Consider the following 72,089-nt stretch of genomic DNA (forward strand, 5'->3'; position numbering starts at 1 on the left):
ATGCAATATATGTTAAGAAAAAAAAAAGAAGAAGAAGAAGAAGAAGGTAGCGGGAGGGGAAGAATGAAGCGGGGGAAATCGGAGGGGTAGACAAACCATAAGAGACGATGGACTCTGAAAAACAAACAGGGTTCTAGAGGGGAGGGGGGTGGGAGGATGGGTTAGCCTGTTGGTGGGTATTGAGGAGGGCACATTCTGCATGGAGCACTGGGTGTTGTGCACAATGAATCATGGAACACTTCATCTAAAACTAATGTTGTAATGTATGGGGATTAACATAAGAATAAAAAAAATTAATATTTTATGTTGAGCAGTTACAACCGGTACAACCGGTACAAAAGAAATGAGGAAGGAATTTGTAAGGAAAAGGCAAAGCTATTTTTATTTGCATAAATTATGATATTCTACTTAAAGACAAATAACTGCAAACTAAACATCACTTAGAAGAGAATTCAACAAGATTACACAATATATCATCAAAACAACAAAATTAATGCATTGCTAGACACTATGCATAACTAACTGAAAATGTAATGAAACAGAAAATATCCCATTCACAAAGCAACACAAATTGTCTACAAAACACACATTAATAATCAAATTTATGCTTATGTGAGCTATTTTATGGCTAGTAATATGCTAAATATAAACTTTAAAAAACATTATTTAACCTCAAGTAGTGGAGACACCTATCAAGATGATGGATGGAAAAATATCCTATTTTAAAAGTGTTATTTTTCTCCTCATAAATATATAAATTCAGTGCAATCTGAACAAAGCTTTTTTATGGAATTTGACAACTGATTTTATAAGATATTTGAAAGAGAAAGAAGTGTTAAAGGGGAAATTGTCTAACAGGTGACAAAGAAGAATATAAAATTAGAGTCACTAAAAACATTGTTAGTGCAGGATAGAAGAAATAGAACAAGAGAATTGAATGCTCAGAAACAGACCTATGTAGATGTGTCAATGATTAGCATAGAGAAGTACTTCAAGTTACTGGTAAAAATATGGACTGTTCAAAAAATTGTGATGGGGCAACTGAATATCTTATGGAGGGAATTCTTTATCTATTAGAAAAATATTCCATGCTGAAATTAAAAATAAATTCCTGATGGATCAAAGAGGTAAATAAGAAAAAAAAATGTTCATTATCTTACATCAAGGAAGTGCTCCATAAAAAAAATTAAAAGTTATAAAGGTAAACATTTATGTATTTGAATACACACAAACACAAATTTTTTTCATGACAACAGGAGGCTTAAGCCAAATTAAAAGACTAACATATAACTAAGAAAAATGCAATTTCAATACAGAGCTAAAAAGATAAACTTCCAGAATCTACAAAGATATCCTGCATACTAATAAGAAAAAAATGTCGGGGCGTCTGGGTGGCTCAGTCGTTAAGCGTCTGCCTTCGGCTCAGGTCATGATTCCAGGTCCTGGGATCAAGTCCCGCATCGGGCTCCCTGCTCCGCGGGAAGCCTGCTTCTCCCTCTCCCACTCCCCCTGCTTGTGTTCCCTCTCTCGCTGTGTCTCTCTCTGTCAAATAAATAAATAAAATCTTTAAAAAAAAAAAGAAATGAAAAAAATGTCTTATCAAAAATGGCCAAAATATGAATAGGTAATTCAGGAAAAAATAATTACCATCTACCAGTAAACACATTAAAAGATGTGCAAACTTAGCAACCCTACAGACAAATAAGATAAAGCAAAAAAAAACACACATATTTTCTTCTGTGTCATTTGTAAAATAATTTTTCATGAAATGGAACTCTCAAACACATGGAAAATTGGTATGTTCATTTACTGTTGGTTAGGGTCTAAATGTACAAAGTCTTTGTGAGGGAATTTGACAATTATCTATTAAAATGTATATATATATATATATGTATTCCCAGGGAGTCACCAGTTCATTTTTCTTTATTAGACCCTGGGAAATAAATGTAAACAAAAGAGGAATGTAGGTAGGTCATTATAATATTATATGTCCTAGTGCAATATCCATTAATAGGATTTAGCTAAATAAACCTCTGCATAAAGAAATGCTCTTCAACAGCTAAAAACAAAAATGAAAACGAACTATAAGAACTGATGTAAAAAGTTCTTCAAAACATTGTCAAGAGAAAAAAGCAAGCAGAGCAATACCAAATATGTTTTATTTTAATTTTATTTAATGTGAAGATGTTTTTGTATATAAATCTACTGATAAGGAACTGGAAGGATAAATACCAAATTTCTCACAAAATCTCTCTTTATATTAGAGAGTAAATGTGAGTCCAAGGGAGGAGATTGAAAAGAAACTTCCACCTTTGGCTCCAAATTCTAATTTTTTCACATTTTATTTTATTAATTAGATTACAAGATAACTTTTAAAAAGTGGTAATATGGACATGGGTTTTAAAGTTATATTTCTTTCTTTTTTTTTTTTTTTAAGTAGGCTCCACACCTGATGTGGGGCTTGAATTCACAACCTTGAGTTCAAGAGTTGTACGCTCTACCAACTGAGCCACCAGGCGCCCCTAAAGTTTCATTTCTAACATGATGTTTTCTTAATACTTTAATTCAAACCCTCAGCCTCTTTATCAGCTTACAGATTTTTAACTGCATATACGAATTAACAAAAATAATCAAGATGAAATTAGTTTATTACTGTGTGAACCTCTCTCATTCTTGACTATAAAAATTATGCCCTCAGTAAGTGCACAAGACTGTGTGAGAGAACTCTCCAGTCCACTTTATTTATTTAATGTCAACTCAGCCCTGATCATGCCTAAGTTCAGGTATAAAGTAATAGAAAATAAACCCTACATGAAAGGCATTAGAAATTAGAGTTAGGATATTATTTTAACACAGTATTTTTCATCTCAGATAAATGGTGGCTCTTCAGTTTCTGAAACGCATTTGGCTTACATGGATTTCAGTTCAATCAGTTATATATGCCCGGAATCCTTCATTTCCCCCATTGCAGAAATTTGTCACTCAGTGATGAACAACAGCTATGCACATGAAATTAAAGAAGTCATTACTTAGATAAATAGTGGAACTAATGAAACTGATGAAAAAAGATTATTTTGAATCTGCTGGTGAGTTATTTGATATGTCGAACTCAACTTTAAAGTTGAGCAAAAGAGAATTTAAAGAGCTGATCACAGTCAATCTGTGATTGTTTAGCATATAAATAACTCAAAGGAAAATGTTCTATTAAGAACATTTCTTAAAATTTGTTGGAAATTGCTAAAAGATAGTCTGCTTAAAGTAACTCAGGACTTCTTTGGTTATAGGCAAAGGAGATTACTACAGGCTGAACACAAGCATTTTGTTTTTCCAAATCTCTTTTGTTCTATCAAATGAGTGAACAAAAATCTTTAGTCACCCATCCCTCCTTGTTCCTCATCTCCCAGTCTGACCAGCTCTATTTACTTTAAGTCCACAATACCTAATTTTATGTTCTTCCTTACCTCTTTACATCATTGTATGGATTGATTGAATCCTCCAAAAAGGATATGTTAAAGTCCTAACCCCCAGTACCTCAAAATATGACTTTATCTGGAAATGGGATATTTACATTGATATCCAAGTTAAAATGAGATCATTAGAGTGGGGAAAATTCGGACACAGAGACACAGAGGGGAAAGGCCATGTAAAGACACAGGGAGAGGCCATGTGACTAGCATGATGCATCCAGAAGCCCAGCATGCACCACACCAAAAGCTAGAAAAGGCAAGGAAGGAAGAGTCTGGCCTTGCTGACACTTTGATTTCAAACTTCTAGGCTCCAGAACGTGCTTTCAACTAGGCCAATAAGAACTGTCTTTCACGCAAGCATGATATACTTCCCTAGTCCAGTCACTCTTTCTTCTAGATGATTATTTCACACTTCTCTTAGCTCTTCAAACCTTAATGATCTCTTTCCCCATCTTCTTTATAAGCTGTAAACCTTGCTTTCTGCTTCACTGGAAAGAAATTAAACAACCAGAAGTAAAATCTACAGAATATTTCCCCCACGCATACCTACAGACCAGCATCTGTATATATATTTCTTGCCTTCCTGTTTCTAGAAACTAATCATTTGTTTTCTACCTAAGAGCAAGCCCCTTCAAAGGGCACTAGAACCTATTTTTATTGCTTACTTAATGCTTCAGAATTTTTCCCATCTGTCATCTATAGTAACAATTCTTTCCCTCCCTACTGAATCAGTCCTGCTTATATATTAATTTGATATTTTTCCTATCTTAAAAACAAAACAAAATAACATCAAAAATGCTCTTAACTCCACCTCCTCCTGCCATTTATTGCAACATTTCTCTGCTTTTTTACAAAAAAAAATCCTCAAGTGTGATCTCTACTCACTGGATCCCCATATCTCCTTCCATTCTCTCTTAATCCCTCTCCAATTGTGGGTTGAACTGTGCCCCTCTCCAAATTCATTTGTTGAAGTCCACTGTGACCTTATTTGGAAATAGGGTTGTTATAGGTATAATTACTTAAGGTGAGGTTATACTGGAGTAGGGTAGATCCCTAATCCAATAGGACAAGTGTTCTTGTATAAAGGGGGAATTGGGCACAGACACACCCACAGGGAGAATGCCAAGTGAAGATGAAGGCAGAGATCCAAGTGCTGCTTTGAGAAGACAAAAAACACCAACGATTGTCAGAAAACCACTGGAACCTAGGGGAGAGGCATGGAATGGATTTTTCCTCATGGCTCTCAAGAAAGAATCAAATCTGCCAATACTTGATCTTGGACTTCTAGCCTCCAGAATTGTGAGATGATATATTGCTGTTATGTACACCACTCAGTCTGTGATACTTTGTTATGGCAGCCTAAGCAAATGAATATACCAGTTAAGCATTTGACTTCACCACTTCAGTGCAATTGTTCTTGCCTAGGTCCCTAATCACCTCCAAGCTAAATTAGCAGTCCATATTTTTACTTGAGTAGTCAGCAGCATTTGGCTAGCTTCACATGATCTCTCATTTACCTCTCTAGCCAAATTTTCTTCCTACCTTTCAAGTTCCTTTACTGGTTCTCTTTTTCTCCACTTCTTAACAGAGGAAGGCCTCAGGGTTGAATCCATGGTCCTCTTCTTTATTTACAGAACACCCATAGTGACATCCTGCAGTGGCTTTGTAAACAGCACCTATATGTTGATGACTTTCAAATTCATGTCCCCACACTAGAACGTCTTGAAATTTACACTCTTACACCCAAACTCTCACTAGACTTCCACACTTGGCTATCTCAACCCTAATACATTCAAATTTAACCCTAAACATGTCTCATGTCTCATGTCTAAGACCCCTCTGCAGTCTTAGAGGCTTATTCGGAATATTATATTTAAAATGGAAAGTCTTACCTCATCCCTCTGACTTTGCTTTATTTTTTCCATAGCAGTATCACCTTCTAACACATTATATAATTTACTTAATTTTTACATTTAATATTTATCTCCCATATTATCTGCTAGAATATAAGCTCCAATAAGATAAGGATATTTGTTATATTCACTGATGTATCCCAAGCACACATATATGTTCATTAAATATTTACTAGATAAATGTAAAAACCCACCTACCAAAGTTTCTTATTAATTCAAATAATTTATTTCAAATGTTCTTTGATTTTTAATGTAAAAGGCATGTCACCTATGAATCATGGGCATTTTGCTTTTTTTCTCCTTGCCCAATTTTTTTTTAAGATTTTATTCACTTTTGAGAGAGTGAGAGAGTACAAGCAGGGGGAGGAGCAGAGGGAGAAGCAGACTCCCCACTGAGCAGGAAGCCTGATGCAGGACTTGATCCCTGGGTCCTGGGATCATGACCTGAGCCGAAGGCAGACACTTAACCAACTGAGCCACCCAGGTGCCCCTCTCTTTCCCAATTCTTATGTACTCTATCAGTAGTACTTGTCTATACATACTGAGATCGACAAAATGTGATACCACAAACTGATTAAGAATATTGGTGTAGATGCATGTTATTATATATGAAATACATGCTCATAATACATAATTCAATGAAAAAGTTATCAAGTAGTATATAAAGTATGACTACCAAACAAATTTGTCAAAAAAACCCCATACGTATATAGATGTACACCCACACATATTTATTATTAAGTTTAATACTCTTAAAATCACTATAAAGTCTTTATTATTTTAAGTATACTTTACAGATAAGAAATCTAAGTCCCAAGGTTGTACAGCTTATATGTGGGAAACTGAGAATTAAAATTCTATTTTTATCCTTCTAAAACACCCTAAACTCTACTGCCTCAAATTCTGCATTTGAAATTGGCCATGAAAATGTTTAATTTCCCAGTACAAGATAGAAAATGAATTCAATTTTTTTTGTTATTGTTCATATAAGGTTCATTTTGTAAATATTCAAAGGATGAATGTGTATGTTTCTTCTTCTTATGTTTGGGCGAATCCTCATTAGTCCAAGTCAGAAGATCATTCCTGGAATTAAATCTTAAGGAGAACTTAGCAATTGGAAATGTAGAGTATTGAATCTTTAATTCACAAATCTTCTCAGTGACAGATTCCATGGATGAAGTTATAAAAGACACTCAAAAGAATAAGAATAATTGTTAAATGGAATAACCTGATGGACATTTATCATTTGTTACGGAGCTGTTCACCAAAATCTGCTTTTCCTTCCTTTTAGTTAGAAAATTTAGGTGAGCATACCCTGTCTGAATAAAGACTGCCTCAGTATGGCAACATCACTAACCTCCGGGTAATGGGATGGAGTATAAAAGTGAGCTCTGCAAATTCTGGAGTGGGTCTTCAAAGGGAGAGGATGTAACTTCTCTGTCCCTTTCCTCTTTCCTGCTTGCTAGCGTCTAAATACATGTGTTGGTCCTAGAGAAGCTGTCCTGGATCAGGTGCATATTCTGTCTCTCCAATCCTGGATCACTCACATAGCCTCTCTGTTTCAGTTTCCTAATTTATAAAAGTAAATAATAGAGTTTTTATCCTGGAATGCTGTGAGAGTTGAATATCACACACACACACACACACACACACATTAGCAAAGTAGCTGATCCTCAAAAAAGTTTTATAGCCAGGAGAAAGTGATTGAGGCAAAATGCTTTTCTATTCTTTAGATCCTAAAAACAAATATTTATAATTTCATGATGTAGGTACTTAAGATGTGAGAAGGTAAAAACTGTATTTCTCCACCTCCACAATACAAGGACATTCATACACATGACAACTGAGCAAACACCTGGAAAATGAGGCCACTGCCACACTTTCCCAATCTCTATTATGCATTTCTGTGGAGTGTTTCCAGCTCTAACCAAAGTCTTTCCATGTACAAAAATTTCCTCTAAGCCCACAACAAGCATAATAAATAAATTTCTAGCTTGTATTCAGTTTAACTATAATGAGATTAAAAAAATAATTTTGGAAGTTTTTTAAGGTTATTACCACGCTGAGAAACAATAAATACACATGCATGCATACACATACACATAAAAATAAATAAATTATTGATGGCATCCAACTGTTCCTCAAGCCATGAATAATCTTACCAAGCACCAGCCAAAGTCTTAATGATGTATACCTCGGTTACTTGGATATAAATATTTCCAAACACAGAAACTATGTTAAATGCATAGTTCTTGAGGTTTATTTTAAAAAATAGAAAAACCAGGTGCATGGGTGGCTGTAATTAAGTGTCTGCCTTCAGCTCAGGTCATGATCTCAGGGTCCTGGGATCGAGTCCCTCATAAGGCTCCCTGCTCAGCGGAGAGCCTGCTTCTCCCTCTCTCTCTCCTGCTCCCCCTGCTTGTGCTCTCTCCGTGTCTCTCTCTCTCTCTCTGTCAAATAAATAAATAAAATCTTAAAAAGAAATAGAAAAACATGTATGTCAAATTATTCAATGCTTTTTTATATTTACTATATTAAAAATACTACCTTCACACTATCAGATTTGCTTGTGCTACGTATTTTCAATTTCAAATACATAGTGAGAAGTATCTTCCAGCAGGAATATATTTTGGCACTGTGACATCAATTATACGTAATTTGATTCATTCCTGAGTATGATAAACTTTATTTCATTTTAGAAAGCAATTGTTCTATACTTAAGACCAGTTGCATGTTCCTGTTAAATAACATGAAATGAGTTCATTCACAACTTGGTAAATTAGAGGATGTCTTTGCTTTTGAAAAGTCCTAAATAACATAATCATCCCAAGGTCATGCTTCAGTTAGAATTATAGTTGGTGAAATTATTAGATAACACATGTTTTTCCTGACTGTTAACAGATTTGATCATATGCTGTTTGATGTGCCAAATTTACTCTGAGATCGCTGTGCACTGTCAGGTGGAAAAGTACAGTAACTGTTCCCTATCTCCCCAAACACTTGCACTGCCATTCATATAGAGCCAAAAAAAAAAAATCATTCATATAGATATACTTGGCATCCCTTAAGTACTCAAAGAAATAGAAGAGTTATTTCATATAGTACTCCAAGGTATATAGCAATTTTTCAAGAAAAAGAAATGATCCCTAAAATTTGTTTTAAAACTCTGTATCATTCTGTAGACAACTTCAAAAATGACAAAATAAACAACAATAATAGTAATTGCTATTTACTATGTGCCTGCCTTAGTAATAAAAGATTTACATAAGTTAAGTCGTGTAATCTTTACAATAACTTTAAGAAGGAGGTACAATGGGGGCTCCTGGGTGGCTCAGTCGTTAAGCGTCTGCCTTCAGCTCAGGTCATGATCCCAGGGTCCTGGGATCGAGCCCCGCATCGGGCTCCCTGCTCGGCAGGAAGCCTGCTTCTCCCTCTCCCACTCCCCCTGCTTATGTTCCCTCTCTCGCTGTGTCTCTCTCTGTCAAATAAACAAATAAAATCTTAAAAAAAAATAAAAAAATAAAAATTAAAAAAAAGAAGGAGGTACAATAGTTTTTCTCAGAACTAGAAATGGCAAAGCTGAGAATTTTTTCTCACAGTGAAATATTTATTTTAGCTAGCTATTGCATCCCCAGAAAGTTTCACATCTGCAGCCTAGGAAAAAATGTTGGTAATTTGTTTCTTGGGTTAATTTTATTTAAATTCCATTTTGAGGGATGAAGTTTATGATGTCTTGGTTTAGATGGACAAGAGGATTAAAACTGATGTGTTTTTCTGAGAACTGGCATGGGAAAAGGGATAGAGATAGAGACAGATTACCTTATTTTCTCAGTATAAGATCTTCTTCGTTCCTTTTGTAATCAAAGTAATATAATTACCGAAGGAGAGTCTTAAAGAAACACTGATTATGTAAGAATTATTTGTGGTTTCAAGAATATGAAATTTCAAGTCAAATTATAAAATTCAAGCTAACTTAATATGTGACAAGTAAATTTTTCAAATATTTAAATTTCAAATATCTAAAAACCTAAAACCATTGCAATGTTATTATTCTGTATTTCATTAGCTGATTTAAAATACAAAGGATCATTGTCCTTCAAAATTGTTTATAATTTTCCTCAATTAAATAAGATGCATTCTGATTTGAATGTAATGGCCAAACACGGATATATTTCCACGGCATTCACATTATATGCAAAATTCAAATGGAAAAATAAAGTAATAAAATAAAAGATAGCTAAAAACGTGGACTCTAAGGAAGTAATGAACTTTTGTTTTATGTACTTTTTAATTCTTTGCTGAGATGTAGCACGTAAACCCAGTTATTGTAAATAAAATATAAAGGACTCTGAGTGAGAATATCAATTTACCATAATACTATACCTAAGGTATTTTATAAACTAGTCCATGACAGCCACAAAATTATTTCTAGAAAATAAACAAACTAAAAGATGTGTTCTGAATTGTCATAAAGTTGGAAAATACCCAAATAGAGACACTTTAGAACAGTTAATGGTTTTCATTATTAGAAAAAAAAAAAATACATACTCCTGGGAAATCTAGAAAATGTAGCAAAATATTAAAATAAAAGTATTAAACATTCAAATCCCTGATGCACAGACATATACTTTTAACATTTTGGTAAAATGAAACATTACAAAATAGAGACCATATATATTTGGAACTTGTATATGGACTTAACTTTTCATCATCACCACTTCCTCAAGGAAATGGATTTACCTTAATGTTTTTATTATTAATGTTGGAAATTTAATTTTCTCAATGTTTGTAATTAGACTTCAAATAAATATATTGTTTTCATTACTTTGTTTTGTGTCTGTGTTTTATTAATTAATGTTTTATGTGAATTTATAAAGTCATTATCTTGACTTAATCCCCCAAAGAAAAATAATTTGTTATAACCACATAAAACATTACATGTACATAGCTATTCAAATATATATGTTTTATTTTTATTTTGAAAGTAAATCTTGAGAATGACTTTATAATTTCACATAAAATGTTTGGTTAATTTTATATACAAAGATAAAAAGCATGTGTATTTAAATCACAAATATAATTCTATATTTTGTAATCCTATTTCCATGTTCATCCTGCTTTTATGGTTAGAGTTACATTAAAATATTTGCAATAATAATTTATGTGTATACTTTAAGTGGCTCAGAAGATAACAATTTTATCATCCTCTAACCCTGAAAAAAATCCCCTTTAAAGTGGCTAAACACAATAGTGATTATTCTCTCAAATGAACAAATCATCATGTACTAACGGTTATATCAAGATAACAAAATAAATCATCTGAGAACAACAATATGAATATCTTGAAAAGAAAGATATAGTATAAAAGTCACTCTTTTAAATACAGAACTGAATTCTCTGGAAAATAAGGAAAGCCATCTGAGCCCCCAAATCAAGAAAAGCTGAAATACAGTGAGAGCACATAAGTTAGGGGCTCTGAAAAATTGGAATAATAACTAAGATTATAGAATAAAGCCAGGACTCTTGGAAAGGCTACCCCACAAGGGAGAGGATGGGCTCAGGAAAATTTCCACCAGCCCAGAGTGAGTAGAAGGAAGTTTGTTTGCCTTGACAAGGATCCCGAGTGGAAACAAACAAACAAAAGGAATCCCTTCAAATATATGCCACTTATGCTTTCTGAAAACTCTAAGTGAGAAATTAACACAAAAATCAGTTCCTTTCAACAAAAGTAAAAGATTATCTGCTACAGTGGGAAATATTCTCAAACAGATTTTGCTGCATTTCCATATATAAAATCTTCTTTATAAGGCTCCTAAAAGAGAACTCAAACTTCAAAATAATATTTATACGAGCAAATAATGTACCAGGTAAGATAACCTGAAGAACCAACACAAGAATGGACATCTGAGAACTTCAGTTAATGAAATTCTAATTGACATTTTAAAATGGAAGTATAAAATGAGTAAAGACACAAAAAGAAAGGGAAGTCATATTAGAAAAGGAGGTAACTTTTGAAATAAAAATGTAATTTTTGAACTAGAATAGCCAATATCATAAAAAAAGTTTATGTAATGAAAGGTGAATCTGAGGACATTACGAAGAAGGCAGCATAGGGAAATAAATAAGAAATGTCAAATCAGGTAGAAGGTCATGAGAAAAAGCACACAAACCTCTAACCAATATCTATTTGGAGTCCTGAAAGGAAAGAAAGACAAAAGCAGAGATGTAATATTCAGAGTTCATGACAAAGAATTGTCCAGATTCCATAAAAGACACGAATCCTCATATTCAAGAAGTATAATACTTCTTCAACATGATAATTAAAAATAAACCTCATCAATAAATAATCAATCAATAAACCTTGATGTAGGGAAATTGCACAGCTTCAAAAACAAAGATCTATTCACAACAAACAGAAAAACTTCACCAATATAGAAGGAATGATGTTGATAGTAAACTTCTGAACAGCAAAGAGAAAAGCCAAAGGCATTGGAAAAACATCTTCAAATATTGAAAGGAAGCAACTCACCATCTGAGATTCTAGAGCCAGCTAAATTACTATTTAAGAGTAAAAAATACATAGAGATGTTTTGATGAAAATTCTGAAAGATATTATACTAATAATTTTTCCATGAAAGGACCTTCTTTAGAAATAAGGTAACTGAATTGTAAAGGAATGATGGAGAACACAAGAAGGATGAACAAATATGTTGTAAACAATGGTTAAATCCAAGCAAACACTGATTTTATGAAACAACAAATACTGACTATACTTAGAGTTGCTAAAAGACTTTGAACTATAATAATGTACAAAAAACAGTAAGAATGAAGGAAGAGTGAATAGATTCTAAACTACCTAAGGTCTTGAGAAGCAGGTTAGAGAGATTTAATGGTTTCAGAAATAGTTTTGTCAAGTGTGGATAATAGAATTCAAATAATATAAATAGAAAATATAAAACAGAAAAAATACTTTAAAATAATATTCAATAAAAGAGAAAAATACCATTAATTGTTTGGAACAAAATGGACATAATTACCAACTGTTGATGCCTCAGATAGCTTTAAAACTTACATAGTAACAACAATAGTGACTAAGATTTATATGGCTCTTACTATTGCCAAGCACTTTTCTAAGCATCACACATATATTGCCTCATTTAGTAGTTAAACTGAAGCCAGTATGAATTGTTAAAGCATTAAATTAGAAAAAAAATTGAATCCATTGTTGGTTTGCTATTTAATTTTTATCAATTTACTTAAACTAAAAAAAAGAAAAAAAGCTCACTCATTTCTCCTACCTTCCACCTCTTGGAACCACCAATCTGTTCTTTGTGTCTTTGAGTTTGTTTTTCTGTTTTTTTATTATTATTTTAGATTCCACATATAAAGATATCATTCAGTATTTTTCTTTCTCTGTTTAACTTATTTTGCTCAGGATAATGCTCTCAGGGTCCATGTTATTGCAAATGGCAAGACTGAATTCTCTCTTTATGGCTAATACTCCATGATATTAATATACTACATTTTCTTTCTTTGTGAATTGATGAACACAGTTTTTTTTTTTCCATATTTTAGCTATTGCAAATAATGTTGCAGTGAACATGGGGGTGCATTTTTCTTTTCAAATTAGTTTTTTGTTTTCTTCAGAAAAATATCCAGAAGTGGAATTGCTGGATCATATGGTAGTTCTATTTTTAATTTTTTGAGGCATACCCAATGTTTTCCATAGTAATTGCACCAATTTGCATTCCCATCAAACAGTGCACAAGGGTTCCCTCTCCTCTACATCACTGCCAACACTTTGTTATTTTTCTTCTTTTTAGATATAACCATTCTAACAGCTGGGAGTAATATCTCATGGTTTTGATTTGCATTTCTCTGATGATCAATAATGCTGAGCATCGTTTTATGTACCTGTTGGTCATCTATATGTCTTCTTCGAAAAAATATCATTTCAGATCTTCTGTTTTTAAATCAGATTTGTTTTGCTACTGAATTGCATGAGTTCTCTGCATATTTTCGATGTAAGTCTCTTATCAGATATATGATTTGCAATTATTTTCTCCCTCTTCGTAGGCTACCTCTTCATTTTGTTGATGGTTTCTTTGCTGTGTAGAAGTTTTTTAATTTGATGTAGTCCCACATGTTTATTTTTGCTTGTGCTGCTTTTGTTTTTGGTGCCAGATTAAAAAAATATTTGCTAACAGGGCACCGGGTAGCACAACTGGCTAAGTTTCCAACTCTTGATTTGGGCTCAGGTCATGATTCACTCATGCACTCTCTAAAAAAAAAAAAAATTAAAAAAAAATAATAAATAATTTAAAAAATTAAAAAGTTAAAAATTCACTGCCAAGACTTATGTCAAGATTACCACCTGTTTTTTAATTCCCCTAGGAATTTAATGGGTTTAGGTCTTATGTTCAATCTTTAATTTATTTTGAGTTCATTTTTGTGTATGGTATAAGATAGTGGTCTAGTTTCATTCTTTTGCATGTGAATGTCCACTTTTCCCAGCACCATTTATTGAAGAAACTGTCCTTCCCCTATTGTATATGCTTGGCTCCTTTGCTATAAATTAATTGATTACAGATGTGTGGGTTTTTTCAAGATAGATACAAATACTGTCTCATGAATCCATAAATATTAAATAAGTTTAATTATGGGGGGTTGAAAGTAGGAGAAAAGAATCTTATTAGAGTGGCTGAAGACTGACTTCAAGAAAACATAGGCAATTCTGCTTCATACCTCTAATGAACTCCTTTTCGATAAAGTGAGGATGCATGTGTGAAGCAAGATTGAAAACTATATAAGTCTAAATACAGAATAATAACTCATTCTTGGAAGAAAGGTTGACTGAGGTCCTGTTGGTTGTGTTCTGCATGATCTATAGATCACCGTTTCACTCAGACTTCAGTGTAAATGCTGCGTGCTAGGGTTGTGCAGTCCACAACATGAAAAAATCATATGCAAAGGCCCTGGGGAGCAAAACTGTGATGTTTTATTCCCCAAATATTTAGATGTTGAAATAAATGGGGAGAAAGTTTAACTTGAGTATACAGATGATCATATTCAAGTTCTCTATTCTCTTCTACATGTTTGATACATAAAATTTTAAATAAAAGAAACAACATACAGGTGCAGTTTCTGCAATAGAAGGAAGTATCTATTACCAATGTCAGAGATGTGTCTTTCCATTTCTAAAAGGTTCTAAATCAAGAACTTTTTGAAATGTAAATACACTGTAATACTTCTATTAATAAAACAAATAAAAGTATGATGATTAATTCTTAAACTTTTATTTAAGCCATTATTTTATTATTCTGCTACCTACAGTAAGCCTCAATTGGCCCTTATTTAAATTCAAGAGTCTGACTAGCTGATCTCTTCTATTCTATTTAAATTAAACCTTCTCCAGTTTTATGATTTGCAATTCAAAACTTATAACTCCACTTTAGCTATACAAATATAGGATTCATTTCTTAAGTAAGTAAAAAGGTCTTGAGTTATATTAACATTGCATTTTACTAAGCAATTTAACCAGATATATAAATTCCTTTTAAAAATATCTCATCAATTAAAAAAAATACACACTATTGCTTCTTTGTGAATTCGGTAAGACATTTTTGGAGGATGTTTGAATCAATGTTTCCATCGTATTCTGAAAATTCAGTATGATATCTTCAATCACAAATCTTGTAGTTCTAAACTGACATATTTTCTACTAGGTCATTTTGTTTAACTTCAAACATCATAGGTTCCTTTGTAAGGAAGGCATAAAAGCAATTTTCTTTTAAAGTGAACTGAAGCCTGACTGAAAAAAAAAATCATTCTTTTGTCACACTATAATCTATTGTTTCAGTTAGAGAGAAATCACACACAGAAAAGAGTATAAGGGTGCACCATGAAATTATTATGACAAGAAGAAATGCCAAAATAATAGGATTAAAGGTGTTGTCTCTTCTTCAAGAATGATGTGAACTCCAAAATAACTTGACAGTTTCATGTTGAACTGTGAAGTACCTTAAATGCAATATACTTGAGTACCATATACATTCATAGCAAAATTAAAATGAATCTTTGTATTTAAAAAAAACTAATGAACATTGGAATTTTATCCATATTAATGTGCTTTTTTGCTGACCTTCAAGTATTCTTTTTTTTTTTTTTTAAGATTTTATTTATTTAGGGGCGCCTGGGTGGCTCAGTTGGTTAAGCAACTGCCTTCGGCTCAGGTTATGATCCTGGAGTCCCGGGATCGAGTCCCACATCGGGCTCCCTGCTCGGCAGGGAGTCTGCTTCTCCCTCTGATCCTCCCCCTCTCATGCTCTCTGTCTCCCATTCTCTCTCTCAGATAAATAAATAAAAAATCTTTAAAAAAAAAAAAAGATTTTATTTATTTATTTGACAGAGAGAGACACAGTGAGAGAGGGAACACAAGCAGGGGGAGTGGGAGAGGGAGAAGCAGGCTTCCCCCGGAGCAGGGAGCCCAATGTGGGGCTCAACCCCAGGACCCTGGGATCATGACCTGAGCCAAAGGCAGATGCTTAACGATTGAGCCACCCAGGCGCCCCTGATCTTCAAGTATTCCTTTCATTTTTTCTAGAGAAGTATAATTCTAATGTTCAGGACAGATCACTATAAATTATAGCATAAAGTGAATATAATTGAAAAATGTTATTTGTTTTCATCATAACCATGTTCTCGTGTAGAAAATGTTATTGTAAGGGGATATTGAATGTTTTTATTCTGTACACTTTTCTAGTTGCTGTAGGTGTACAATGAAATAAATATATATAAATAATGTATAAAATAAAATGAATACAAAAGAATCCTGCTCTTACGTTACTAACCTAATTGTGGAGACAACTTAGGAGCACACACAGGGAAGAGGGGGGATGGGAAGGAAGGGAGAGTGATTGATTGTTGTGCATAGTTGTTGTTGAAAAAACCTCCTCAGAAGAGCTGACACTTAATGTAGACAGTGAAGGATGAGCCTGACAGGGCTTTCCCACATTGTAGGAATTGATGCATATATGAGAAAGTTATGGATTAAATTATTACTTAAAAATATTAACTGGGACCTTCCTAGAAAACATCATAAACATTCCTTCTTGAAGCTGAATTCCAGTGAGGGGGCAGTCATTATAAAGTAGGTCCCTCTCTTACTGAAAAAAAATGAACACTGCTGGATTTTAAATGTACATTTTTTTAGGAACATAAAAAATTTGCAAAGGTAGTAAAGGACATGTCAAAACAAAAGGGAAAGGAGGTCCCATATAAGCCAGCAGAACACAGGAACACTGTAGTTGTTGCAGTGCAAGATATATCTACTCAGGAGAAGTTGGCTTCAGTTTTGGAGTCTGGTAGAAGGAAACAGATGTCTGAGGCCAGGGCCTGATCAAGTCACACAGCCTTAGAAGTGACTTCCCAAAGTAACTTGAGATACCAACAGTGTAAGGCTGAAACAAAAGGAAACCATCAATCCAACACATCCTGAAGCATCATATCCACACGGGTGTATCACCAGGGTTTATTAAACAAGAAAAAAAAAAGAAAACATAAAAAAATAACAGTAAACAGGAGCGATCCAGTAAAGATAAAATGTTTACAATTCTTTCTTTGCCGGGGGGTAGTGGTATTGTTAGGGTTTGGTTTACTTTAGACTTTAATTAGTTTTGTACACATTTTGTAACTTCTGTAACTGTTTTTATACACAATATTTCTGACACCAATGAGTGGGTTTTTCCCATACTAATAACCACTTCTCCAACTCTCTGAACATCAAGTGTATACAATTCAATTAAATTCTGACACCAACTACTGGAGTTAAGGCAAATGCCACAGGTTACGGACTCAGACCCTCAAGACTGTCCCCAACTTCAGATGTCAATCACAAGTTCTGGGCCTCTCCTACTTCTTACTGATCAGGTATAAACTGGGGGCTCTCACAACACCCTCCTCAGTTCAGTAACTTGTTATAACAGCTCACAGAACTCAGGAAAACTCTACTCACTATCGCCAGTTTATTATAAAAAATATAACCCAGGAACAGCCAAATCCAAGAAAAAGGGTTAGGGACACATAAGCAAAGAGGCACAAAATTCCCCATCCTCCCTCCAGGTGTGCACCTCAATATGCTTGCCAACCTGGAAGCTCTCCAAATACCACTCTTCAGGGGTTTTATGGAAGTTCCATTATATAGGCATGATTGATTAAATCATTAGCCATGGGTGATCTCCTCAGAGATCAAGGGCCTGGTTGGTTCTCCTGACAACCAGTCCTCATCTTGAAGCTATCTAGGGGCCCACTGAGAGTCATCTTATTAGCATAAACTCAGATATGGCTGAAAGAGTCTTATTATGCTAACAAAAGCTACTCCTATCACTCAGGAAATTCTTTTAGGAGCTCTGTGTCTGGAATGAGGGACCAAAGACCAAGTACAGAGGTATTATTATATATCATTATTACACTATGACAACTAAATGAAAGAGTACATTCAAGATTTTTTTTTTTAAGATTTTTACTTATTTATTTGAGAGAGAGCGAGAGAGAGAGCACAAGCAGGGTGAAGGGCAGAGGGAGAAGCAGACTCTCCACTGAGCAGGGAGCCCAATGTGAGACTCGATCCCGGGACTCCGTGATCATGACCTAAGCCGAAGGCAGATGCTTAACCAACTGAGCCACCCAGTTGCCCACATTCAAGATTTTTAAAAAATATAAACAAGTAAAAAAAAAATCTTAAATGTAACATAAAAGAGAAAAAATTGAAATAGAAGAGGTGGAATGAATAGAAAACAAAAATTAAATCAGTGAATATACAACTAACATGACTAATGACATTAAATAAATAAATACACTAATTAGAACAGCAATATTTGAGATTGATTTAAAAGTCCAACTGTAAATTGTTTACAAGACACAAACATAAAATATGAGAATACAGAATGACTGAAAGCAAATGGATGAATAGACAGTTTGTAAATACCAAGCAAAAGAAAGCTAATGTAGATATGCTATTATTAGAAAAAAATAGACTTTAAGATAAAATAGTATTAATAGAAATTAACAGGATTGTTTAATAATGATGTTTTGTTTGTATTCTTGTCCTATTTTTCTGTCACATACTGAATGAAGTATATTAAAGATTTTACATTATGTTTTTAAGATTTTTCTCTCCTCTGTGTTTATGAAAATTTTTATTTATATACTCCTAGGCTATGATTTCAGGTGCATAGAGTTTAAAATTATTATTAGTTCTTGGTAAGTTAAAATTTTTATTATTATGAACTAATCTTCATTACTTTCTATTAATGTTTTTTACCTTAAAGGCTATTTTGTGCAATACTAACATTTTGCATGTTATGTCTTTATCCATTCATATGCTTTGTCCCTTCGTATGCAAATTATGTAATACATATGCAATTGGAATCTAAATAGTAAAGGGGATAAAGAATAAAGAATATTAGATACATAACAGAATATTTTCTAAATGCAATGATACAGAGAAGATTAGCATGACCCCTGTACAAGGAGGACATGCAAATTCATGAAGCACTCCATATTTAAAAGAAAGAAAAAAGAATATTTTCCAAATGTAGTTCAAAAAACAAAATTAAATAATTATCCCAATTAGGGTAATTATTTATGAATAACTATGAATGCCAACCAAGATGATTACAATGAAAACCCCACTGGATACATTACAACCAAACTGAGGAAAACCAGAGATAAAGAGAAAAATGTGAAAGGGGACAAGAAAAAGACATATTACATATAAGAGAACAATGATATAAATTACTGTTCTCATTAGAAAAAAAAGGAGATAGAGGATAATGGAATATCATCTACAAAATGCTTTAAAGAAAATCTCTCAACCAAGATTTCTATATCCAGTGAAAATATACATTAAAGATAAGAATGAAATGCAGAAATTTCACAGAAATACAAAAGTTAGGATAAGACAACCACAGCTATCTATCTCCATTGTCCAGAATGAAGTAAAAAGTGAAAAACTTGGGGGTGCCTGGGTGGCTCAGTCATTAAGCGTCTGCCTTCAAGTCAGGTCATGATCCCAGGGTCCTGGGATCGAGCCCCACACTGGGCTCCCTGCTCCACGGGAAGCCTGTTTCTCCCTCTCCCCCTCCCCCTGCTTGTGTTCCCTCTCTCGTTGTGTCTCTCTCTGTCAAATAAATAAATAAAATCTTAAAAAAATAAAAGTGAAAAACTCATATATAATTTCCTAAGTCACAAGGGAAAAAAATTAGCCTAGAGCAAGACTTGGCATGATTTCTACAATAACCTTCTATAAATTACTGTTCTAGGGAAAGCTCAATGGATTCAAAGATGTGTATTACTTTGAAAAGGAAGAGATGATTTGAAATATACTATCCAAAATAATAAAAAAAGAAACAATGTGAAAGACTAGTATCAGAAGAATATTATCACAAAAATGTTACTGTAAATTGTGACTGAATAATCCAAATGACCATAAATGGGGGGGGGAGAAGATATGAAATAATCATTTATATATTTATATAGAAAGCACAAAGCAGAAACACAAGTGCCCTGAAAAGAGATACGCATAAGAGACTGAATAAGAGCTACCAGAGTTCAGGGAAGTTTGAGAGGAAAAAAAAATAAAATTATAATATAAATGATGGCAAAATTGGAAGCATCATAAGATGAGACAATGTGAAAAAATACAAGAAAGATAGAGAATAAAAATAATAAACCCAGGAACAATAAGATGGAAATATATGAATAATTTTAAAAATTTAGGGGAAAAAATACAAATATGAAGGAAAGAAAATGGAGTTCCAACATGTATATATATTTTAGTCCTCAAGTTGGAGAGTGGGGATAAAATACTGGAATGAAACATTTTTCTAAAATACAATCAAAAAAACTTATTTTGTCTCAGAGTTTTATTAGGTTTACCATTTATAGCTTGCAGAATATTGTAATGTGTATATTAAAATTATACACTGACAATCAGGTGGGATGTCTATACATCCTTATTAGCTTGAGATACAATTGAGTTGATACCCATTGTCCTGGTATAGTTATTAGTAGCAACCCACTCTCACTCTGAAGTGCTCCAGTTTGGACAAAATATTGAAAATAAATAGAAAAATAGATAGTTGAGATCCTGAAAAAACTTAAGAATGCTGTTCCCATGAGTCCCACTTTGTAGAATTTTCTTCGAATCTACGGGATAAATTTCTAACAACAACAAAAAAGATAATATACGGCAAGAGGGTTTATATATGATTATGAATTTACTTACATAAAATAAAACAAACTTAGGATGGATTGATAAGAGTATATATTTTTATATTCTCTGACAAGATAGAAATTTATAAAACTAATAAAAATTGGATGTGCAACAGAAAAGGGTGTAAGATGGTAGAGGGGTTCTGAATTTCCTCTAATTTTATATCTAAGGTACCAAAATATGTCATTTATAATTGATAATTCAATTATTAGAACTAAGAATCAATTAAGAAATATAATTAATCAAAATGTGTAAAGAAGGGAAAGGAGAAAATTAATTATACTACTTTTACCACTGGTCGTAGTAGGAAATTCATAGCAGAAAATAAATACATGAAAGTATATGTGTTTTAAAAAGTGATAGCTGAAAAAGAAAGTACTAAAAAATCACATTCTTCCTAATTATAACAAGAAATAAATGGAGAAACAAAGGAAATAAACTGCAAGGCTATGTAAGGGGGGAAAACAACACTAACATATGGTAAAACAAAGACTGAATTTGATAATTACTGTAAACTGACTCAATTTGTCTACTAAAAGAAAAAATAATTAAATTGAATTCCAAAGCAAAATTTAATACCAATGCTGTATACAAAATAAACAAAGTAGTTACAAAATCCAGAGATAAAAAGGAGGACACCACCACCAGCAAAATGAAAACAGGGTCACATTCTTAATAAAACAAAAATTAAACGCAGGTCTTTGAAATGTGACAAAGGATGGCACTTTGTTATGAAGATACAGAAGTTATTAATATCTATGCACCAAATAACTCAACATCAATTTTCATAAATCAAAACATGTAAATCAGTTCCAACAAATCAAAAAAGGAGACAAATATACTGAAGACACAGATAATACATATAAAAGAAAATATCCATTTTTTAAAAAGATTTTATTTATTTATTTGAAAGAGAGCATGGGCGGTGTGCAGAGGGAGAGGGAGAAGCAGACTCTCCATTGAGTGGGGAGCCCCACTTGGGCCTCAACCTCAGGACCCTGAGATCATAACCTGAGCCAAAGGCAGACACTTAACTGACTGAGCCACCCAGTTGCCCCCAAAATATCACTGGTTTTATAACATGTATGTTTCAAAATTTTATATGCACATACAATTTGCTGCAAAAATTGCATTTCCAGAAATATATCCCAGTAACATGCTTGTACTTGTTCACAAAAGCTATTCACTACAGCATTTTTATACTGGCAAAAGACTGGAAACAACCTAGTACAGGACTAGGTAAGTAAAATTTGGTATTTTCATACAATGAGACATTACTTAGCCTTTAAAATCAGAGATATATTTACTAACACAGAATGAGCTCCAGGACACAGATATATACATATACACATATGTGTGTATATGTACACATGTGTATATATATACATACATACACATATATATTAAACATATATATTTCTATATATTTAAACAAAAAAGATTGAGATGCAAGTGGTAGACTAGTGTCCAATATATCTTATCTTCTGGGCATGTGAAGGCTACATTTTTTTTCAGGAGGCCCATACTGCCCAGTTCTCTAGCTGTTTCAGGACCATCTGACTAGGTATAGTCAAGGGCTATGAGCATAAGAGACATAGGTCACCTTAATTGCTTCTGAGTGACTTAATTGAGGCCCTTAATCATTAATGAATGATTTCCTCTTCTACTCGATTGCTCTGCAGTGGAGGACAGAGACTGTGTCCCATTTCTTACCAAATAGAAAGATAGAGACTGTCAGCCCAGGTGACTGAGCAAATGGATAGAGCAGAGCCCTGGGGCTCTCCACTTCCTATCTGTCAACAACAGATTGGGGATAAACTGCAATCAGGAAATAAGTTTATTTAGTTAAACCACTGACATCCCAGGGTTGATTTCCTAATGAAGTTTACTTAGTCTAGAGTATTTTAACATGGTACGGAGCACTGTCGGCAGTGTGATCATTCATATAGAAGAGGAATGAGTCTATTTACAAACGTCATAAACTGATGACAGTGCTAATAAGAAGGGTAAATGGAGGACTGAAGATCAGGAATCAGGAATGTCTGGATATGAATTTGTACTGTTGAACCATTTGCTACTATAACAAATATATGTGTATGCTGTCTACGTACAGGTAACATATATTTCTTCTTAAGCGAGAGAAAAAGCAGGAGAATCTGATTATCTGTTAACTGGATAAAATAACTGTGGATCCTAAAATATTAGTGTTTTTGTACTGGTCTTGTATGTGGTTCATACAAACAGTAAATATGAAATTTACTAAAAAGCACTACATTATTGCAGGCAAAATGGGGAGGAGTCTGATATTACACAGAAAGCATTACAGTGTCCAGGTTTACATCCAATGACAAGAAATATTCATCTGATATGGCAGTCAAAAGTGAAATTGTTGGTCAAAGTAGTTTTAGAGCCTCTCAATGTACAAAGAATGTAAAATGTTTATTCTTAGAAGCAAAATGCAAAAAAAGTTGAAATAAATCTTTAATATTAAAGCAAAAATGACAGATAAGATGCATCAAAAAGTAACCCCATAGGTATTATGCACAAAACAATTATTATTTTACTCACTATGATAGGGATATAAAGCATCCTTAACATGATCAAGAGTTAATACCACAAGTGAATTGTAGACAAAAATGACAAACTCAGTAAACAATAATAGAAAAAGCAATCAATCTGCTGTAGAAAATAAGAATCAAGAATTGCAGCCTATTATCAGGAAAATCTGACAAACATGGAAAGCTAAATGTAGACCAAGCCAGAACAAAGATAGGTTTTCTTTTTTTTTTCTTTTTTTTTATTCTTATGTTAATCCCCATACATTACATCATTAGTTCTAGATGAAGTGTTCCATGATTCATTGTTTGTGCATAACACCCAGTGCTCCATGCAGAATGTGCCCTCCTCAATACCCACCACCAGGCTAACCCATCCTCCCACCCCCCTCCCCTCTAGAACCCTCAGTTTGTTTTTCAGAGTCCATCGTCTCTCATGGTTGGTCCACCCCTCCGATGTCCCCCGCTTCATTCTTCCCCTCCCCCTACCTTCTTCTTCTTTTTTTTTTCTTAACATATATTGCATTATTTGTTTCAGAGGTACAGATCTGAGATTCAACAGTCTTGCACAATTCACAGCGCTTACCAGAGCACATACCCTCCCCAGTGTCTATCACCCAGTCACCCCATCCCTCCCACCCCACCCCCCACTCCAACAACCCTCAGTTTGTTTCCTGCGATTAAGAATCCCTCATATGAGTGAGATCATATGATACATGTCTTTCTCTGTTTGACTTATTTCACTCAACATAATACCCTCCAGTTCCATCCACGTCGTTGCAAATGGCGAGATCTCATTCCTTTTGATGGCTGCATAATATTCCATTGTATATATATACCACATCTTCTTTATCCATTCACAAAGATAGGTTTTCTTCATAAAAATATCACTACCTGAAATGTTATTATGCAATTATTTGTTTATATGTTTATTGCTTGTCTTTCTCCATAAAATGTAAGTTCCAAGAGTATAAGACTAGAGTTTATCATTTTCACAAATGAATTTTCATCCTCTAGAATAATATCTAGCATATAAAAGTAACTCAATAAAAATTTCCAAATTAAAACCATTATCCTAATGTTTTTTTCCAGTTGCTTGGTAAAAAGGAATTCAAAGTGTCTTACATACCCCCTGGATCACTGAGGAATTAAACTCATTGATTGTCCATGAATGTCACAAATGCAAAATATAGTATATCACATACACACAGTATATATTGGCTAAAAGAAGTTCTATATTTTCATCCAATTTCTCAATAATAGTCAAGACACAGATCCATTCTTTATCAGTTTAAATCACTCTCAAAGTGTTTTCTAGTTATTTTTTATTAATTCTGTAATTTATAGAACTCCTATAGGATCGAAATGGCCCATTTCTGAGTATTAGAATTAATGTTCTGGTGCCCCAAATGGAAAAACACATATTTAAAAACTTTCACACTGTTCCAATGTATCCAAGAGGAGACTAAAAAGTAATGACTTGTCCAATATAATGCATGTACCAAGCAACTGCTTATTTAGATGTGTGTAAAATTTTACAAATTGAAATAATAAAGCCATGTTAAGATCCTGAAAAAAATGAAGGATCCTAAATAAAGAGAAACATTCTCAGTTAAACTTGAGAGGTCACCCATATAATGAGTTTTAACCTTGACCAAAATATATCAAAACCATAATCACTAATATAAATTTTTAAAAGTCTAAAAAATCCTTTACAATGAAAATCACTGACTACCCATTACTCACACTACAAGGAGAACAACTATTTCCTAAATTCTGTCCAAGGTCACAAATCAATGTAGTACCTCTTTTTTATATATAAAGAGATAATAAAAAAAAAATCACCCAATATTTTAATAATGCCTTTCTTATAAAACAAAGGCATGAATTTCACAAATACTGAAGCAAGCTACAAGGAAATAGAATCAAAGCAGAAAAAAAGGGAAAATTAAACAGCTATTAAATTTAAACTAATATATTTAGAGAAAAAAATTCTTCTTTAAGCCTATGCAGCTATAAAGAAAAAACAAGCTATAGAAAGTTATAATCTATAGCAACAACTAGAGAACAAGTAACAGCCCTCAGAAATTTAAAATAAAATTATCAAAAGCGAACAAATGAACCAACAGATAAGTATGGGGAAATAAGACAGAGAAATCTTCTCAGAAAGTAGAATTCACACAGCCACATTTGGTTAGGGTGAGGGGAATAAATTCTGGGTCAGGAAAGCAATTGAAAATTAGACCCAGGGTGGGGAGGGGAATCCTAGGTGCTTCCCACCTACTTTCCTTCTTCAGCCAGTGTAAATATTCCAGGGTCTATTCCTATCCAGGTTATTAGTTCTAGACTCTACTGTGTCAGTTTACGTTTTTCTCAGTTCTCCAGAATTCCAAATATTAGATTTGGATCACAACCTGGAGATGACTCCACCATTAACAGGTTTGGAATCCTAGTTATAATGAGAGCCCTAAAAACATGAGGGCCCAAACCCTCAATATTGCATTCTTCAAATGTGTCAAATAGGTTTAGCAAACTGAGAGATAGGGCCATCAGTTTGGTCTGATAATCTGCTGAATCATTCTGGTGGCTAAATATATCCGACAGCAACCACGAAAGTTGCCAGAGTATATCTGAATTGGTTGTTGAAGTACTTGGTAGAAATTAGTAAAATAGGGTTATGTGATTTTAATCAAATTAATTAAGTCATTTTAGGTTTTTTGAAGCAAAAGTGTCTCACCACTGCAGCTTTTTAATAAAGCTTAGGTAAGGTGATATATATAAAAGCATCTAGAATAATGCCTGAAATATATTAAAAGCCCACAATCACAGTATTTCCTTTCTTTTCTAGTGTTCTTAATCTGAATATATACTAACTTACCAACATCCTTCAAGGACAGTATCCAGGACAGAACTAGATATAATTTTCCACCTGAGATCTTATGCCTGAACTATGACTTTTTACCTTTGTTCATTTGGAATGCATATATAAATATAACTATAAACATAGCCTTAATATATATTATATACATAATACATGGTATATAATATGTATGATATATACACAATAAATTATGTGTGAATACATACATACATATATATATTAAACATTCTAAGATTTTTAGCAGCTCTAGCACTTTGTTCATATTGCTTATATAAATGTTCTTAAAGTCTTTTCCTCATAGACTGAAGGCAGACCCAGGTATTTTTTCCAGACTGCTCTTGTGTAACTCATCTCACCTAAAAAAATCACAAAGTGGCCCCAAATATTTTCAAATTTAAAAATAACATAACTACAAAGAATAGAGACTAGAAATAAAGTGATGCGGATGGACTTGTATAATACAAATAAAATGAATTTTTTGGATGCACTTACAAAAACTGAGTGCCAGTTGGAAACTGGATTTTTGACTGACTTTCCTTTTCTGCATTATACGCTCTGGTGACTTAAAAGAATTTATATGTACAGAGATAGAAAAGAGTAGCAAGGCAAAATGTTAATAATAGAACAACAGATCATTATAACCAACCTTGCCATATAGTTAATATAAAGAAAGGTATCTAATTCTACAGCCAATAGATTTCCTGGCAACATAACTGATATGTCATGAATATAAAAGTAATGATTAATAATCATTAAATTATTAATGATTAATAATCTTAAATTGAAAACTGTGTTGTAAACTCTAACATTAAACTATTTCAGAAAATTACAGTTTCAAGTAGCACGGGTTTTACCTTATTACAACTAAGTTTTTCACTGCTTTGTTACCCTTTCATTACCTCTATAAGATGCAATCTATCCAGATTTCCACCAAACACTTCTTGATCAAAAACAGTACATATTTCTTTCTTTTTCATTTTTGGTAGCTTTTTAATGAGGAGTTGCCTCTCTAAAATGAAATAATTAATTGGTCATTTATAGCATATATCTTATCCATGCAAATGTTTCAGGGTACATAATAGAACTGTTATATATATTGGTTATCTTTAATTATTTGTAATTTTTAAATTTAAAATCTTGCCATGTTAAAGGTAACTCGATAAAAGAGTCATACTATATTTTAAGATCTCATTAGAAAGCTCTTTCTTTCTTTCATAAAATATAGCTAATGAACATTTATATTCTTTTAGTCTAGTGCTTAAAACATATCTGGGGGCCTTAGCTACTCCTTGAAAAACACTGCAGTAGTTGGAGAAGCTGAATATATATACAACAGAATGGAAAGATGACAAAGCTAATTTGCTTCCCCAAAACAAAGATTTTGAGAGTTAAACTAAACAAATTAAGAACATTCAAATTTCAAAAAAAAAGAACATTCAAATGTCACTATGATCACTATTAATTTATATTAAGGAATATAATTATTTATATAAATTAATCACATAAGTTTGGAAACTTCAAAGGTTCAAATACAAACAGAATCAGGAATTTGATGAATGAATACCTTTGTATGGGAATAACAGAGATTTTCCAAATTACATTAAAAGTGCTATGTGGTACCTTTTTTTGTTTGATTTTCTTGGATTATTCTTGCAGTATTTTTTTATTTATATTAGTAAGAAATGAAGATAAAAATAGGAAATTTAGGGCTCTTTTATTTGTTAGTAATAGAAAAGAGAAAAATCAAGGATGGCGGAAAGGGAAAAATATTAAGTTTTGGGAAATGAGGAAATGGTGAAATAAAGGTGTATTACTTTTTGAAAGCAGTAGGGCAAGGACAAAAGGGCTTAATGAAGTCAAATATAAGGGTCCTGATATGTATGTATGTGCTCAGGTGTGAGGTTACTTTAAAGTTACATCATCCTGTGTGTTGGGGAGCACCTTGAAGGAACCACTCTAACCTAAGCTGTATATACAAATTGCCTTTCTTAACTATAATGCAGTGCTTATAAAACTTATCTAAGTGTTTTCCTGTTTAAAGTATTTAAATTTCTCATCTCTTAAGCACAACAAGAAATGAATGTTAACCCATGGGTACAAATAAAATCCATAAAATCTCTTTCTCCACAGAACCCCCTCCCCACAAAACTTCTGAGTCTTGGTGCTTCTCAGAATCCACTCTAAAAATCAGGATTTTAGATGGGTTCTCAATAGAGACTCTCCTTCTGTCTCCCTTGAAAAGATTTTCAAATCTAATTCACTGTCACTGTTTGAGGAATTTATACATTTATAATAATCTCAAAGGAACTATCTTTATTTCATGGTACAGTAGTTTTTTATATTTATTATATATTGTTTTTATGATTTTTTAAATATTATAATAGCGGTGGATGTTTAAACTTCTAGTAATGCTAAATCTCTTACCTGAAATAATAGTAGGCCAACCATAATAATAATAATAATGATAATAATAAGTCTTAGTATTCCTCTAAAACACCGATCTTGTTTCCATAAGAAAGCCTTTAAACTTAATTGTCTACCCTGCCTGGTCCAGGATCTATATATGGCTGGCTCCTTCTCAACTTTCAGATCTATGAATAAATGTTTCCTTTCCAGAAAAATCTTCCCTGGTTATTCCTATCAAACACAATACCCCCTCAGTCAACCTCTATCCCAGGACACTATTTTATGTTCTTTGATGCACTTAGCACTTTCTCAAAGCATGTTATTTATTTGGCCACATGTTGTCTTTTTCTACTAGAATAGCAGACTAAGAGAAAGAACCTTCCTTATCTATAACATTTACTCTGCACCTGAATCTCTAGGAGCAATATTTGAAAAATAGTATGCACTCAGTATTTTTTAATGTCACTGAAGGAACAGAATAGATGATTATTATCATCTTATTCTTTGGTAGTAGTTAGAGGTTAAGATCTTGAGGGCATTACAGTAATAATATAGTAATACAGTAATAACTCATCAAAATGACAGCACTTTGTGCCACATATTAAGTATATCACCAAAATTCTTATCTTTCTGATAGCAGTGTAAAACCACTTTTACCAGAATCTCCTTTTTGTTTAGATTAGCTCTCTTTAACCCTATACATTCATTTTTTCCTTTTCTTTTTTTTCCTACCAAGGATTTTATTAGACAAGATTTTATTGCCTATCTAGATTTTTCTTCTTCTTCTTTTAAAGCCTGAATGCTATTTCCCCTTTTTTTTAATTGAGGTATTATTGATATACAACATTATATTAGTTTCAGGTAATGATTTGATATTTATATAAACTGTGAAATGCTTATCACAGTAAGTCCACTTAACATTCATCACCATAAAAATTGTAAGTTTTTTTCTCATGTTAAGAAATTTTAAGATTTACTCTCTTGGCAACTTTCAAATATGCACTACAGTATTACTATTTTTTTTTTAAGATTTTTTTTTTTTTTTGAGACAGAGAGAATGAGAGAGAGAGAGAGCACATGAGAGGGGGGAGGGTCAGAGGCAGAAGCAGGCTCCCTGCTCGGCAGGGAGCCCGATGCGGGACTCGATCCAGGGACTCCAGGATCATGACCTGAGCCGAAGGCAGTCGCTTAACCAACTGAGCCACCCAGGCACCCTGCACTACAGTATTATTGACTATAGTCATAATATTGTACATTATATTCCCACAATTTATTTATTTTATAACTAGACATTTGTACCTTTTAACACCCCCTCACCCATTTTGCATACTCAACCACCATCTCCCCTCTAGCAACCACCATTGTAGTTTTCTGTATATATGAGTTCTATTCTGTTTTGTTTTATATATAAAACTCTCACATATAAATAAAATCATATGATATTTGTCTTTCTCTGTCTGATTTACTTCACTTAGTATAACACCCTCAAGGTTCATCCATGTTGTTGCAAATGGCAAGATTTCACTCTTTTTATGGCTGAGTTGTATGCCATACACATATGTATGGCATATACACATATACACATATACACATATACACATATATATATACACATATACACATATATACATATATAATATATATATATATATACACACACACATATCACCCCCCCACACACACACACTACATCTTCTTTATCTAATCATTCATTAATGGACACAGGTTGTTTCCATTTACTGACTATTGTAAATAATGCTAGAATAAACATAGGGGTGCATATATCTTTTAGAATTAGTGTTCTCATTTTCTTTGCATAAATATCCAGAAGTGAACTGCTGACTCATATGATAATTCTATTTTTATATTTTTGAAGAATTTCTATACTGTTTTCCACAATGGATGCAACTGGATGCATACAATTCCCGACAGAGCACAAGGGTTCCCTTTTTTCCACATCTTTACAAACACTTGTTATCTTTTGGGTGTTTTTGTTTGCTTTTTTGCTGTTGTTTTGTTTTTGTTTTTGTTTTTAAATAATAGCTATCCTTAAAAGTGTGAGATAATATCTCATTATGGTTTTGACTTGCATTTCCCTGATGATTATTGATGTTAAGTATCTTTTCATGTATCTGTTGACCATCTTTATGTCTTCTTTGGAAAAATGTCTATTCAAATCCTTTTGTTTTTTGTTTTTTTCTATTGAGTTGTATGAGTTCTTTACATATCTTAGATATTAAGCCCTTTTTGGATATTTGATTTGCAAATATTTTCTCGTATTCACTAGGTTGCCTTCTCATTTTGTTCATGGTGCCTTTTGCTATGCAGAAGTTTTTAGTTTTATATAATCCCACTTGTTTATGTTTGCTTTTGTTGACTTTGCTTTAGGCAACAGATCTACAAAACCATTGACAAAAATGATGTCAAGCATCTTACCTCCTATGTTTTCTAGGAGTTTTATGGTTTTAGGTCTTATATTCAAGTCTTTAATCCGTAGAGTTAATTCTTGTCTATGGTATAAAATAGTGGTCCATTTCTGCATGTGGCTGTACAATTTTCCCAATAGTATTTGTTGAAGATTATCCTTTCCCCATTGTTTATTTATTGCATATTAAAAAATCAATTAGCCACATATACATGGGTTTATTTCTGGGGTCTCCAGTTTATCAATCTACATGTCTTGTTTTTATGCCAATATCATACTGTTTTGTTTACTGTAGTTTTGTAATATAGTTTGAAATGAGAGAGAGTGATGCCTCCGACTTTGTTCTAAACAGCGTCTTTTGTGGTTACATACAATACAAATTTTAAGATTGATTGTTCTATTTCTGTGAAAAATATCATTAGGATTTTGATAAGGGTTGCACTGAATCTACAGATTACTTTGGGTAGTATGGGCATTTTAACAATATTAATTCTTTCAATCTGTGAGCACAAAATATCCTTCCATTTATTTGTGTTTTCTTCAGTTTCTTTTATCAATGCCTGATAGTTTTGTGTGTAGGTCTTTTACAACCTTGGTTAAATTTTTCCTACTTTTTTTTTCTTTTTTAATGTAATTGTAAAAAGATGTTTGTTTTCAGACAGTTCACTTTCAGTATATAAAAATGCAACTGATTTTGTGCATTGATTTTGTATCCTGCAACTTTACTGAATTTGATTATTAGTTCTCAGAGTTTTTTAGTAGAGTCTTTAGGGTTTTTTATATATAAAATCATGGCATCCACAAATAGGGACAATTTCACTTCTTCCTTTCAAATTTTGATGCCTTTTATTTCTTTTTCTTACCTAATTGCTCTGGCTAGGATTTTTAATACTATATTGAATAAAAATGGTGATAATGGACATCATTACTTTGTTCCTGATCTTTCATTTATTTCCACTCTGATCTTTGTTATTTCCTACTTTCTACTAACTTTGGCTTCATTTGTTATTCTTTTCCAATTACCCTTAAGTGTAAAGTTAGATTTTTTATTTGAGATTTTTCTCATTTCCTGAAGCAGGCCTATATCACTATGAACTTCTCTTATAACTATTTTTCCTACATCCCATAGATTTTGTGATATATTTCCATTTTCATTTGTCTCAAGGTATTTGTTCTTATTTCTCCTTTGTTTACTTAATTGACACAATTGTTCAGTAGCACGTTGTTAAATAATGTAATGTGTGTATGTAATGTGCTGGATGAGGCCAATGTTTCTTTATCAATTTTCTGTGTTAATGATCTATTCATTGATGTGAGGCATTAATGTCCCTTACTATTATTGTATTGCTGTTAATTTGTAAATATTTATGCACTCAACATAGGAGCACCTAAATATACAAAAGCAAAACTTAATGTATATTAACATTAATCTATTAATGTTAATTAATCTATTAATTTAACTTAAAATGTTAATTTCTCCCTTTAGGTCTGTTAATATTTGCTTTTGTATATTTAGGTGCTCCTATGTTGAGTACATAAATATTTACAAATGTTCTATTCTCTTGTTGGATTGACCCTTTTATCATTATGCAATGCCTATTTTGGGTGTTGTTTTTCGTGAGCCTTTCGTTTAAAGTCTATTTTGTTTGATATAAGGACAGGTACACCAGCTTTCTTTTGGTTTAACTTTGCATGGAACAATTTTTTTTCATATCTTCACTTTCAGTCTGTGTGAGTTCTTTCATTTGAAGTGTGTCTCTTGTAGGCAGCATTTGAATGCTCTTGTTTTTTCATCCATTCAGTCATTCTACATCTTTTGATTAGAGAGTTTAGTCCATTTACATTTAAAATAATCATTAATAGGTATGCACTTACTGCCATTTTGTTAATTGTCTTCTGGCTGTTTTGTAGTTCCTCTCTGTTCCTTTTTCTCTGTTGACTTCCCTTTTAGTATTATGCTTAGATTCCTTTGCCATTATCTTTTTTTTTTTTAAGATTTTATTTATTTGACAGAGAGAGACACAGCGAGAAAGGGAACACAAGCAGGGGGAGTGGGAGAGGGAGAAGCAGGCCTCCCGCCGAGCAGGGAGCCCGATGCAGGACTCGATCCCAGGACCCTGGGATCCTGACCTGAGCAGAAGGCAGACGCTTAACGACTGAGCCACCCAGGCGCCCTCCTTTGCCATTATCTTTTGTGTATCTACTACTATAGGTTTTTGCTTTGTGGTTATCAGGGGGCTCACATATAACAGCCTATACAGATGAGTCTATTTTAAGTTAATATAACTTAAATTCTAATTCATTTTAATTCTACATTTTTACTCCCCACCCCACGTTTTATGTTTTTGATGTCACATTTGTCATCTTTTTATTTTGTGTATTCCTTAACTAATTATTGTGGTTATACTTATTTTTACTGCTTTTATCTTGTAACATTCATACTAACCCTATAAATGATTTGTCCACTACCTTTACTATACATCTACCTTTACCATCAAGATTTTCACTTACAGGGCGCCTGGGTGGCTCAGTTGGTAAAGCGACTGCCTTCGGCTCAGGTCATGATCCTGGAGTCCCAGGATCGAGTCCCGCATCGGGCTCCCTGCTCGGCGGGGAGTCTGCTTCTCCCTCTGACCCTCCTCCCTCTCATGCTCACTGTCTCTCATTCTCTCTGTCTCAAATAAATAAATAAAATCTTAAAAAAAAAAAAAAAGATTTTCACTTACATATGTTTTCTTGTTACTAATTAGAACCCTACTTTTCAGCTTAAAGGAGCCCCTTTAACATTTTTTGCAAGGCCATTTTAACCTTTAACTCTTTTTGGTTTTGCTTTTCTGGAAAACTCTTTATCTTTATTTTAATTCTGAATGATAACCTTTCCAGGTAGAGTATTCTTGGTTTGAAGTATCTTCCTTTCAGTGCTTCAAATAAATCATATCACTCTCTTCTTGCCTGTAGGGTTTCTGCTAAAAAATCTGCTGACAGCCTAATAGGAGTTCCCTTGTACATAACAAGTTGTTTTTCTCTTTCTGCTTTAAAAAATCTCTATTTAACTATTGACATTTTAATTATAGTGTGCCTTTGTGTGGATCTCTAGGTTTATCTTATTTGAAACACTGGGCTTCCTGAAACTGAACATCTGTTTCCTTCCCCAGGTAACAGAAATTCTCAGCCATTATTTCTTCAAATAATTTTTCTGGCTCTCTTTCTCTATCTCCTCCTATGATACAAATGTTATTCCACTTGATGTTGTCCCATAGTGCCCTTAAGCTACCTTTGCTATTTTGCAGTCTTTTTTTTTTTTTCCCCTGGTTTGTGTGAGTTCTGCTGCTCTACTAGATCATTGATCCTTTCTTCTGCTTCATCTAGTCTGCTATTGAAACCCTCTAGTATATTTTTCAGTTCACTTATTCTATTCTTCAGCTGTGCAACTTCTGTTGGTACTTTATTATATTTTCTGTCTCTTTGCTGAAGTTCTCACTGTGTTCATCCATTTTTCTCCCAAGTTCGGTGAATATCTTTAGGACCATTACTTTGAACTTTTTATCAGGTAAATTACTTATCTTCATTTTATTAAGAATTTTTTTTCTTAGGTTTTATCTTGTTCTTGCATTTGGAACATATTCCCCTATTTCCCCATTTTGCTTGACTTTCTGTGTTTGTTTTTATGTATGAAGTGAAATAAGTACCTCTCCCAGTCTTGAAGAAATGGACTTTTGTAGGAGATAAACCTTATTGTTCAATCTTGCCCTAGCTCTTGGTTATCTCTATCTTTGTGATTGTTTAAGTATCATGATTTATTCTTGACAAGTTCTAATTGTTGAGGTTGTGCCAAGACCTGTTAGTGTTCCAAAGGGTGGGAGTCTCAGTCAGCACCTAGTTTTTGGCTGACTAGAAGCCAAAACCTCAGGCAGCAGCTTTAAAGTATGAAAATAGATATAGTCCTGTGGGACCCCAGTCATAAATCCTGCTGGCCTCTAGGCAAGGTGATCTGGAGGTATCCCCTGGGTGTCAGTTGCAAAAGTCAGAGTTCTAGACAAATGTATAAGTTCCTTTCTGGGAGGTACCAGCAAGCTATAGCAAGACTGAGGGTGAGTGCAAAAGATGCAGTCCACTGGCTCACATTTCCTAAGAGCACCTCTGTAGCCTCTAAGTGTATGGCAAACCAGAACCCTGACCCTCAGGCCAAAGCTCCTGGATAAGTAAATAGGCCTTTTTCAAATAAAGACTGGGGATGTGTTCAGTCTTGTGTGTAGTGCCCTGGGTGGTGCTGGTCTGCCACAAACTGTCTCTTCAGTTGTTACAGTCCCATGGGACCCAAGAGCAGAAGCCCCCTATCCAACAGAGCCAGGTTATTAAGGAGCATCCCTTGTGTGGACTGCTTATGCCCACTGGTTTTAGCAAGGCAGGGGAGAGCAGAGAATCAGGGCATTCATGACAGCTTTACTGGGTAAACAGGAAAGTACAATGTCTACACGCACCTGCTTGCACTAGCAAAGTTGAGAGAAGACACAAAATGGCACCCTATAGCACCTCTGTCCTTTGAGAGAGTCCCAACAGGCCTCTGCTCTATAGCAGAGGCTATAAAATTAATAAATGAATCTTCACATATAGTTCAGATGCTTTTCAAACTACTGCTTTTGTGCTGGGCCCCACATCAAGTGAATGTATACAAGCCCTTAAGAGCAGTATCTCAGCTCCCTCCAGCCTTTTGGGTCTCCTAAATTTTAGCCCCATTGTTTTTCAAAGCTGGACATTATGAGGCTCATCGCTAGTGCAGATCCTAAGAGTTAGGGTGACTAATGTGGGACATGGACCCTGTGGTTCTCAGAGAGAAGCTCCAGATTTATGAGATGCCTCTCAATGTGTGTCACCATGCCACAGGTGGTGTTTTTGGTGAGACCATGTCTCTACTTCTCCTACCCATCTCAGTGTGGACTTTATAAATTGTTTGTGGTAAAGAATTTGGTCAGCCAGTTTTAGGGTCTTTTTCAGAGGGAATTGTCCCATATACAGTTATAGATTTGGTGTGTCTGTGGAAGATAGGTGACATCTTCCTATGTTGCCATCTTGGACTGCCCTGCTACCTAGACATTCATTTTTATATACATATGCTCCTATTTGTGACTGGGAAAGAAAGTTCAGGTGAACAGATGTAGCAAGAGTAAGTAGGTCAACATGAATATGAAAGGGTGGTTAAATATAGGTTTGTATATATTTTTTACAAACATTAAAAATAATTCATAATGCTTGTAGAAAATTTCAAAAGTAGAGAAAATTACAAAGAAAATAATAGTTATCCATACCCTCACCAGATATAAACACCAAAACATTTTATGATATACCCCTCAAGTCTTTTTCTCTTGTATTATTTTCTATAAATTCTTTTATAACTATATAACATACATAAATGATTACATAGATCTAAAGCACACAAATAATTCTATTAAATATATAAATGTTCCATAAACTATAAATGTTATATAATACAAATGAATACATAAATGTTAAAATAATTGGATTCATTAAAAAATACTATTGTGTAACCCAACTTTTTTCACTATAAGCTATAGGACAATCTCCTTTTAAAATAAATAAATATGTATAGCCGGCACATTTTTAATGCATTAATTTAAATTAATGCCAAATTTTAAGTCAAGCAATTATCAGTTTTCACTTTTAATATAAACTAATAACACTCCTTCATATATAACCTATGTTCAAAAGTGCATTTCATATTATTATTTTAGAATAAATCACCAGTTTAAAATTATTTGGATATAGAGAATGTATAAGAATGTAAAATTCTTTCCAAAAACAATACTCAAAATACATTTACATCCTTGTCACAGTTTGGGTTCTCTGGAAGCAGATGCTAAAATTGAATTGGTGGTACAAGATATTTCCTAGGAATTAATAGCTGTGAAAGGAAGGGGGACAGCAGTATTGAACAGAAGAGGTTGATCAGCAGTGTAGGTCCAACATTAATTTATTTTTTTCTTTTCTTTTCTCAGTGCCTATTCATGTTCTTTGCTCTTTTTTCTTTTGTTGTGTTCATCTTATTTTTTTTAGGAGTTTATCAAGTATTAAAGATATTAAGCTTTTTGCTCTCATTGTATTTTGCAAATAATCATCCAGGCCCACTTATATTGCTAACAGTACAATCTATTTCAGGTAATATTAACATATCTTTAACACCAATTTTATATGCTGTTATAAAGATTTGTTTATCTTATTTTCAAATTTGCTATTCTTGTAAATAAGAGTATTAATAATTTTTGTATGTATTAACTTGCTACTTTACTGTACTTTCTTATTGATTCAAATAATTTCTGAATGGACTCTCATGATTTCTAGGTATGCAAACTTAGTATCTATAAACTTCATCTATTCTTAAGCACCAATTATTTGGTAACATCCAATTCCAATACAGCCTGGTGCCATAATGAAATGACACATTGGGGAATTCTTGGAGGAAGGAATGAGTATATTTTGCTTGCCTGAAGAATGTGAATATTTGTTGCTAGTTGGTGAGACTAGGCTAGGCTGTGGACTCCCAAAATGGCCAGAGCAATGCTTCTGTTTCCACATGCTCTTCTAGGACTTTGCCACTTCTCCATCAAGAGGTGGCGGCACTCTCCCTTCCCTTAACCCAGGAGACAAACACTGTGACAATCTCTACAAATGCACTAGATAAATGACCCTAACTTCCAAGGCCAGATCATCAACAGTGGCTTGGTTTCTACCTGAGTCTTTTTCTTAGGATGCTTACCCTTGGAGCTCCTAAAGAAACTCAGTCCACATAAAAAGGCCACTCATAGGTGGTGTGATCAATAATCACTGGTTAAACGTGCATATAAGACAAAAATATTCTATTTTAATGCTTTTGTCCTTAAATTTTATTTCACCTTATATTATTGTTCTTCTTTATTTCTGTTCAAATGACATGTTTTATCATAAGAAATCTAGTGGGTTCTTTTTACATAGATTTATTTTATAAAGCATAAATTGGATCTTAATTTCTGACACCATCTAAATATATCTGTCCTTAGTAGGAGAGTATAACTCACATTGACTGCCATGATTGCTATGTTTTAGCTTCATTCTCATATAATTTTATAATGTTTTAACATTTTCATGTGTAAATAAATTTATTACTTTTGTTATATGAATTATATTATTGTGTTTTGATTTTATTTAATGGGGTATTGACGTTTCACTCAATTTTTAATTCTTCTAGAAGTTGTATTCAACTTAAAAAAACACATTTGTCTTTCTATTTCTCTATTTGTGTCAATATCTAAATGATACTTACTGACTTTCAACCCCATATAAAATTCAGTAATTAGTTATCACTTATTATTTATCAAAGCTAGCCATGTTGCTAGGTATTTTATAAGTAGGTCTCTTGATCTTCATAAAAAGCTTATGAGATAGGTATTGTTTTTATTTCTATTTATCTTCAGGGAAATTAAGTAGCTTGTCAAGATCACAAAGGTTCACTCAATGAGAAAACTGGAATTCCAATTAAATTTGTCATATTCCTAAACTATGAGTTCTTAATCACTACATACTCTTGCTATAATTTAAATTTTTCCTTCACCAATGCAACTTCATTTGCTCATTTGGAGAGTATCTTATCACACATCTCAAACATCGCCTCTCCACACATACACAGAATGTGAACTTCTCTCTGATTTCCCAAACATGATCAATTGTTCTTTTCTGTGTTTCCACATCACTTGCTGCATAAATCTGTGAATATTTGTCATGATGTTTTGTAACTGGTGGGTGTCCTGCCTGCTTCTTAAACTACATACTGAGCGGCACTTACTCTGCTTTCTCAATGTCTGTCATAATCATTTACCCATAATAGGTCATGGGTAAGTCTTATCAAATAAACAAATGAATGGTTGAATATATTGTCCTGTATAACTGGAAATACACAGCCAAGAGAGGTCTCAAATATGCCTGTGTTAAAATCAAATTTTATCAGTATTTAATGTATTTCATAAAAGGAAATCCAGACTGAAGCAAATTTATATTACTAATTATTTAATGCAGATAGTATAGAACTGTCATTATTGTTTCTCTGCTTGTGCAGATTGTTTCTGGTGATAAAACTATGGAAAATAGAATATACCGAAGTAAAATGAAACATAGTACCAAAATATTCTGATCACCATGCTGTCAGGATCTTAGTGAATAGTGTTCTAGCAAAAGCAATGCATACTGACATTTGTATAAAAAAAAAAAAAAAAAAGAAAGAAATGAGGTGCCTAATTCTAAGACCTCAATGGAATTTTAATTTTATTTCAATTTCACTCACCATTAACTGCAGGTTGACTCTTGAAGATAGGAGGAGTAGAGTCACTTGAAACATGGAGCTATTGGAGGGCTCTGAAGGGGGAGCAGAAACAGTTCTTCTATAAAATCCCACTGTCAAAGATCATTTTCAGTTAATACTACAGGCTCTGCTATACCACATTGTAATGCTTTCAATTATATTTATAGTGCTTTTAATTATAATTATAGTTTTATAGTTTAAAGAACAAATGATTCAAAATTATTTAGATTGGAATTACTATCTATTAAAGCAGAAGACCTTATTAAGAAATTAACCTTTGTATAGAAAATATGAACAAAGAGTGATTAAAGAATTGCTCATTATTCACTTCTACTTCAGATATTATCCCATTCAAAAGCATTCTGACTCCCATGCACTCTACACACTGGTAATGAACTAGATTACTATGTTTAAGTTCTTCATGTGGATGATAAACTACTGAGAACAAGAATTCTATTGTCTTATGATATACATTTTACTTTGTTGAAATTAGTGTCCCATTATTACGAACACAGTAGATCCTCAAAATTCCCAACATATTATAATGACAAAAATGTATTTCTAATATAGTCAATAAATCAACGGAGAGTTTCATATTTTTGCCTTCCTATAACAGATATTTTATAAATAATATTTTATATCATGCTATAAATATATATAAAAAACATACCATAATGTTTAGCCTGATTGGCAAATGAAAAGTGGTCTTATTTTAATATTTCAAAGTAATTAATCATTAAAAAATTAAGGACATTATCAATAGTAATAAACTGTGAATAGAATTATTTCAATTAGAATTGAAGATTATAAATCTTCTCATTTATGTAAAGCTTCTACATTTTTGTTGGTCATCACAGCCCTTTCCTTATAAAATACAATACAGTTTTTTTAAAGTTGGGTCAGTGAGACTTAGAAGCTCATATACAGTTTCTTTAAATTAAATAATGTGATGTAAAGCAGTGTTTTCACAAACGATTTTTTTATATTCTTTCTGTATTGTTCTTTTACTTTTATTATGTTATGTTAATCACTATACATTACATCATTAGTTTTTGATGTAGTGTTCCATGATTCATTATTTGAATATAACACCAGTGCTCCATTCAATATGTGCCCTCTTTAATAACCATCACCAGGCTAACACATCCCCCCACCCCTCTCCCCTCTAGAAGCCTCGGTTTGTTTCCATAGTCCATAGTCTCTCATGGTTCGTCTCCCCCTCCAATTTGCCCCCTTCATTTTTCCCTTCCTACTATCTTCTTCTTTTTTTTAACATATAATGTATTATTTGTTTCAGAGGTACAGGTCTATGATTCAACAGTCTTACGCAATTCACAGCGCTCACCATAGCACATATCCTCCCCAATGTCTATCACCCAACCACCCAATCCCTCCCACCCCCACCACTCCAGCAACCCTCACTTTGTTTCCTGAGATTAAGAATTCCACATATCAGTGAGGTCATATGATACATGTCTTTCTCTGATTGACTAATTTTGCTCAGCATAATACCCTCCAGTTCCACCCATGTCGTTGCAAATGGCAAGATTTCATTCTTCTGATGGCTGCATAATATTCCATTGTATATATATACCACATCTTCTTTATCCATTCATCTGTCAATGGACATCTTGGCTCTTTCCAGTTTGGCTATTGTGGACATTGCTGCTATAAACATCAGGGTGCACGTACCCCTTTGGATCCCTACATTTGTATCTTTGGGGTAAATACACAGTACTGCAATTGCTGGGTCATAGGGTAGCTCTATTTTCAACTTTCTGAGGAACCTCCTTACTGTTTTCCAGAGTCGCTACACCAGCTTGCAGTCCCACCAACAGTGGAAGAGGGTTCCCCTTTCTCCGCATCCCCACCAACATCTGACTTGTTTCCTGACTTCTTAATTTTAGCCATTCTGACTGGTGTGAGGTGGTATCTCATTGAGGTTTTGATTTGGATTTCCTTGATGCTGAGCGATGCTGAGCACTTTTTCATGTGTCTGTTGGCCATTTGGATGTTTTCTTTGGAAAAATGGCTGTTCATGTCTTCTGCCCATTTCTTGATAGGACCATTTGTCCTTTGGGTGTTGAGTTTGACAAGTTCTTTACAGATTTTGGATACTAGCCCTTTATCTGATATGTCATTTGCAAATACCTTCTCCCATTCTGTGGGTTGTTTTTTGGTTTTGTTGATTGTTTCTTTTGCTGTGCAAAAGCCTTTTATCTTGATGAAGTCCCAATAGTTCATTTTTGCCCTTGCTTCCCTTGCCTTTGGCGATGTTTCTAGGAAGAAGTTGCTGCGGCTGAGGTCGAAGAGGTTGCTGCCTATGTTCTCCTTTATGCTTTTGATGGATTCCTGTCTCACATTTAGGTCTTTCAACCATTTTGAGTCTATTTTTTTGTGTGGTGTAAGGAAATGGTCCAGTTTAATTCTTCTGCATGTGGCTGTCCAGTTTTTCCAACACCGTTTGTTGAAGAGATTTTTTCCATTGGACATTCTTCTCTGCTTTGTCGAAGATGAGCTGACCATAGAGTTGAGGGTCCATTTCTGGGCTCTCTATTCTGTTCCATTGATCTATGTGTCTGTTTTTGTGCCAGTACCATACTGTCTTGATGATTACAGCTTTGTAATAGAGCTGGAAGTCTGGAATTGTGATGACGACAGCTTTGCTTTTCTTTTTCAACATTCCTCTGGCTATTCAGTGTCTTTTCTGGTTCCATACAAATTTTAGGAATATTTGCTCCATTTCTTTGAAAAAAGTTGATGGTATTTTGATAGGGATTGCATTAAATGTGTAAATTGCTCTAGGTAGCAAAGAGCAACCTACTGAAGAAAGAATGGGTCAACCAGGAAATTAAAGAAAATTTTAAAAAATTCATGGAAACAAATGAAAATGAAAACAACTGTTCAAACTGTATATATATAGCAATACAAGCCTTTCTCAAGAAACAAGAAAGGTCTCAAATACACAACCTAACCCTACACCTAAAGGAGCTGGAGAAAGAACAGCAAATAAAGCCTAAACCCAGCAGGAGAAGTGAAATAATAAAGATCAGAGCAGAAATCAATAAAACAGAAACCAAAAGAACAGTAGAACAGATCAACAAAACTAGGAGCTGATTCTTTGAAAGAATTAACAAGATTGATAAACCCCTGGCCAGACTTATCAAAAAGAAAAGAAAAATGACCCAAATAAATAAAATCATGAATGAAAGAGGAGAGATCACAACCAACACCAAAGAAATACAAACAATTATAAGAACATATTACGAGCCACTATATGCCAGCAAATTAGATAATCTGGAAGAAATGGATGCATTCCTAGAGATGTATCAACTACCAAAACTGAACCAGGAAGAAATAGAAAACCTGAACAGACCTATAACCACTAAGGAAATGGAAGCAGTCATCAAAAATCTCCCAAAAAACAAAAGCCCAGGGCCAGATGGCTTCCCAGGGGAATTCTAACAAACATTTCAAGAAGAATTAATACCTATTCTTCTGAAACTCTTCCAAAAAAATAGAAATGGAAGGAAAACTTCCAAACTCGTTTTATGAGGCCAGTATTACCTTGATCCCAAAACCAGACAAAGACCCCATCAAAAAGGAGAATTATAGACCAATACCCTTGATGAACATGGATGCAAAAATTCTCACCAAAATACTAGCCAGTAGGATCCAACAGTACATTAAAAGGATTATTCACCATGACCAAGTGGGATTTATTCCTGGCCTGCAAGGTTGGTTCAACATCTGCAAATCAATCAATATGATACAATACATTAACAAAAGAAACAAGAACCATATGATCCTCTCAATAGATGCAGAAAAAGCTTTTGACAAAGTACAGCATCCTTTCTTGATCAAAACTCTTCAGAGTATAGGGATTGAGGGGACATACCTCAATATCATAAAAGCCATCTATGAAAAACCTACAGCGAATATCATTCTCAATGGGGGAAAACTGAGAGCTTTCCCCCTAAGGTCAGGAACGCGGCAGGGATGTCCACTATCACCACTGCTATTCAACATATTATTGGAAGTCCTAGCCACAGCAATCAGACAACAAAAAGAAATCAAAGGCATCCAAATTGGCAAAGAAGAAGTCAAACTCTCACTCTTTGCAGATGATATGATACTTTATGTGGAAAACCCAAAAGACTCCACCCCAAAACTGCTGGAACCCATACAGGAATTCAGTAAAGTGTCAGGATATAAAATCTATGCACAGAAATCAGTGGCATTCCTATACACCACCAACAAGACAGAAGAAAGAGAAATTAAGGAGTCGATCCCATTTACAACTGCACCCAAAACCATAAGATATCTAGGAATAAATCTAACCAAAGAGGCAAAGGATCTGTACTCAGAAAACTATAAAATACTCAGGAGAGAAATTGAGGAAGACACAAAGAAATGGAAAAACGTTCCATGCTCATGGATTGGAAGAACAAATATTGTGAAGATGTCAATGCTACCTAGAGCAATTTTCACAAACCTTTTAAAGTTTATTAGTTTATAATCTTCTAAAGTACATATTTTTGCCGTTTATATCAGAAAATTATAATGACGAAAATCAGTATCACCCATAGTCTTAAACACAGAGCAATAAATACCACTTTTTTTTTTACTGTACTGTTATATTTAACATATATTTAAAAAAACTTTTATTTTTCCACAAAAACTTTGAGAGTATTAGTTTTTAAATAAGCACACATTTTTTTATTATTATGATATGTTAATCACCATACATTACATCATTAGTTTTTGATGTAGTGTTCCATGATTCACTGTTTGCGTATAACACCCAGTGCTCCATTCAATACGTGTCCTCTTTAATACCGATCACCAGGCTAACCCCTCCCCCACCCCCCTCCCCTCTAGAACCCTCAGTTTGTTTCTCAGAGTCCATAGTCTCTCATGGTTCATCGCCCCCTCCTATTTCCCCCCTTCATTCTTCTCCTCCTGCTATCTTCTTCTTCTTTTTAACATATAATGTATTATTTGTTTCAGAGGTACAGGTCTGTGATTCATCAGTCTTACACAGTTCACAGTGCTCACCATAGCACATACCCTCCCCAATGTCTATCACCCCCACCCCCACCACTCCAGCAACCCTCACTTTGTTTCCTGAGATTAGGAATTCCACATATCAGTGAGATCATATTATACATGTCTTTCTCTGATTGACTTATTTCGCTCAGCATAATACCCTCCAGTTCCACCCACGTCATTGCAAATGGCAAGATTTCATTCCTTTTGATGGATAAGCACACATTTTTAAAGTTTAATTAAAGTTCCCAAAGTTCTCACTTTGATTTACTATATGATTTTAGTTGAAGTCATTTATATCTTTGGTTCTTAAGCTCCTAAAATATCATATTTAATTTTCCTAATTATTAAAGCAATAAAAACCTTTGGGAAAATACAGAAAACATTAAGAGGCAACTAAAAATTTAATTGTTATTTGATATTCAAGGCTTGACTATTAATAATTCTGTAATTTTTTAACAGAAACATCTCCATCAAATTTCTATATTCCAAAAGACAAAGAAAATGACGCAGTCAAAATTGTTGAGTTAAAACTGAAGCACTAAAATATAACAGGTCCAGAAAAAATTAACAGGTACAAACCTGTAGATACCACACAAGTTAAGGTAAACCTTTGGAATAATAAAAGCAATATTTAAGTCTGTATAGTGTTCTCTATATTGAACCACTGTGGTATGGCTTTAACGAATGTCTGAATATATTCTATTAGCCTTCTCCTAAACTTCTGTGAGATGGGGTGAGGTGGATCTTTCATAGAGAATGCCTCATGATAGGTAATAATGACTTCCCAGAAGTCATAACTCCCCAGAATAAACAATGTTTGTTCATTAAAGATTTTAGATACATACATATGTAGTGCATGTATATATAAATGCAGATACATATAAACACAAACATAAAGACTTTATAATCTCCTTCACTAAATCATTCCAAGACTTAATTTTTTGATGGTAAAGAATTTTATTTTTTCTTATGATGAGGTAAGAATTTGCACACTTAAATTCAGGTCTCGTCCTCTTATTTCCCAAGAACATAGATCTTTTATACATTAAGACACAGTTTAGATATAGATAAAACCACAAAGGATGCAAATTTTGTCTTTCATCTTGTCTTTTCTCATTTTTGGCTTACTCTTTTTTTCTCATATCCAAGAAATTCCCAAAACCTTTTCCTCATAGCTTCAACCACTAATGTGCAGAACAGATACCAGCATCCATGCTTTAAGGCCTTACTAACTCCAAGGAGCTATTCTTTTTGTTTCTTTTGGTACAGCAACACACAATGTTACATTAATTTCAGGTTTACAAATTCATGATTTGACAAGTTTATATATTATGCTATATTCACCATAAATATTGCTACCACCTGTCCCTTTACATCACTATTACAATATTACTGTATTCCTTATACTCTGCTTTTTACTCCCATGACTTACTAATTCCGTAACAGGAGGCCTGTATCTCCCTTTCCCCTTCTTCCATTTTGTCCACCCCCCACCTCCCTCTCCTCAGGCAACCATCAACTTATTCTCTGTATTTATAGTTTTGATTCTGCTTTTTGTTCATTTATTCATTTTTTTATTCCACTTTTGTGTGGAATCATACAATATTTGTCTTTCTCAGTCTGACTTATTTCACTTAGCATATCTTCTAGGTCCCTTATGTTGTCTCAAATGTCATGATCTTACCTTTTTTATGGCTATGTAATATTTCATAGTGTGTATATATGTGTGTATATATATATCACTTCTTTCTTACCCACTTATCTTTTGGTGGACACTGTGGTTACTTCCATATCTTGGTTATCATAAATAATGCTACAATACACATAGGAGTGCATATATATTTTCAAGTTAGTGTTTTTGTTTTCTCTGGGTAAATACCTTATAGTGGTATTACTGGATCCTATGGTATTTCTATTTTTAATTTTTTGAGGAACCTCCATACTGTTTTCCACTGTGGCTATACCAATTTACATTCTCACCAATGGTGCACAAGCATTCCTTTTTCACCACATCTTGTCAATGCTTGTTGTTTTTTCTTGATTTTAGCCATTCTAACAGGTGTGGGGTGGTATCTCATTGTGGTTTTGATTTGCATTTCCCTGATGATGAGTGATGTTGAGCATCTTTTCATGTGTCTGTTAACCATCTCTAAGTCTTCTTCTGGAGAAATGTCTATTCAGGTCTTCTGCCCATGTTTTTATGGCTTGTGTTTTGGGTGTTGAGTTATATAAGTTCTTTATATAGTTTGATTGTTAACTTCTTATTAGCTATATCATTTTCAAATATCTCCTCCCACTCAGTCAGTTGCCTTTTTGTTTTCTGGATGATTTCCTATGTTGTGCAAAAGCTTTTTATTTTAATATAGTCCCAATAATTTATTTTTGCTTTTAATACCATTGCCTTAGAAGAGATATATAGAAAGATATTTCTTTTTTTTTAATGTGTTTTTTTTTTTTAAGATTTATTTATTTGACAGAGAGAGGGAACACAAGCAGGGGTAGTGGGAGAGGGAGAAGCAGGCTTCCCACAGAGCAGGAAGCCCGATGCGGGGCTCGATCCCAGGACCCTGGGATCATGACCTGAGCCAAAGGCAGCCACTTAACTGACTGAGCCACCCAGGCGCCCCTAGAAAGATATTTCTATGACTGATGGCAGAGAAATTACTATTTTCTCTTTTAGGATTTTTATGATTTCAAGTTTCATGTTTAGGTCTTCAATCCATTTTCAATTTATTTTTGTATATGCTGTTAGAAAGTAGTCCAATTTCATTCTTCTACATGTAGCTGTCCAGTTTTCCCAGCACCATTCATTGAAAGGACTGTCTCTTACCAATTGTATATTCTTGCCTCCTGCGTCATAGATTGACCATGTAAATGTGGGTTTATTTCTGGGATCTCTATTCTGATCCATTGTTCTATGTGTCTTTTTTTTTTTTTATGCTAGTACTACACTGTTTTGATTACTACAGCTTTGTAGTATATCTTGAAATTTGGAATTATGACAGCTCCAGGTTTGTTCTTCTTTCTCAGGACTGCTTTGGCAATTAGGGGGTCTTCTCTCATACAGATTTTAATATTACCTTTTCTAGTTTTATGAAAAATGCTGTCTGTTCTAAATGCTTTATACACATCTCAGGTGAGACTCAAAACAATTTCTGAATTATATATTAGCTTCAAATTACAAATAGAAAAAAAAGAAGCTCAAAGGGTTTTAACTGTTCAAGGTCATATAAATGATTAGTAAATAGTGAAGCTAATATTTGAACCCTGGTTTCTGTGATTCTAGATCTGTGCTTATAAACACTCTAACATATTGATTTTCTTTAAAAATATACCCTGATCTGCATATCTACACTCCTGTCCTTTCTCAAAGCATTTCTTTCGCAGTTACATTTTCTTGTGCTTTCCCTTTGTTTTGAAATTAATTAGTGGCTCTAATATAGAATTAGTGAATGCTGAAAACCAAAGAAATTTTGTTCCAAGGAGTAAATTTAATGATAAAAATTGGGACACAATGGCTATTTAGAAAGTAATAACTTTGAACATACTTGAAATTGTAACACAAAGACCATTGTTTAGTCTGGCTTCATGTAGGTCCAAGTAACAATAACACTTCCCTCAAACACGTGTTTCCTCAAATTACATTGTAAGCCAGATGCCTGAGCCAAAGAATTTAAGGCAGTGTCCAAGGCCATAAGAGAGATGCGCAGAGGGCCAAATTGAAGCAGACCAAAAGAGCCTGAGGTATACCTACATGGACTCAAGTTCAGAAGCCCAGTAGACCTGCAAAGGACTTACAACATGGGGGAATATAATGCCATAATTAGGAAAGGAAGCTTTAACTAATACACCCACAGATATAGATGTGTGCTCACTAAAAGATGAATGTCAAAGAAAAGTTGTTTTCAACCCATAGTAAAGGCAATTACCCAAAGCAAGTGAGATGTTAACCTAAACTAAGAAATAAGGATTGGGAACTACAAAAATAATGAGAACAAAGGAATCAGGGTTTTAAACTATTCATTTGAGTTGAAGTCTTGAGGAATCTAAAATAATGAGGAGTCAAAACATAAAGTCAGACAGATAGACTTGCACAAGGGGAATAAACTATTTGCATGACATTGTCACAGCATTTCATGTATTCTTGAAATATAATCCCATCAGCTTTTGATGCATAACACACCCTATCAAAACATAATGGCTTAAAATAACACACACATATTATTTCTTACATTCTGTGAATTAATCTAGCAATTCTTTTGGTCTTGGCTAGCTGAATGGGCTGAATGGACTAGTGTAGCTTTACTAATTGGCTGGGATTGCTGGGACAGCAATTTTCTCATTCTCTTTCATAACACAGTGGGAGAAGGGTTTCTAGCAGCAAAAGAAGGCTAGTGACAAGGGACCTCTTCTTGTATTACATCTGCTAATGTCCCACTGGCAAAAGCAAGTTGGTTGGCCAGACTCAGATTCAAATGGGACAAACCACGTCACATTGCAAAAGGGTGTACATGTAGGAATGGGAGACATTTGTGGTTGTTTTGGAATCTAACAACACATTCTAGAGCTAAAAGCAAAAATCACTTAGATTCTAAATATTTTTCCAACCAGTGTTAAGAAATAAAGAACTTAACATAAAGAACGTATATCCTATTTATTTCCTCAGTTTTGTTGGGTTTTGCAGGAACCTTCTAACTTCAGAACCAGAGTCACCAATTGAACATAAAGATGCGAGAAAACTGTAATCATCCAGCTAGAAGGCAGAGAATGTTTACCAAAGTCCCCAGTTATTCCACAACTTGAGAATTGCAAGAGACATTACTATTAGATTGGAAATAATTCCAAGTCTGTTTTACAGATATAAGTAACTCACAGAGTCAGTCATGAAAAAGTACCTTCTTTAGAACTGGGCTCAATTTGCAAGCATGTTTCTGAATTATTTTCCAAAATATGCATGCTAATATTTCTTTTAAAGATCTAAAAGTAATCATATAATGCTGCTAAAGATACAGACCATTGTGGGATAGCATTGTGTTAGTATTTACTCATTTATTTTACTAAATATATCATACAATGTGATAATATTTTTAGATAGAAGATATGGTTCTCTTCGAGAATAATCTGTTGGAATCTTCTGTCATTTGATGACTTCAGCAATGCCTTGCACATAATCAATTACAATTTCAACTTCCATATCATCTCAATTATTGGACTGGTGGAGTAGATGTCACAGTTTAGCACTTATTTTAAATTTATATGTAAAATGTTCTGCACTAAAGACTTTTAGCATTCTATAAGAATATTCAATTTGAATAATAGTAGCTTACAAATGCAGTTTTCTTTGCATCACTAAAAGGTAAATAACATCATTTGATTTCAATTAAATAAAGTGACAGTAAAATCTTTGTAAGCAAAAATATAACAATAAAAATACATTAGGATGGAAATTAATAGGCAAACCATAACTTACGCTTTAGGATGCATTATAACTAGTGTCAGCTGCTGCAATTTCATTTCTTAAAATACGAAAAAAGCTTTATTCACTAAATTCATGACAGAAAGGAATCTTGAAAAATTACAGTTCTTTACAATGTCTAACTCCAATATACTTCCAAGTAGGTAAGAGTTTGATTCAGATCAGGATTCAGAAAATATACAACACCTGGAAAGCAGATACATGCTACCTAGAGGGTACTGTTATATGAGAATGAAGTGATTAATCTCTAAATTACTCCCACTATTTAATTCAATTCAATTAAATGTATTCTCTAAACACCTCTGGTATTTTCAACAATTGTCCTTGGTTATTGCAAGAAACAGAAAGTCAAGAAAATTGTCATACTAGACTAGCCCAATCTTATGTTATTCAGTCTTCTAGGGAAAGGGTATTTCTATCCCTTCCTCCGAATCTGTGTCCCTATTTTAAAACTCCATGAAATTCTGAGACAGGTGCCATGTGCTCCCAGAGTCATCTACCCTGATAGATTCTATCCTTCCTCTCATTAGTGTGATCTTGAGGATCTGGAAGCTTTCTGTTGAATTCAAGCTCTACCTAGGGCACTAAGATATTCCTTTGAGGTTGCCAGTGGTCTCACTTGCCTAAATGGCTCTTGTAGCCATTTCTTCTCTGGAAATGTTGCTGGCCCTCTGGCTTCCCTGCTGGAAACTAGGGACATGTTCCCTATATTCCGAGACTCTAAAACATCTCCATTCTCACCATCTTCCTTCACACTTGGCTGGAAAAACTCTTTCTTGTTTTAGTGAAATCTTTTCCTCTTTGTATTTATGATCAAGATATTTTTTCTATGTCCCAATATTCTCACGTCTATAGAATTAGGAAGATTCACAGGAGCTCTCTGTAATCCATCTTTTCCCAAATTCACTCAAAACAATAAGCACAAATCTGACCATTTGCTTATATAGAATGGGTTGGGGGTGGGAGGGGTAAAGAAAAAAATACAGGGATGAAATACCTAAAATATACCACACATACACCTAGCTTTCAGGGTGGTAGTAGGACTTAGAAATGATACATGCAAAATTTCTGGCATATTCTAGAGTTATTCTAGTCCTCCTTGCTCCTCCTCCTCCCCTCCCCCTGGCCTCTCCCTCCTCTTCCTACTCCCCCTCCTCCTTCTTCCTCTTCTCCTTGTTTAGACACATGCAAAATTAGATTTCTAATGTCCTTATTTCAATCATTTGAAAAAAGACTACTAAGTATCCTGATACATATATATAAGTATATATATATATATATATATATATATATATATATATAACCCACAGACTAATAATAAGGATAACTTGATTTAGCAGCAGTAAGCTACTGATACTTTAAAGATGCAATAAATATTTAAATCCCAAAGATTATGAAACAAGTTTAAATCTGAATAATGATCAAAGTTGCGGATGTATTTCCCCACATTTCTATTGATATTTTCTTACACCCTTCAATTATCACTAAGCTATTTACTTACTGAGTACATAATGATATTGCTATATTTCTTCTAACTAATCCTTAATGGGACTGTGGTGTTGTCCCTTAATGGGACTGTAATACAAATTGGCTCAACCTTTCCCTAGAAGTGTTTTTTTTCCCCACAGGGGTTTATATAATTTACAGGCCATGACTTAAGAACACATGTACCCTTTCCGAGAGGAAATGCAGGAAAGATCAAGATTTTATCGCCTTGAGAAATTTGAAAAGGTGTTTAAAGAGGAAGAGGCATCATGAAACAGCTCCAAGGAACAGATTTTCCAATAAAAGATTTTACATATTTTTGAAATGGCCCAACACTAAAGCCATTAGCCATTTAACATTATATGAAGCGAGATAGTGGTGTGTGTTCTACCATCTAAGAAAGGAGAAAGCGTCTGAGTCACAGGGTTAGAATTGTATGGATTGTGACAGCAATGGCCCACTAGGAGCCATACTGGGAGATGTGGTCATTTTCAGAATGCATTGTAGAAGGCCAACCCTTTGCCAGCAGCTTCAGTATCAACAGGCCTCTAGTAGTTGGCATCTCTGAGCCTCCAACCTCTTAAGTCACAGTTCTATCCAGGTCAGCATAAGGCTTAGAGAGAGAAAGTAAACGATATTTCTGGTTTACCAATCTGAGTCAGAAGGCCAAAGATTAAAAATATATATATATTTTATTTATTTATCTGACAGAAACACAGCAAGAGAGGGAACACAAGCAGGGGGAGTGGGAGAGGGAGAAGCCGGCTTCCCGCTGAACAGGAAGCCCAATACGGGGCTCGATCCCAGGACCCTGGGATCAGACGCTTAATGACTGAGCCACTGAGGCGCCCCATTTTACTTACTCGAAATCGTAGTAAACTATCAATTAATAATGAGACCCAAGAGCTGTCAGATTCTGAATCTAAACATGTTAGAAATGATTTATACAATGGAGCAGAAAAGGAGTAAAAATAATGGATAAAAGTGTTTATTCTAGCACTTTCTCTACCCCTTTGTATACAGTGGATTGGAATAGAGTCATAGGAAGGGGTTTTATAAGTTTACCCTTAAAATATTGGTAATTGGGCAAAGACAGGATAAATATAACCCATAATCTTTTGAAGGGTACAATATTTTTGAGAATGGTTACTCTGAGTCTGATCTTATTACTGTAAGAGAGGGAAGAAACAGTGTAAATTTGATTAAGGCAGCAGTAGTAAGGAGAGAAAGAAGTAGATGAATTCTACATATATCTCTGGTAGATGATTTTATTAATTAGTGGCTAAGATCCTGTGTTAGAAGACAAAGATTGAGGAGTAAAAAATAATCTCCAGTTTCCAGAATGAGTGGCTAGGTAGACAGTGAAGTCATATATATGCTCAGATGGGAAGTAATGAAAGATCAGAAGGTTGCGCAGAATTTCTTGTACTTGATTAAAGATGTGGTTACTAGCTATTTCTACTTATATATCTCAATGACATTTCAAGTTCAACATATACAATATTAAAGGTTAAATGTTTGTGTCCCCTCAAAATTCCTATATTGAAGTCCTAACCCCCTAAAGTGCTGGTACTAGATGGTGGGGACTTTGGGAGGTAATTAGGTTTAGATGAATTCATGAATGTGGAGCCCCTACGATGGAATTAGTGCCCTAATAAGAAAAGGAAAAAATACCAGAGCTTCCTCTTCTGCTATGTGAGGACACAGCAAAAAGGCAATTGATTGCAGGCCAGGAAAAGGGCACTCATCAGAACTCAACCATGATGGCACCATGATCCAACCTCCAGAACTGTGAGAAATTAATGTCTGCTGTTTAAGTTACTCAGTCTCTGGTAATTTGTTTTAGCAGCCTCAGCTAAGACAATCACTTTCTTAAAAAATATATACATATTTATTTGACAGAGAGAGAGAGAGGGAGAACAAGCAGGGGGAGCAGCAGAGGGAGAGGGAGAAGTAAGCTCCTGCTGAGCAGGGAGCCCAATGCAGGGCTCAATCCCAGAACTCCGGGATCATGACCTGAGGCAAAGGCAGACGCTCAGTGGACTAAGCCACCCAAGTGCCCCTAAGACAATCACTTTCTATATATGGTCTCTCTGCTAACAATCCCCTATTATGTATATATCAAACCTAGACTTCCCTTCTGAGATTTAGCTCTGATTTTATGCTTGGTATATAAATATATAAGTATATAAATATATAAATATATACACACACACACATTTGGGAATTACTGCTAGATAGACAGTAATTAAATTTGTACAAGTGTATACAATCACCCTAGAAGAATGTAGAGTAAGCAGAGGATGAAAAATTTGAGAAAGAACCTGAAATCTATAAAATAGTACTTAAAAGGTGTCAACAGTATGGTAGCTGGACAATTGATTTGAATTCACTGCTTTCCTTTTCCAAGCCTTGTAGGAAGGCCATTTTATACATTGTTTCATTTAATCCTTAGCAGTGATATCTGTAATAATGGTATATGGACACAGAGTATACTCAAATATTTAGTGGGAATGATGTCTAACATAAAAAAATTCAAGCAATCATATCTGTATTATTTTCTTCAGATTTCAGTAAAGGCATAAAAAAGAGAGACTGGTAAATATTTGCACTATCTTTAAAAGTCTTTTATACTTTCTGGAAGTCAGAAATTACCACATTTATAAAACATCTGCGGGGCAGGCTGAGCAGACATTCAGATTGATTACAGGGCTTTTCAGATTTTAAATATCAGTGCTTTTAAGCTACTCCTAATCTCTCTTGAATCAAATAAATGAATAATAAATATTTGTAAGCTTTTTTTATGCATACCCTTACTAAAGCCATGCATTCATTTAATAGAACTATGTATCTATAATGCTGACGATTGATCAGAGAGAGTATTATGGACAATCTCCTCTCTGCATTCTATCATATTTTTATAAGGTGTTTAACATTTTAAATAATTCCTTTACATGTCTGTGTTTCCTATTAGACTATGAGCTCCTTAATGACTGAGAACATATCTTACTCATCTTGCATATCCAGAGCTTAGGGATGAACATAAGATACATTAGAAACTTAGTGATGTTTTAAATAATTTTCCATATTTATAAAAATATTTTTTTTTGCACACACGTGCAAGAGTGCATGAGCATGGTCGGGAGGAGAAGAGGGATAGGGAGAGAGAGAGAGAATCTCTCAGGACCCTGACATCATGACCTGAGTGGAAATCAAGAGTTGGACACTTAACTGACTTAACTGACACTTAACTGACACCCAGGTGCCCCTATAAAAATGATTTTTAAATTATTTTATGAGGGGTTAAAACACAATACTTGCCAGTAGATATTTTCTTTGAGATCATGATTTATGGTCAAAAAAGCATGGGTCTTGGAGGCAGATTCAAGTTCACATCCTCACTATATATTATTTTTCTCCATTTTTATTTCCCTCCTATTTCATCTCTATTCCATGGTTTATTATATAACCAAGTTGCCTCCTGAGCCTCAATGTTTTTTACCCTCCCTTATGTCCATGGTACTTACCAGTTAAAATCCCACCCTTAGATAAACCAAAGGAGCCCCCTCCTTCATGCCTGTACTCCTGGAAGATGCTGGCACTCTGTATCTGTCTAGAGCAAAATCTATAGCTGAAAAAACAATTTTTCTGCAGCAAAAACAAATCATTATTTGTGTGTGAGGTCTCCTTTTGCTTTCTTATTCAAAAGAAAGCCCAAATCTCCCTTAATAATACTATTTCCCCTGCAGGTCAGGTGGTGACCATTTTCTCTCTCATGCTCCTCACACCACCAGGCTGAGAGGATGGGTGTGTGTCCTCACTGTTCTTCATATTCATTCCCAGCTGAGACTCCCTCTCAATTCCCCAGAACATCCACTTTGGTTACCATGCCATCAGATCTAACTACACACTCTACTACATCCTCCTTGTTGCGCTCATCTACCCCTTCCCCAGTCATTCATTTCATCTACTTTAGCTCCTGACCACTCTTTTTCTCCAATGCTACCTCTGTCATAATTTTCAGTGATAACTATATAATCTAAATAATTCTTTTAATCCTGGTCCCTTGGTCCCATAATCTCCAGTAGCACAAAGTGAAATCAACAAAAATTCTTTCTCTTTTTCCATGGTATAAAATTTCCAGTGAAATAAGGACCACATTTCATAGTACCAGTCTCCAAATTTTTATTCAGGTAGAACTATGTTACTAGTTCTTACTAATGAAATGTGATCAAAGTCAATGTGTGCCACCTTAGGACCAAGGTTTTTAAGAAGTGAGTTGTCCTCCTCTATCACTATCTTTACTCTTCTACCTGTTGGATATGATGAAAATAAGGGGCTGGTGAATTGAAAAGAATTGAAAACATTATTAACCAACTAGAAACAAACTTTTGAAAACTGAGCCATGATTCTTTTTTCCCCCTATTTATTGCCACACATCTAGCATATCCTACTTAATAAATCATCTCTTAACCAATCATCTTGGCCTGGAGTGACCTCATTCACTACTTCTATGGTCACACTCAAGACCTATTACCAATAACAGAACTTTCTATAAGCATAATTTCAAATATTTCCCTTTCTCAAACATTCATCATCTTTTTACCTCTCTCCCTTTAGTAATTATATATCAACTATTCTCAGGCTCTACCAAGATGGTTATTCCATTGATAATAGCATAATTTTAGTCCTTCATCCCCATAATGCCCTAATACTCTCCTTACACATGGTTAAATACAAGGGGACAATTCCTTAGCTAGTATCCCATTTTCCCTGCCCCTATCACATTGTCAGACGTCATTGGTTAAACCACAACCCTATTTAAATTTGGTTTCTCAAATGCTGTCTGTCTGCTCTCACGTAGCTGAATGTGGCTGGGAAAAAAAAAAAAAATTACAGAACCATTATAACTAGTCTTACATTAAATCTCCAGTTACTAACTTCAAATAGGCCCATAATGGTGATACAAAGCCATACTATATTTCCGTAATTCCTTTATTCCTCCACTATCTTTTATTCTCAAACATACAGTACTAAACCCATTTTCTATATGAGCTGGTATTATTTATTCTTTCACTGAGAACATTAAGACAGAAGAAGACGGGGCGCCTGGGTGGCTCAGTTGTTAAGTGTCTGCCTTCAGCTCAGGTCATGATCCCAGTGTCCTGGGATTGAGCCCCGCATCGGGCTCCCTGCTCCGCGAGAAGCCTGCTTCTCACTCTCCCACTCCCCCTGTTTGTGTTCCTTCTCTTGCTGTGTCTCTCTCTGTCAAATAAATAAATAAAATCTAAAAAAAAAAAAAAAAAAAAAGACAGAAGAAGAAAATCTCCAAAAGATATCACCACCACTTATAGTTTCTGCATCTGTACACCTATATTTTGCCTTCTTTCTTGTAAATTACAGGTTCTTCTATCCAAGGCCAAGTTGTGTTTTTGAGCACTAGATCTCATCCTCCTCACACCTACACCAGGAATATTCCAAATATTTTCTCTTTTTTACCTTTCTTAACTTTTCATCTCTAGTGATTCACTCCCAGAATAAATATGAGATTATTTCTCTTATCTTGGAAATACTATATATACTTTATTCCTCTTCCAGTTACTCTTCAATTTTTCTTTTTTAAAAAAGATTTATTTATTTATTTGTTAGAGAGAGAGAGCACACAGAGGGAGAAGGAGAAGAAGCAGACTCCCCAATGAGCCCAATGGAGGGCTCGATTGTGGGACCCAGGGATCATGACCTGAGCCAAAGGCAGTCGTGTAACCGCCTGAGCCACCCAGTCGCCCCCTCTTTAATTTTTCTTTTACAGCAAAATGTGTACAAAACATTATTTTTATTTGTTTTGCCTGACTTTTATCCCTTCATTTCCTATTCATTTCAATCACAATTTCACCTCCCATTGCAACTGCTCTTCTCAATAAAACCCCCTGACATCACTAAATCTAATGGTTTTTTTCAGTCTTCTGCTTTCACAGTATAAAGCAGTATGACAAAGTGGTTCTCACTCTTCTGAAACCATTTTCTGTACTAGGCTATCACTTATCTGGTTCTTCTCCCACCTCTCTGTCTTTTTTGTTTCAGTATTCTTTATTGGTTCTTATTCCTTCCCCTGACTTCTGTTTGGAGTATCCCAATGTTTAGGTCTTGAATCTCTTCTATTTCTTGTCTAAAACTGTGGCTGAGCACCTTAACTAATTTCATGATTCTGAAAACCATACATAATCTGTCACTAATTACTATTTATATGTTCCCTAAACTCCAAAGTTATATATTAAGCTCTCTACTAGTCATCTTAAATTGGATATCTAACAGCCATTTTAAACATTACAAATCCCATGGGCACCTGGGTGGCTCAGTTGGTTAAGCGACTGCCTTTGGCTCAGGTCATGATCCTGGAGTCCCTGGATCGAGTCCCACATCGGGCTCCCTGCTCGGCAGGGAGTCTGCTTCTCCCTCTGACCCTCCCCCCTCTCATGTCCTCTCTCTCTCTTTCTCTCTATCAAATAAATAAATAAAATCTTTAAAAAAAAAATTACAAATCCCAGGGGTGCCTGGGTGGCTCAGTCGTTAAGCGTCTGCCTTCGGCTCAGGTCATGATCCCAGAGTCCTGGGATCGAGTCCCACATCGGGCTCCCTGCTTGGCAGGAAGCCTGCTTCTCCCTCCCCCGCTCCCCCTGCTTGTATTCCTGCTCTCACTATCTCGCTCTCTGTCAAATAAATAAAATCTTTAAAAAAATAAATAAATAAACATTACAAATCCCAGACTGTTGATAATGACCTCCTGCAAAAAACATAATGAACAAACAAACAAAAAACAAACAAAAAACTCTTCTCGTTATCATACCCATCTCAATAAAGGGTAACAGTTTTTCTAAATGCTAAAGGCAAAAATATGTTGGAGACTTCCATGACTACTTTTCTTACATTCCAGCTACAAACCTCCAGCAAACCCTGCTGGCTTTGCTTTTTACATATAGCCAGAATCCAGCTATCTCTCCCTCTACTACTACTTTGTACTAGGACACCATCGTCTTCTAGAAAAATTCTTGCTATAACCTACTCATTGATCCCCTTTTGATTCTATATACATGTTGCTAAAGTAATCTTTTTAATGTGTCACAATGTTACTTTTTGCTTAAAATTCTATAGGTATTTTTTTTTAAGCTCAGTATAACAGTCTTTTTTTTTTTTTGGCTATGACCTATAAGGCAAATATTTTACCTCCAAACTTGTCATTAGTTCTTGGAATTCTTCTCATACTATTCATCTTCCCATCTTGAGCTCTCTACTCCAGCCACACTATCCTGTTTGCTCTTCCTGGAACATACTAGACATGATCCTACCCACCGGCCTTTGCACTTACTTCTTCTTTGCTTAGCACATTATTCCTTCGGGGATTGCTTTTTAATTTCATTTAGATCCTTACTCAAATTGAATGAGGCTTTTCTTGGTTATCCTTTGTGGTAGGCAGAATAATGGCCCTCTGAACATGTCCATATCCCAATGCCAATAAGTTGTGAATATATTAGATTACATAGCAAAGGAGAATTAAGGTTGCCAATCAGTTGACCCTAAAATTAGGAAATTCTCCTGGGTTGTCCTGGTGGGGCCATTATAATCACAAAGGTACTTAAAAGTGCAAGAGCAAGGAAGAAGAAGAGAGTCAGAGGGAGATGTGACTACAGAAGAAAGGCACAGAGAAATGCAACATAACTAATTTTTAAGAGAGAGGAAGAGGGCATGAGCCAAGTAATATGAATGACCTACAGAAGCCAAATAAGGCAAGAAATGAATTTTCCCCTAGAGCATCCAGGTGGGAATGCAGCCCAGACAATACTTTGATTTTAGCCCAGTGAGACTCATTTCACAGTCTGTATGGCCCTGAATGACCTTACAGAACTGTAAGGTAATAAATATTGTAGGCTATGAAGCTACTAAATTTGTAGCAATTTGTTATAACAACAATCAAGAACCAGTACACCATGTCAAGTTTAACCTCATTCCCAACATTCCTTATCCATTTCCTCCACTTTATTTCCTCCATTGCATTAGTTCCTTGGTAATATACATTATATTTTGCTCATTTATATTGTCTTTGCTGTGTCCTTACTAGAATGCAAGTTCCACGAGGGCAGCGAGAACAGATATTTTGGCCTTTTTTATTCCTTGCTTTATCCCCGGCTCCCAAAAGAGTGTCTGGAACAGGAGAGCTACTAAAGAGCCAAAAAACAATGTGTTGAATAAATATATGTGTAGAATTTATGTATTGATGCAACAAATTTTTGTGCATATATATGCATGTGTACATATACACATATGTATATATGATTTATATATATACATATATATACTGATTGATTATACTGAATTTAGATTCTCTTCATTGCCATATTCTAAGCTATTAAATGGCTTTTTTATTTACTTTTTTATTTACTTACCTAGTTACTGAATAATTACTACTCTACCCTCAAGTAAATAATGTAGCAGCTCAGTCATCACTTACCCACTCCCAATTCACTTGATCCCTGCCACCTGTAATTCCACACAACATTTGAAACAAAAATTGCCAATTTTAGAGCACTTTCTAAAAACACCTGCCAACTTGGACAGTATTATTAGAAACCAAGGCATTTAGTTATTGTTGATATGCACTTGTGAAACATTGCTAAGTAGTGAGCACTCTGCTCATACCAGATTACACTGATAAACATGTTATGATCAATTCAACCTTAATTTTAATTTGACAAATACGAAAAATATTAATTCTCTAATTGGTAGATGAGAAACATGAATTTGTAAGTTAATAAATGATTAATACTGTAACAACTACACATGTTGCAGAGGAAAGAAGGCCGTGTACAAATGTCATTACTACATTTTCACTGACCGACCATTTTCCTTCTGCATAGATCTGTTTTTTGCTTCTGATCATTTTTCATACCTCAATTTATGTTGCACTACTGTATTTCATCTCCAATATTATACTTCTTTAAACCACTAGCTTCTAAGAAAAATAAAACTGAATTTACCCTTGAAATCATTTTTCATATGTATAATGTGATATCTGCATTTTTTATATTATAGATAGTAGGCAAGAGCTTTGAGTGGCTGATTGCCCTATTTGTGTGATTCCAAGCAATATCTGAAGACAAATGCAATGAGCAAACTATATTAAACTTTATCTGCTGAAATTTGCAGCTCATTTAATGGCTTATTAGAGAAAAAAAAAAACAACAGATTAAATAGAAAGTCATTTAGTTTCTTTTTCCCATTAAAATATCCTTATATATTTCGATGGTGATTACATGGAGGTCATTTTCCAAAATGCCAAATAATTCCTTATCAGAATGACACAAGAGGCATTCTGACTTATGTGACTTTGAATCTCAAAATAAATCACTGAAGTAAATTAAAGGTGAGAGATTTCCCATTCTGCTTTGTAGGGTGTCATGATATACTGAATATATACTTGCAACAATTAGTATTTCCTCTGTAATTCAGTCATTGTGAAATCAGTGATCTGACATCATGCATGAAACTGTCCACCCAATGCTTAAGGAAAACCCTGTATAGTCAGATTCTAACACCAAAACTTGTATTTAAGACAATAGGAGAGAAAACTTCAAGTAAAATAGTGTACTCCAGACATGACCCCAAACTGGCAGATAATATAATATAGCTCGAAGCATTTTTATCAGCCAGTGCAATGTTCAGTTTCATTCCAAAGGCTGTTGGCACTTTTGTTAAAAACAATTAATGAAGAAAACCCCCCCAAAACTTCAGCAACATTCATGATTCAGGAAAGTAACTGTACATACTCAAAGAAACCTGACAAGCAGTACTTACTATTCAATATATGAGCTTCCCCACCCACTGCATACTCTCTGTCTCACACTTAGGATACCTATGGGGAGCCTTCCAAGGAGTGATAAATTTGTGGAGTAAAGATGATGCACTTTGCCATGACTTCTTGGGGTGGATCATTTAAATGCATGCTTATTTAGGACTTTGCTGTAGTATGGGTATGTGGATACCCCATTTTGTCTTAGGTCACATAAAAAACTTAAATCACATTCCCATTCATATAGTTCCAGAAAGTATAATCATCTCTTCTAAAGCGAAAAATAGTTATAATAAATTACTGAGGTCTCTATGGCATTTTGAAAAAGATGTTTAAAAATTTGTCATATTTCTTTGAAGTTGCTTAAGTCAGAATTGAACTGCTCTTTAAATTATGTGTCTGTTGTTTGTTATCACTAAAATCAAGTGGATTCCTTTTGCAAGAGTTGAAACTGGGACCCAGGGAGATTTCTTTCTTTGCTTTGCTCTCAAAACCAATTTGCTTTTGCTACTGAAGTGTTCTGTTCACTCTTAAGAGCAGAGAAAGTAAGTTTTATGGATTCATGCACCGCTTTATGTATGGCAGCAACCTGCCTAACTGTAGTAGATGTAGTAGATGCAACTAGAAATCCCACACTTGAAGATAACTTTAGTTTACGGAATCCAACTCTTACAACTCTTACATCAGGACCAATTTTCCATACCCAGGCACTGACTTCTGCTTCAGGAAGAGCATTCTTATATCAATATGAAAAATCATTGCCAACAGAATTACTTTTTTACAAAGATAAGTCTGTTTTTTGCTCCTTATCTAACATTGTGGATTTCCCCTCTAAAGAAATTTATTCTTTCTGTTATTTAGGATTCATCTAGATCTCAGTTAAATCACTTACAGCTAAGGGCATTCTTAGAAATTTGTAAGGTTTATGATTTTTGATGATGCAGATATTGTATTCACTTTCTAAATTCATTGTCTCAGTGAATCTTATGAAGTATCTTAACTCGGGTCAAACTTTAAAAGAAAAAATCCTGATGTTTATATTAGATAACACATAAGAATAAAAATCCTGAGGATTTTGAAATAGAATACATATTTATATTGTTCAACGTGTAGGTGAATGTGTCCCATATGGTTTTGGGGCAAAGTGAAAAATAATCCTCTATAGAATATGAATGGCATTCTAAACTCATACTGAACTCATACATGCAGTTGTAGCAGTCAAGGAAAAATTCCCAACAACAGTACATTAAAATTTATATAATCTACAGGATTCATTATAGGTCTATGATATGCAAAACATGATGCATTTTGAATGGAAATGCACATGGAAGTTTTATTTTATCTCAATCCTACTTTCTTTTTCTTAAAATATACTTTCTTTCTGGTAGCTAACTTAACTTTTCAATAACCAAAGGTCAATAGCAAAAATGAACACTGGGAAATTGATTACATTAGTCTCTACAGAACTCTTTTTTCATGTAGGGTCCAGCACAATGAGATAAATATAACATTTGTTGTTTTGCCAAATAGCTATTCAGAAGAAGAATATCTACCAATACTGATCATGCCCAGCAGCCACAAAACCACTGATACTTATGAGTTTACCATTTCTAGTCTCAACAATTCACTTTACATAGCTAACTGACTCTCTGTCCTATTATTCACAGTTTTTCAAAAGATTGAGCTTCCCCCTGTGTTACAAATGGAGTCTAATTTAGTCTTTCCTAAATTCCCACAAAAATATCTACAGTCTAATGCTCACACAGACAGACACAGAAACGCATACACAGTCATACATATTCACAGAATACTTCACACATTAAGACTGCTAACCTTCTTAATCCTCCTTTGGCCAGTGTCCAGAATAAATTTCTCATATTGTGGAAAATAGAATAATATTAGACAACACATATTTTGCAGGGCAGGAGAGCTAATCTGTAAACCTCTAAGAAAGTAGAGTTAGAAATTAATTGTTAGTACCAAGAGAAATTAATAATAGTGAATACTGTCAAAACTATCTATATATTTATATTTACAGAATTGATTCAATGCCAATTATAATTGTTAATGGGATTAATTTTTAATTAGAAAATCCAGGACACAGTTTATTTACAACAGTGCTTCTCAACCAGGGACTATTTTACCACCACAACCCCCATCTCTCCCAGAGAATACTTCATAATGTCTGGAGACATGTTTTAGTGTCACAACCATGGAGGTTGCTACTGGCATCTAGTTGGTAGAGGCCAAAGATGTTGCTAACATCCTATGAAGCACAAAACAGTGCCAACAACATGGAATTGTCCACTTCCAAATGTCAATAGCACCAAGCTTGGGAAGCCCTGATTTAAAATATAATGAGAAAAATGAAGACAAATTTTTTCCCCATAAATTATTATTTTTTATTAACATATAATGTATGATTTGTTTCAGGGGTACAGGTCTGTGATTCAACAGTCTTACACAATTCACAGTGCCCACCATAGCACATACTCTCCCAAGTGTCCATCACCCAGCCACCCCATCCCTCCCACCCCCCTCCACTCCAGCAACCCTCACTTTGTTTCCTGAGATTAAGAGTCTCTTATGGTTTCTCTCCCTCTCTGGTTTCGTCTTGTTTCATTTTTCCTCCCTTCTCCTATCATCCTTTGTCTTGTTTCTCAAATTCCACATATCAGTGAGATCATATGATACTGGTCTTTCTCTGATTGACTTATTTCGCTTAGCATAATACCCTCTAGTTCCATCCACATCATTTCATATGGCAAGATTTCATTATTTTGATGGCTGCATAATATTCCATTGTATATATATACCACATCTTCTTTATCCATTCATCTGTTGATGGACATCTAGGCTCTTTCCATAGTTTGGCTATTGTGGACACTGCTGCTATAAACATTGGGGTGCACGTGCCCTTTCGGATCACTACATTTGTATCTTTGGGGTAAATACCCAGTAGTGCAATTGCTGGGTCATATGGTAGCTCTATTTTCAACTTTTAGAGGAAACTCCATACTGTTTTCCAGAGTGGCTGCACCAGCTTGCATTCCCACCAACAGTGTAAGAGGGTTCCCCTTTCTCCGCATCCTCGCCAACATCTGTCATTTCCTGACTTTTTAATTTTAGCCATTCTGATTGGTGTGAGGTGGTATTTCATTGAGGTTTTGATTTGTATTTCCCTGATGCCCAGTGATGGTGAGTACTTTTTCATGTGATGAAGTCAAAATTTTAATAGAGAATAACAAAAGGAAGCATGCCTTACAAATAAAAAAAATATATACTGTTCTAATAATTAATAAAATGCTACCAGCATAAGAATTGATGGAAGAGGTACTGGAATAGTACTGACAAAAGCTAAAACAAAAATGTGGCAAACCAGGGTAATGTGATACACCATTTATAGTCTGGCATTAAATGCCAGGAATCTTTTAAAATCTTTTAAAATACAATGTATCCTAAGGAAATTATCAACAGTGTGAATAAAAATATATGTAAACACCGTGAACAGCATTATCAAAAAAGCAAAAAGGGTGTTGTACTTCCTTATTTTCAGTAATCTCTGACCCTGTCTCTTTCCTGTTCTTATGCCGCATGCTAAATCTAATGATGAACCAGGTGTCATGTCTGTCCAGGTTCTTTCCCAAAAACTCCTATGCTTAATGACTTCTCCCCAATTTATTCATACATGACCATTTAATTAAGTGAATGCTAAGCCTTTATCCTCTATGACCTTCTAGAGCAGTTCTTTAAACCCAATAAAATGATTATGAGAATTCAATCTCTGAACTATTTAAGACCCTCTGTTGCCTTCTGGTGTCAGAAATGTCCCTTATAATCACTTGTGTCAAATAAGACTTCAAAAAGGTAGTCAGAGATGTCAGGGTCTGCATGTATAGATTTGTGCATTAATGTTTCCTTTTCTCCAACTTGTTTTCCACCAATGACAGCTGAGTGTGCATTTAAGATAGGGGTCTTCTCTTAAAGAGACAATGCAACCCAATGGCAATGACATGAAGACTACTAACCATCCTTTTAAAACTACAATGAAAATGAAATTCTGAGTCTATACGAATTATCTCTAGATACTGGGGTCAGTAACCTTTCCAACCAAGAGTGCCCCTGTGATCTGTAGCACCTATGGAAAAGACATGCTTCATGTACATGTTATAAATGTTATATAATTCTATTTTTTCCTCCTTTCCAATTATTAAAGAAAAAAGATTTATGGATAAAACTGTACCCCCTACTGCTTATTAAAAAATGGCTCTTACCAACTAAGGGGGGAAGAGTACAGAAAATAAGGGATAGAAGTTTTTCATTTACATCTACATAGTATTACATAATACATTCTTATGTTACAATTATGCTAAAAATCTGGTGTGTATCTGACTCAAACTGGAAAGCATTGGAGGCTCTGATACAGAGAATCTGGGGGCAAGTACTGGTGAATCTCCATTTTTCACAAGCTGCTCAAGATATTTCAAGGCTCTCTAAAGTGTTGAAACAAGTCATATAGACCCTGGAGAGTTCAGATAATTAGTAAATCCTGAAGGGATTAGTGGAGCTATGAATATCTGCCAAGGATGAGGGTTGATTGCTGAGTTAGGACAAGTATATTTTAATCGGAACTTGAGTAAGAATAGAGACTGAGACAGTGGAAGGAATGAGAAAGTAATTAAAACAAGGCTGTCTGACCTCAGAGATCTACAAAGCCCTTAAGTAGAATCTGCAGATAAAAATAGTCATTCCCCCTTTTTTAATCAAGGATCCTGATTTTAATTTTGCAAAAGTCATTTCAGTTGTGCTTGACTGCGATCCATTAAACAAATGAAGTTATTAGGTAATAATCTATTTTTTCTGCTCTTCTTTTTTGAAGATTTTATTTGTCAGAGAGAGAAAACAAGCAGGTGGAGTGGTAGGCAGAGGGAGAAACAGGCTCCCTGCTGAGCAAGAAGCCTGATGAGGGACTCGATCCCAGGACACTGGGATCATGACCTGAGCCAAAGGCAGACCCTTAACCAACTGAGCCACCCAGGCAACCCTATTTTTTTCTACTCTTAAAATTAATCAGATATTATACCAGATTGGTCAATCTGAGGAGATCAAAGGGAAATAAAAAGTACAACTAGTCTAAATGAATATGATTCCAGCCAGAAGCATATATAGTAGAAATTTATCTATCTAGTGCTATCAAGACCTGTAATTGATGGGTTATTAAAGAGAAAATTTTGCTAAATATACAGCCATATACTATATATATATATATAATGTATATTACAAACATGTATAAATATACACATGCATATATACCATAACTATTTCATTTGAACCATAAATATGTAAATTTGAAGTTATGTAACATTTTATGTGAAGAGGCATTTACCTTTTTAGTATTATGTTGTCTTTTTTGCATAGACCATAGAAATTATAACCTATGGTCTCTAGTTCTGGTTGAGATGAAATTAAAGACATTCACAGGGCTACTTTGAGTATAAAATCTTCTAAATTTTTTCCTTTCCTCCAAAGTTTCATAGGTATTTGGCCAAAATCTGATTTCCGAAATATTTTTTCAGTAATTAGCATTTTTTTCATAGTCGTATTTTAAGGTATTTTATAAAAGTGTAAAATTATACTAAAAAGTGCACTTAGAAGGAACATGATTGAGAACAAACACAACTGGCTCTTGGGAAGAAAAGACTCATTTTGTGAAAGCAGATGTATATAAGTGTACCAGAGAATAATCAACTCACTTTAAGTTTTAGGGTGAATTGGACATCAGTCAGCATGTTTTACAGGGGACATTTGCAGTGAGTTATTATGTAAAGGTAGGTTGAGAGCTTCTCCTATAGAAATAATAGCTAAAATCTGCTGAGCTCTTATTGTCTCTTTTATGGAGCTCTTTACATATATTCTCCTTTATTCTTCAAAGCAATCTTGTCAGGAGTAGAAACAATTATAATCCCCATTTTACAGATGAATAAATAAGGGTAGAGAGAGGTTAAGGAACGTACTAAAGGTAAACTCAGAGTTGAATTGAAAATGAGCTGGTCTTGGGGTGCCTGGGTGGCTCAGCCATTAGGCATCTGCCTTCGGCTCAGGTAGTGATCCTGGGGTCCTAGGATCGAGCCCCATGTTGGGCTCCCAGCTCAATGGGGAGTTTGCTTCTCCCTCTCCCACTACCCCTGCTTGTGTTCCCTCTCTCGCTGTCTCTCTCTCTGTCAAATAAATAAATAAAATCTTAAAAAAAGAAAAGAAAAGAAAAGAAAAGAAAGTGAGTTATTCTTACTCCAGAGGCTGCAAGACTAATCTGAGGTAGACTTCACAGCAAGTTAGCCTATGAGGCTTTAGTGTTGCTAGGCAAACATTCTTTGTAACACACGCACACACAGATTTTGAGTGTTCTTTGTTTTCAAAATTTATCTAGTTTTTCTTTCGGGCTTTTTAAAGTAATATTTTTTTCATCATAAAAAACAAGCCAATACAAACTTGGAGACAATAATCATTACATGAAATGCAATGATCTTTGGGATCAGTGTGATCATGGTTTACAGACCTGTTTCACCATTCCAGAAAACCATCCAGATGATCGTTACAGGGAAAGGTTATAGGATTAGTCTATTTTCAGTCAGATGCTAATACCCAAATGAATCAACTGCAGTGGAAGTGCTAACTACCAGTCTAATCAGTATTGACAAAGTTTTATAAAATAAGAAAATCACATTCAAATCACTAACACAGGTAGGAGATGGATTTCCCAGAAGTGGATGGAATGCTGATTTTAAAATATGCTATATATTATATTAACTATATTAATTATATTATATTATATTATATTATTATATTATATATTATAGTTATTTGTGTGTGTATGTTATATACATTTGTATGTATACATATGTATGTATACCCATCTTTTTTTTTTTTCAAAGATTTTTTTTATTTATTTATATGACACAGAGAGACAGCAAGAACAGGAACACAAGCAGGGGGAGTGGGAGAGGGAGAAGCAGGCCTCCCGCTGAGCAGGGAGCCCGATGCGGGACCCGATCCCAGGACCCTGGGATCATGACCTGAGCCGAAGGCAGACGCTTAACGACTGAGCCACCCAGGCGCCTTGTATACCCATCTTAAATAGAATAGTTCATAGAAATAATTAGAAATGTTTCTTGTCAAAGCCAGTATTTGAGTTGGAACTAGAGTGATTAGAAGTTTTATAGAGGCAAGGTTTTTGGAAAAAAGTATATCAGGTAGAGCATACATGTTTGCTAAGTCATGGAATGGGTTTGTTAAATGACTAGTGGTAGAATTGGGGGAGAAGGGACTTGTATTTTTGATGTAGGGCAAAAGGAAATAAAACTGAAATAAAACAAGATCACTTTGAAGGATCTAGCTTACATCAATATGTTCTTCCTTCATTAAAAGCCTTACTTAACTTAAGAATGTGCACTTTGGAACAATTTAAAATTTGTGAGCAAGACTGACACAATGGAATGTACGAAATAGTTTCTTGTTACTCAGGAATGTTATGATGCCAATAGCTGAATCTGTCAGCAAAAGAAATAAAGGAATCTTTAAGTTGGTTTTGGATTGATTTATTGCTGTGTTTAAAGTAGTTTTACCAGACAGAATTGTTTTTTCCTCATCAATGTAACTGAATCAGTGGGCTGGAAAATAAAAATTTCTAAGTTTCATTTTTACCATGTGCCAGCTTGGAATCTGAACAAGAAATTTTGTCTGACTACTTTTATACATGTAAAAATTAAATTTCAAAAAAAACTAGCTTATTTTGATTAATGACTGTTTTAGAAATTGACCAAATCTACTGGTTAAACATAAAACTTCAACTCATGGAAAACTTCATAAAAGATTACATGTCAGTTTATAACTGCATTTTAACACTGTATCATTTATTTTCCTCTAAGAATTATAGAAACATGGTCGATGAAGTACCATTTCAGTATGATTTACTTTACCCAGCAATACACCACCCATGGTCTCACTGAAGCCATACATAACACCTCTGGGTTCAGCAGGCATCTCTTCTAAATGTTGTTAATAAATTCTTTTCCAAACTCTAAAACTCCAACCCTCCTATCAACCAGCTAACTCAGTTAATGGCTCTATTTTTACTTTATATTAAAATAAGAACTTTCACCAGATGGTAATTCCCTTCACTTCCTATTAATTTGCCTGCGTCCTACACATCCTCTGTCTGACCGTCCTTTGGGTCCCATCTCCCACTGACTTTTCAGAAAAATCACTCACTATTGATGATTCCTTCTTTAGTGGCTGTTTCTCATTTCTATTCATATCTATTCTTCCTTCATAAAAATTTTAAAAAATTGTTTTCTCCAACCCACTGCCCCTTCAAGCTCAAACTTATCCAAAGCATTGTCCTTATTCATGCCTTTTTTTCACCCCACTCATTTCTGGAAGTCAAACTGCATAATCTTCAATTATGAAATGCAAAATTAATCTATATGAAAATCCTTGAAGCTCAGGATTTTCACCCCATTTTCTCTTTCTTTCATGTCATGTCCCTTGACACAAATCATAACAGAATACAGATATATACATAGATGTATGTAGTTAAAGAAATGATAGAACAAGAAACTGATTTTGTAGAGGAGAAAGTGCTCTGATTTCTAGTTCCTGAACATAATGTCTTTAACCTTAATCACCTGCTCTTTCCCATTTAAGAAAAACTACTGAGAACAATAATATCTTATTATAAAAATCTGTCATATAAATTGTAAAAATGCTATTACATAACTGTATTCTTATTACACAAAACATTGTAGATAAAATGCCCATACAGCTATGATGTTATAAAGTAAACACTGTGTTATTGAAATGTTAGAATGCTGTTCTAGGTACAAACTAGATTGTAACTGCATTTTAATCCTGTAGCATTTATTAAGAATTATAGAACCATAGTAGATGACATACTGCTTTAATATCCCATTTAAAACTTTAATAGTATTTCATTTTAAATGATGGAATCATTACTTATGAGCATAATAATCAGAATCATCTCCAGGAATGGTTTTTAGATAAGTTATAATGATGCTTTTTTAAAAATTTACTGAATATAGAATAACTTCGTTCTCAGCACTTTCAATAATTTATTAGTGATGTAATTTTTCAAGTTTGCTTACTCATAATAAATTTAAGTACATATGCAAGAAAATGCATTTATATGAAATCATAGGATAGAAGAAAATTAGGTGACTAATGTTTGAAATTGTGATTCTAAACTAATACAAGACATCACAAAACCTCCATAATTTAAAAACACAGACCATAGTCTTATGATGTGGGAAGAAAAATGAGACATATTAGCAATTTTTTTCCTATATTGCATAGTTTTTGATACTTGAAATTTTCTATATATCTTTATCTCTGAGCTTATTTCTTTTTGTTGATACATAACATCAAAATAATGAAAGCTGCTTGCCATCAAGTTGGAACACTTAGTTTAAGAAAATTTAATGAATCTACCTGTACTGAGATATTTTTTTAATCAATTTTGAGGTATAATTTACGTACAAAAGAAGTGAATTCGATGCATTTTAACAATCTTCCCATGAAACCAATGCCTCAATCAAGTTACAGAATATTTGCTTCATATCCAAAAGCTTCCAACTGACTCTTTGCAGTCCCTCAATGCCTTCACTACCTGACCCACCCCAGAAAACCACTGTTCAGCTGTCATTGTAAATTATTGTATTTTTTTAGAATCATGTATGAAGCAAATTATATAGTAAGTACTCTTTGTGTCTGGCTTAATTATTTTGAAGCAGATTGTTGTTTTGTGATTCAATTTTCATTCCATTTTATCAATGAGTAGTATTCCATTTTATGGATTTACAAATATTTTTTACCCATTCTTCTGTTGATGAACATTGAATTATTACCAAATTTTTGCTATTATGAATAAAGGTACCATGGATATTTTTGTAGAAGTTTTATGTGGATGTAAACTTTCATTTTTATAGGGTAAATACCTATGAGTGGAATTGATACTTCAAAGGGTAGATGTATAGTAAGTGCATGATTAACTGTGTAAAAAAAAAAAAAAATGCCAAACTCTTTTCTGAAGTGGTCATACCCTTCTATACAATCACCAGTAATCTGTGAGAGTTCTATTTGCAATATATTTTCACCAACATTTAGTGTTGTCAATATTTCTAATTTTAGTTCTTCCAGTGGTATGAGGTAATGTATAACTATGATTTCATTTACATTTCCCTCATAACTAATAATGTAGAGCTATCTGTCATGTACTTATTTGGCCATTTGTGTATCTTCCTCTGTGAAGTCTAATCCAAAATCTGTAATGATTGCTCATTCTACATTGGATAATGTATTAGTTTGAATCCTCTAAAAAACAGATGCCAAGATTTGGAATTACACATCCAAGAGATATATTGGGAAAACATCTATGAAATGTAAAGGCAAGAAAGAGACAGAAAGCAGGTCACACCGGAGGCCCTCATCAATGCAATAAAGAAAAAGAAATAAAAAGCATAAAGACTAGAAAGATGTCTACTTGTCTTTATAGAAGAAGACATTATGTTGTTAGTACACCATAAGGAATTTGCTAAAAAGCCATTTGAACTACTAAGTTAGCAGAATAACAGGGCACAAGATCAATATTCAAAATACAGTGTATTTTTTTACACTGATAATAAACAACTGGAGATTCAAATTAAAACTATCATTTCCAATCACATGAAAAAATGTGAAATACTTAATATGTAACAAAATCTGTGTAAGACCTATACACTCAAAATTAGAAAACATCGCTGAGAAACCAAATAAGGCCTACATAAATAGGGATTCATAATCAATTTTCCCTAAATGAATCCCTACATTCGACTCAACCCAAATTCAAATGTCAGGGGAAGTTTTTTGGTTTTGTTTTTGTTTTTTAATAAATTGAAAAACTGCATGAAATTGCA

General features: G+C 34.2%; 1 non-coding gene across 1 annotated transcript; it reads left to right on the forward strand.

The window, feature by feature from the left end:
* The first annotated feature begins 18,842 nt into the window (after positions 1-18,842).
* On the forward strand, positions 18,843-18,946 carry LOC118010145. Its single transcript, XR_004679139.1, has one exon. It is a non-coding gene; the product is annotated as a U6 spliceosomal RNA (small nuclear RNA).
* Positions 18,947-72,089: the final 53,143 nt, after the last annotated feature.

The sequence above is a fragment of the Mirounga leonina genome, unplaced genomic scaffold, assembly GCF_011800145.1.
Source record: "Mirounga leonina isolate KUSES-001 unplaced genomic scaffold, KU_Mleo_1.0 Mir_128, whole genome shotgun sequence".
In the NCBI taxonomy this organism is placed as follows: domain Eukaryota; kingdom Metazoa; phylum Chordata; class Mammalia; order Carnivora; family Phocidae; genus Mirounga; species Mirounga leonina.